Genomic DNA, 69,710 nt, shown 5'->3' with positions numbered 1-69,710 from the left:
ATAATTTGAGATTCACATGGTTCAAGACAAACCCTGCATGATCTGATATTAAAATCAGATAATATATATTATTTCCTAGTTCTTTTTTCAAAGTTTTTTTTTGTACAAATTTTTTTTCAAAGCTTTATTTTGTATGATTACGAATAGAAATTGCAGCACGACCAGTAGTTGTCCGCTAGTCGGCATATATGATATATATGTTCCAAATATTTAACAACTAGATTTCGAATCATAAGATTCATAACTAATATATAATTTGTTACAGAAAAAAAAACTAAAATATATTACACAGAAGTACATATGTAAGCAAAAGTTCCACAGGGGATCCTGACAACAAGAAAAGGCCAAACAAATTTGGTTGGTCCGTTTTACCAGTCTGGCGTGTTTCATTTTGTTCTCAATTATAAATCGCAGTTGTCCACGAGTGAGATAATGTAAGATTATATAAAACATACAACTCCCTTGAGTTATTAAAATGAGCTAGTTCTTTTTTTTTTTTTTGATAACCGTAGATCCCAAAAGCTTTCTAGGCCCAAAAATTTTTAGGTCCAAAGACTAACCACAATGAGACCTGTATGATCCACGTTTTCTTACCACTTAAAACGCGCCGGGTGACATAGGGAAATCGAACATAAAACAGTAATCACATCAGTGAGCTCTTTACCACTAGACGAAGGCCACTTGGTTAAAATGAGCTAGTTCTCTCAGCTTAGTTCATCTTATCATGAATTAAAAAAAGAATTTTATAGTCTACATTAACTCAGCTTATTTAGTATATAAATTTGCATCCATTAATTCGAACTCTAATCATCTAATCTGATCGTAAGTTAAATGAGCTATCTTGCAAATTAATAATAATGAAATTATTTTTAAAAAATAAAGTGATTTTTTATAAAGAAAATCCTAACGTTATATCTAAAAATTCAATAAATTTCACTTATTGCTAAAAATATACATATACCAAATAATATATGTTTGTTGTATATTTTATATAAATTAACATACAATTTCCTTTATATTTTGCATATACATATTTATATAGCGTACTGTAACCCTGATAACTCTTCTGAGACCGTGAGACCTATCTACAAATTTGTTCTAAAAAAAAAGAGACCGTGGCTCGTAATTTTGGGCCTCTCAATCTAAAGTATGGAAAGGTCACCATACGTATATATCCATTTGTTGTTGATTCTGAACAATTGAATAATTGAACAATTGAATATTACTACTCAACTATGCGTGGCCCAATGGAATAAGATGGGTGTGCAACAGCTCAGGGTCCATCATTTTCTTGTGTAGTTAACATAGGTCCATCACTCTGTAATCGTAACAAGAGTGTTTGGCTCTATTAAAAAAAAACAACTACCACGCATGGCAATGAGATCTAGAAAGTTACCATAATTGTTAGGAAGTTTTTCTCTTTTTGATAGAAGGTTTTCTAAAAAAAGAAGTTGATTGTGGAAGCCCTGATTTGATCAAGAATTCATTAATAATTCTACGCCAAGAGATCTGAGTTTCAATTCTCGGAAAAGGTGAATTATGCAGAATATTGGAGAAAAGGTTTACAACAGATCTTCGGCATGACACAATGAGTACCGCCATGAATAGATCTCACAGGACGGTTTAGGTAATGCCGTCATGCGAGAATCCTCGTAAGGCGGTAGAATTGTCGACTGTACTATCATTCTATATAATGTTTTCCATAATTTGTATTAGCATAATTAATCGGTGTTAAAAAAAAAAGGTTGACGATGTCTTAGACAAGATTTGTTTTCCAGAAATAATATATTCCATTAACTAAAATAAAGGAGTAGGAATATTCGTTGAATACGGACTTTCTCGATTTTTCTATTGTTGAATAAGGAGTTTGTATTGTATTGAATATCAAAAAAATCATTTAATTGGTATATTTGTGCCCTGTGGCCACATTAAATTATGATCAGAAAAGGCATAAGATGCTATCAAAAGAAGGCAAGCTAAATTGTCCTCACAAGCAATTAATTGTTTTGGTATTATATGACCAAAACAATTACATGTATATGGCATAATTATTCAAAACTGTACATAGGGTCTTAATACTTAAAGTAGTAACTAGACCCTGATCCGTGCGCCAGCGCGGATATAAATTTTCGGTTTTTGGTTATTTATATAACTAAATGATGTATTTGTAATATTTGATGTATTATATTCACCAAGTAAATAACTTTTTTGGCATCTTAAACCATCTATTTATGACGAATATTCGATATCATATAAAAAATTGAACAAATAGACGTAATTAGAGAATTGTAGACGATATATAAAAACAATGGTTATTAATGTAAAATATGAAGAAGTATTATATTATGACTTAGTATGGCATAAAAGATTATAAATTAGTTATACATGTTTAAATAAAATAAAATAATTTTAAAACTTCTATGAAAAAATTAACATATAAAAAATGGCGATGAATTAGTCATCAAATTGTAAATAATTTCATAATTGTATTAATAATAAATTATTTATAGTCTTTGTTTTTCGTCAAGATGATTATTAAATGTCCATAACATTAATATGTTAAAAGACCATATTATGAAAGCCCATGTTGTAACCGTTTTTTTCCGGGAAGTGTAACAAAAAAAATTACCTTTAACTCTTCGTTTTGTTTAAGTTCTGTGTCGGTAAAAGATTAAAAAAAAATCTCTCTATCTTTTTCAATGTTTAATTTGAAGCTTATTATGCGAAAATCATACGCAAATATAGGCAATTGGTTGGAATCTCTATATCTTTATATTCTTATAAATTTTAAATTTATTGTTTCATCTTCTGCAAGCAAATCAATTACTGAAGTAATAGATCAATTGGTTAGAATCAAATCTATTCTTATAATTAGTGTAATTATGGTTACAGTTTCTATATTTAATAGGTACATTAAAGATACGACATTGAAGATATTTTGTTTTGATTAATAGAAGATATTGGATTTTGAGTTTATATTTATTGATTTGTTTTTTTATAAAGCTTAAAAAATCAATGAGATGATTGGTTTGTTGATACATCCTATAAAGAAAACGAAAGCTATAGGTGGTTTGAATATTGTACATCGATCGATGCATGATGTAAGTTGACTATATAAACTTGAGCATGATCATTTCAAACTAAAGTATAGGTAGGTTATATGCATTTGTTATATTGTAGTTAATATATTTTAAATATTACATAAGTAAAGTGATTCACGTTTTCGTAAAAATAAAATTCAAGTTCATTATTGGGCCGTAATCGCCCGTAATAAGCTACGTTAAATATGATGTATTTTTAGGTTCATTTAATTACATTAAGTTTAAATTTGATTAAGGAAAACTCATTAATTTAACTGGAAAAGACAAACATTAAAATAGGTAGGTTCATTTAATGATATTAAGTTTAAATTTGATTAAGGAAAACTCATTAATTTAACTGGAAAAGACAAACATTAAAATAGGTAGTTTAATTTAATTATCAGTGGCATTGAAGTGTAAATAAGTTAGAAAACTTATGAGTATTTTTTAATTGATACTTCTTTTTTAATAATATAGATGAACATGACCTAGTGTTGAAGTTATATCATCATCAGTCATTAACTTTATACATCACAGATTGTTGAGAGATGGGATAAGCAAAGAAGACTAGGGGATGGCAACTGGGAAGAGAAGGAACAAAACATATTTGCTCTTATGACTTTATTTTCAACTACCAATTTCCGATCGAAGCGAATCTTTTTAGCATAGAGCACATGCTACAATAACCCCCCCCCCCCCCCCCCCCCCCCCCCCCCCAACTAGACCCAAAACATCGTATTGTGAACTATATTTCAAATTTTATACAATTATTTATCTTATTTATGTAATATATTAGCACTGTACTAGTTTATCATTGGTTCGTTTCATCGTACGTATACTGCAAAAGTTAAACTACGATAGTACTATCTTGGCGCTAAGTGATTTGCTTTCAGCTGTCCCTTCCCTAGTTTATCATTTCGAGCGCTGTGAAACGTATTAATAATATCTGACTCCTGGACATTAAGTTCTCAGGATTGATTGTCTACCTTCCCACCAGATCAAGGTTAGTAAAATGGGGTATGAATTACATCTCGCCTCCTTGTTGTTTATGCGATACGGAGGTGGAGGACAGAACCCATATGTTCCTCAATTGTGAAATAAGTGAAGGGATTTGGGGCTTAGTGCTGTCCAGGCTTGGATACTCCTTTCGGGCTTTCCACACTTGGACTTCCTTTACAGAATGGATGGCTCTTCGCGAAACAGTAACTAGCAGAACACTTAAAAAGATGGTGGTGCAGGCAACAATTTACAGTATCTGGACCTAGAGAAATAACAGGCTACATGTTGGAGAATCTCAGAGCCCAGCCACTATCTTCAGGTTCATTGATCGTTTCATCAAGGATGTTATTCTTGGCAAAAGAAAGCTCAAGAGATTTCAACCTTTGATGCAGATTTGGATACGCCATGAGTGACTTTTTGGAGCTCATTGGATGTTAGCTTAGTCTTTTTTATTTTTTTGCCAAGGCTGACCTAGCTTTACTTTAAAAATTTTGTATCATTACAAACTCTTCTCATATTATATATGAAAGTCACATTTTAGCAAAAAAAAAAAAAAGTTCTCAGGATTGGTTTATGAAGATATACTAAAAAAAGTCTCGAGTTTTATGTAGAAACGTAAACCCTTTAATGTTCAAAAACGGAACCCAAGGAAACCCGAATTATTTTGTGTATTAGACGATAATTTTAATATCCGAGCCAACCTGAATCCAAAACTGATCCTAACCGAAAAATCGATGGTTCCAAAATGGATCCTAAAATCTCCTACACAAACAATCCGATATCCAAAATAACTGATTCGAACTGAACCGATTCGTAAAATGTCCCAGCCTAATGGATATCATACTCTTTTTACATTTAAGACCATGTAAAACCGATTGTTCATGCTAGCGATTGTTCATGCTATTTGGGATTCTCATTTTAATAAAAGACAACAACACAACAACAAAAAACAAAACAAAAACAAAAATACGTCAAGGAAATTCTCAAATAAATTACAATGCCAATTTTGTGTAGCGTAGAGATTCAAGGACATTTAATGAGGCCTCCTAACTCCCCACCAATAAAACATGCTCTCTTCCTAGTAAGCGTAATTGTGTTTAGGAATCTTTTTATAAACTTTAGGAATAAGGAACTCTCGCATGTGCCTCGCATGTGAATGTGATTCCCTCTGCTATATATATGCATATGTTATATATATATATATATATATATACAGATATATATATATACACACACACAAAGAAGCCTATTGGAAGGAAGTGACAGAGTAGTCATCATCATCGATCACTGTACGGAGAAAAAATGGCGTCGAGACCTGGTCTTCTCACGGACTGGCCATGGACACCTCTTGGAAGCTTTAAGGTCTATTTCACTTGTCCTATTGCTTCATAACACCTTTATGTAAATGCATTTATAGGTTGTTGTTAAAGGTTCATTTAGTATAAATATATGGATAAATATTTTGCAGTATTTGGTGTTGGCGCCGCTAGTTATCGACAGCATCTACTCATACGCGATAATTCGAGATCACGAGAAACTTTTGGTGATGGCTCTAATGGTGTGGCGGATTGTTCATAGCCAGGTGTGGATAAGCTTTTCCCGTTACCAAACTGCGAAAGGAACCAAACGGATCGTGGACAAGTCCATAGAGTTTGACCAAGTCGACCGAGAACGAACCTGGGACGATCAGATCATCTTCAACACTCTCATTGCTTACTTAACCAAAGTGTACATGATAGGAACCGATCATACCCTTCCCTTTTGGCGACTCGATGGTCTGGTTCTAGTCGCTCTCCTCCATGCGGGTCCTGTTGAGTTCATCTACTATTGGTTTCACCGAGCCCTTCACCACCACTTCCTCTACTCTCGCTACCATTCACATCACCACTCCTCCATCGTCAGCGAGCCGATAACGTGTAAGTACACGTAACTTAAATACACTTCCTCACAAAACATTTTTAAAAACTGTCGAAAGCATTACCCGTTTCAATGTCTAAGACTTTTTACAGTTTGGATTAATTTTCTATGGAGGCTAAAAAGTCTTTTTATCATATTTTGCACTGAAATTAAAATTCTAAAAAACACTTATTCGAAAGGTATATGTACTATAGCCAAAACCTGGAAGCTTATTTATAAAAATAATGTGATAGAAAAATCGTCAATAAGTGGTGTTGATTTTCATCAAATAGCATGAAATTCATGTATGTTTTTGTAACTGTTTATAATATGGTGTATTAAGTATGGTAAATGACATATGTATATATAATATTATAATGCATAATTTTGATTACAGCGGTGGTACATCCGTTTGCGGAGCACATAGCCTACACACTTATCTTGCTGACACCTCTAATAACGACTTTGGTATGCGGCACGATCTCTGTCGTCTCCATTGCACTCTACATAACATATGTAGATTTCATGAACAATTTGGGCCACTGCAACTTCGAGCTCATTCCGAAATCTTTCTTCTCTCTTTTCCCTCCTCTTAAGTTCCTCTGCTACACTCCTTCGTAAGTCCTTCGAAATCCACTAGTGTGTGTGTTACAGCATTATTTCACTTTTTAAACATACACTCTTTTCACTTTTACAACCTACTATTAGATTATTTAACACTGGAATTTTGGTTACTAAACACAAAACGTATATACACTATTAGGAATACCACATTAAAACAATTTTTAAACTAAGCATATATAATGATTGCAGATTTCACTCGCTCCACCACACACAATTCAGGACGAACTATTCTCTATTCATGCCAATGTACGACTACATCTATGGGACCAACGACAAGTGCAGTGACTCATTGTATGAAACATCGTTGGGGCAAGATGAAGAGAAGCCTGACGCAATTTATCTCACCCATCTAACATCACTCGACTCGATATATCATCTCCGGCTTGGCTTTGCTTCCCTCTCCTCGCACCCCCTATCTTCTCGGTGTTACCTATTCCTCATGAGACCCTTCACTATAATCCTCTCCTTCATACTATCTTTCCTCTCTTTTAGAAGCTTTGCCTTCGAGAGAAACCGCTTCCGTGATCTCACTCTTCACTCCCACCTCGTTCCCAAGTTCTCCTCTCATGTTTGCCTCTATCCTCCCTTCTATAATCTCTACAACATACTAAATAATTTCACGTTTTGTTATAAATTTTTTTTTGTGAATCAACAGTTCAAGTCACAGCAGCAGAAAGAATCTATCAATAAAATGATAGAGACGGCTATCCTTGAAGCGGAGAAGAAGGGTGTGAGAGTGATGAGTTTGGGGCTATTGAACCAGGCATGTAATTAATGATTAATTGGTTATTTTTATGTTTAGCATTTATAACGATGTATAGTCTCTATACATAAATCCTAATTAATATTATAATATGGTTAGGAAGAAGAGTTAAATGGGTACGGAGAAATGTACGTAAGGAAGCATCCAAAGCTAAAGATAAGGATAGTAGACGGAAGCAGCCTTGCAGCTCAGGTGGTGGTTCATAGTATTCCTGTTGGCACAAGAGAAGTTCTATTTCGAGGCCAAATCACAAAAGTTGCTCGTGCCATTGTCACTTCTCTTTGCCAAAATGGCGTCAAGGTACCTATTTACATATTTAATTTTATATGTTATTCTCTAGCTTTCAATAGTTATAAATATTTATCTAAAGGTTACGTTGCGTGTAAGAATATGATCGAACGTAATACGATATTGCAACTTGAACATGCAACATGTATTTATATAGTCAAAATAAGTTTTATAATAAACGTTATGCCATTACCTATCTAATCAAGTCCTTCGATAGCTTATTTTTTACGTGTAAGCAATGTCACATGGTCTATTTTAAGTCCAAATCAATTTAGCATTTTGCTTTGGGGTTACAAAAAAATATTCATAATATATTCTACCTTTTGTCTTTAATAGTTAGTTCATATTTTAGATTTTTGTCATCTTAATATTATTTCCATAAATAGGTTATGGTGCTACGTGAGGAAGAGCATTGCATGCTAGCCAGATTCCTTAGCGGGCATTGTAAAGAAAATCTGGTCCTCACAACCAATTACTACCCAATGGTTTGTCTAAAATTCAAATGGCATTAATACATAATAACAACCATTTTATTTCTTAAAATCTAACAAGTAATATTTCATAAAAACTATGTTACATAAATATGATGTAGATATGGTTGGTGGGAGATCGGATAAGCAAAGAAGAGCAGAAGAGGGCAGCAAAAGGAACTCGCTTTCTTCCTTTCTCTCAGTTTCCTCCTACCCAACTTCGCAAAGACTGCTTTTACCATACCACTCCGGCTATGATCATCCCGGACACTGCAGAAAACATCGATTCTTGTGAGGTATATATGTTCATTAGTAAAATTATACTACTAATAAATTCAAGATCGGATCTGAGATTTAAGGGTCAAAGCTAATGTTTCTTCCAAACACAGCGGAACTGGCCATGCAAGCCCTGCAACTAATTATGATATATAACACATATTTGTATAAATATAGAATTGGCTGGGGAGGAGAGTGATGAGTGCTTGGAGAGTTGGTGGAATAGTGCATGCCCTTGAAGGATGGGACGAACACGAGTGTGGTCTTGACGTTCCAATGGTTAGTCCTCACGGAGTTTGGGAAGCTGCTCTTCGAAATGGTTTCCAACCTCTGGTTTTGCCATCTTTAGAGACGAACAACAGTTTGTAAGAAGTAAACTGTACGTTTTGGCGACCGAATGCATTTGTCATTTTACTTGACTATTACTTCAAGCTTTTAGAACTCGACCTCTTTTATTTAAGATGAAAAACTAAAATAAAAGCTTTAGATCTGAACTGTCTTTCGATTACAACAATATCGGTTTTTCATGATCATCTTTGGGAAAACAGACGCAATTAGATTTTACTCCCAATTAACTTGTATTTAATTTAACCAAGCTAAACCGGAATTACCCGTGACAACAACTCAAAAACCGATGCTAACTCTCTGATCCCTCAACAATATCTTGGCAGTAACCCATACGAGCTCTGACCATTATGCACCTACTAGTAATACTATTCTTTTTAATTTGATGGTGGTTTACAGGCACCACGTAGACAATGTTGTGAAATTTTCAACGGTAAAGATGACTCGGAATACGTAATCAATGTCAAGATACGGCATTTAATCCTTTCGAAAGTGTAACTCCTATAGCATCCGAACGAAAATGACCGAAAAGCTTTGAAGTCTGATAGACGGATCAACTAGACAACTATGTTTTGTAGTTTCATACCAAGAGGAAATGCGCAACAATTTTCCCAAAGTTTTTATGTAAATATCAACTAACCGAAAATTGGAACTTGGATGAAATGCTCGAAAAAGAAAAGGATTTGTATACTTCAAAAGTATACATAAGTATACAGATTGTTAGTTTGTATACTTCTATTCTTTTTTTTATGTTTAAAAAAATAAGATTTGACAAAAAAATATGATCTGAAATTTGATTCTAAATACAAAAATATACCACAAATTCAATGAAAATAGTAATCCAAAAGACTATTGAAATTAGAACTATCTCTTTATAACCAAACAAAAAATCTTTATCACTCTTACGATTATTACATTGTGAAGTCTTCTTGGGTTACTGAAGTCTTCTATGTATTTAATTTAAAAAAATAATTATAAAATTTATAAAAATATTTTTATGGAAAATAAATTTAAATCTTGTAATTATAAACAATTTTAAATGATGTAAATTTAAATTTATTAAAATTTAATTGTTTTCAACATAGATGAGTGAATATAGATTGTGGATATGATTGTCTTTGGTTTAAGGTTTGGTAACATATGTTGTAATATTGTTTGTATTTTCAAGGTTACATTTTAGATATTTAAAAAAATTTAAAGAAATATATTTGACATATTTTTTGTTTAGTGTTGTATATATTAAACACTTTATAAGTTGATTTTATGTTTAATAAAACGTTTGTTACTATTTAATTAGCTATTGATTTTAGGGTTTATAAGATTTCTTAGGAAGTCTTCTAACATATAATGCATTAGAAGACTGAAACAAATAGTAATTTAGGATTTATATTGTATTTTATATTAGAAGATTTTCGAACCGAAAATAGTTAACCTAATTGGAATTTTTGTCTCATTATATAAAGAAAATTTACATTTTTTTTTCTTCTTTTCAAATGGCTGTAACAAAAATGTAATGTTTTTCACTCTAAAATTCTTCAACCACTCTCCAATCTGTTTGATCTTGAAGAAACCATACTTATACCAACCTCTCATTTTTTGTCTCATGTTTTTGTCACTACTTTATCCTTTTTTGTAGGTGATTATTTCATGGTTTTCATCTTCCTCTCCTTGCAAGGTAAATCTATAAATTTTGGTTATATATTTTGTGTTTATATATGTTCGATTCGAAAAGGCTATAAATTTGACCTCATATGGTTTTTATTTATTATTTAAACTTTAAAATTTTTATTTTTGACGTTTTTCTCTGTTTTAAAGTATTTTAAACGTTTTTGGATATGCAAATTTTTCAGATTTTAAGACAATATCAGACTTCAAGCTTCACTGTCTTCTTGAGAAATTTGCTATGTAAATTGTCAAAATTGATAAGATGTTATTTTCATCAATTATTTTAGTATTTTTGTGTGTTAAATCTACATAAATTTATAGATTCAACTTAAACTGATTATTCTCTTATTATTTTTTAGCTTAATATTATACTTTTAACCGTTTATCTTTCTTTCTAAAAGGTAAGATATACATCATTTAATTTTTAATATATTCATTTCTTGTGTGTGTTAAAATAAAATTTAAAATCATTGTGATTATATTTTTTGTTATTGTTTTAGTTATAAAAGTTGTATTTTCAAATTATAAAAAGTTTATTTTTGTTTTTATATGTTAGAATCAAATAAAATATATATTAAACTTATTGTAATTTGTTTTTTCTTATTTAAGTTTCAAATTTTTATTTTTTGAAAAACAATTATGGTTGAAATTATTTTAAACATTTTTATATATGCATGTTTTTCGGATCAGAACACTATATCAGAAGTTTTGGCAAATATCTCGGGAGACTTGTCAAACAGATTTCTCGTAAGACTTCACGCAAATTAAGCGAGAAATTAAAATATAGATATCTTATAAAAGTATTATTTTCATTTTCTTAAAAATAACTTTAATACATACCTATTTTAATTAAATCTGATTAACTAATTATATATCATAAAATGATATCTAAATTTCTAAATAACCTGATGTCATTATTTTAGAAATATATACTTAATATAAATGTGAGATTTAGTTTTATTACAAAAAAATAACATGTTTTTATTTGTATAAAATTTGTTAAAACTCGTTATCATACATTGGAAAAGCTTATTATACCGTAAAAATACATATCCTTATTTTGTAAATAATTTATTTTTACTTTCAATTTATGTTATATTTTCCATTTTCGGCCTTATCAATTTTAGAGCTTATACCTTATATTGATCTTCCTCACTCAATTTGTCTTCATGTTGTAAAAGTACATAAACTGAATTAGTTTATAGTATAGTAATACGTAAAACACATGTATTTCGAAAAACAAATAAAAGATCAAGTACAAAAAATATAAAATAACCAAGAATACGACAAACAAATCTTATTATTCTTCACCGTATTTGTTTTTATTTATGTCTCTTTTTTTCCTATTAAAAATAATCATGCCTTATTTTATTATTATCAAAGTTATATGAGTTATATGAATCGAATATTAAATCTAGTCTTGTATTAATATAATGTTTTCATTGATTAATCTTCTTACTATTATTTGAGGAGCATTCTAATTATTGAACCTTTGTATTATGTGTTATTATCAAATTTGCCATTACTTATGTGTCATCACAAGAATCTTCCTCGTAGCTTTTAGAAAATAATCCTTCATTGCCTAGACTAATTAATGTCATTGGTCATTTAACAAGATAATCCTTACTTAAAAGTTAAAAGTGTCATGTTTGTTAATACTTAATATACGATATACGTTACTCAAAAGATCCGTGTCTTGTGATATCTAAATATTGTATGCACTAGATAACACATCGTATAAGTCTCTATTGGTCTGTTTTATATACTTTTCTTTTATTGTATATTATGATTCTCTATTGGTATGTTTTATATATTTTTCTTTTACCATGTCACTACATAACAATGAATTTTTACCGTATTATGAAAACAAAATATCATTATAAGGTTTAAAAATATATATATCAACGGAAATCACAGGTCGAATAAGAGACATCGTAATAAGATATCATTATAAGGTTTAGAAATATATATATCATTTTAAATTCACAAGTCAAATAAAAATAAACCTGGTCATGTCTTAAGTTTGATCATTTTCATCCCGGTCATGTTTTTCTATTGTTTTGGTTTTTTTTTCATTTATGGTGAGTATTTCTATTATGGCAACTTGTATTTATATAATATAGCAATTTGTTTAGGCGTATTAATCATATAACACCTAACGCAATGTGATTTGTTGATTGATTGGAAGATACCAACTTACAAATTCCATTTAATTCCTTAGCTTAAGCACCAAATTTCTAAAATTAAGGAATCAAGGAGGAACAACACGTCAATCACGTTGCTATTGGATCAGGTTAATTTACAAAGTTGATATTGTTTCCAATATATTGATTTTTTAATTATATTACTTTCCATAATTTTAAAATTAGCAGCTAAAAGTTAGGGATTCATTCGATTAAAATGTATTGTACTAATTTTATAGAAAAAAATGTTGATGCTGATATCCCCTTAATATTTTGCTTACATTGTTTTGTTTATCATGATAAGGTCGACTGAAGAATGTTACTAACATTGATGGTTTTTCGAAAATTATTTTTGAATCCAATGATGTTTCAGAAATCGATTCTTTCAGAAAGTGGTATATCATTTCGTTTAGTGAATTTGGAATTTCATTAATTGTGTTTAGTTTAGTAAGCTGATACTTTGTTATGGCTCTTTATAGAATTGCAAACCAAGAGTTATGAAGACACTTTTCACAGCAGTTTTAGTTTTATTAGTTTTTTTATTTGTTTCTTTATAATTTTTTTCTTTTGTATTTTATTTTCTATTGCCTATGTTTCGTTTTGTTTTATATTCATAATTTATATTATGAAAACAATAATTATATTGCTTATGTTTTGTTTTATCTTAAACTCATAATAAATTTATATAAGTCTTTGCTTACTCTTATAAATTTATTTCCTTCAAATATATTTAAATTACACCAATAATCTATATAGTTTTAAAGTTATAATCTATTTTAGTCCAACACCCCGCGCAGGGCGCGGATTACCACCTAGTATTATTTTAAACGACTTACCAAATAATTTTATTATAATCAAAGCTAAAATAATTATATTAATAGAGCATTACTGAAATCTTGTGTATTTACATGGTTTGAGCAATCATTTTATTTCTCATTTTGTCCATTTAGATGCATTTAGAGTGCATTTAGGTGCATTGCATATACATTTGTCCCTATTATGTGTTGGAGATGTCATTTAGTGAGTTTGGAGCATTTGGAGCTTGATTTGAGGCAAGAAGAGTGATTTTGGTCGTGAAGTGAACTGGAGCCAAAGTACTGCAGCGGCATGGTGTAGCGGCATGGTGCAGTGGCAGGGTGCAGCGGCATGGTGCAATGGCAGGGTGCAGCGGCATGATGCAAACATATGCAAATTTTTGGATTCTGAAACGGGAAGACGCAGCGGTGTTGTGTACCACAGCGAGAAAAATGTCATCCGCAAGCCATGTTAACACCCACAGAGGCCTCCGTACATGTCAAAAGCCAGCTGGGTGCTCATAGTGGCCTTTGTGCAGTGGCATGCGTACATGTCAAAAGGTAGCTGCGACACTTGGAAAAATCTGCAACTCTGTTTTTACTAATATTTACCCAAATTATTTTGGGTCAACCCATACTTGTTGGGTCGACCTATCCCATTTTTAGACCAATATAAATACTCTTTATACTGATTTTTTAGATCTTATCTCATTTTCTCTCAGGACTTTCGTTTCTTTTGTAAAAGCTTGAATCTTTTGTAAAAGCTTGAATCTTTTGATAATTTAAGAAAGTATTTCATCCTAAATTTTTGTTTCTTTTGCTCATTAACATGATTAGTCTTGATCCTTACATGGGTTTAAGGTTTCTCCTGGAGATTAGTGAGTAAGTGACCTTGTGATTCATGCGTTAGATAGATTAGGGTGATTAGGTGGATATTTAGGATGTTTATTGCTTGATTAACATTGTTCTATGCTTGCTAACTATTCTTAATGATAGATTAGACTTGATCACTCTCATATAGACCTTAAGCTATTTTACGCCCGGAAAGTGTTTTTTAAAATGCTTGAATGAACTTAGTATTGCTCTAGCTTGAATAACTAAAGGCATTTGATGTTAAGATTGCTAGTTGGTTAGTAGACTTGTGATTTATGCATGCAAGAATGTGTTAGGCCAACGGGAATTGATGTTTAATGCATGATTAGCATAGGGATTATTATCACGGGAGTGAATTAATCTATTTGAATAATATCTATACCTATAGACTTGTTGATTGTTTCGTTTGAACATCCTAGATTGAACCTTGATCACCTTATATCAATTAACATTGCCCATGGATCAATCCTTAGCATTTGATTGAATTCTTGCACTTATTTCTTGATGGAATTTGAGATCACCTTATTTATATTTCTAGGATCTTAGCTTATTAAAAATCATCCATCTTCTTATTTGCTTAGATTAGGGAAGTTTGTGTATTCTTAGTGTTATAGATCACTTGTGGATTCGATCATAAAGTGTTACAATGACATGTCATTCGAATGTGGTATTGTTTACTCAATACGTTAATTGGTGTGTGTGTAAATACATTAATCAATTAACTCTAGTCTAGTACTAATATAATGTTCCAATTTTTTCAATTTTATATTTAATAACTTTTTTTCATTTATTAATATCATTTTAAAAGAGTTATCATATAATTTTCTGTTTTTTAATATACAAATACTTTAATTATTTCCGAATGTGCTAACTCAACTATACTATCAACATTTGTCACTGAAAATGATTAGAATTTTAAAAGTGTATATTTGATTTGCATTAGTTGGACACAGTTTTAGAAAAAAATATATATATTGAGTGATTATAAGAAATATTTTATTAGGTTTATAATTAGATTTTATGCAATCTATGATTTATTGTATCCATTATCATAGAAATATGTTTAAAATTGTTTGTATAATCATTTCTATAATATCTTATGTATTTATATGTATATTCTAAATCTCTATAATGTAATATATGTTATTTAATTGTTTCTATAAACAAATCATGTAAATTCATCTATATTTTAAGATGTTTAGTTATTTGTTTGGTAATATAGATAAAATTAGGTAATTCTAGAATGAGTTTTCTTAAAAATTAATTTAATAAATCAAAATTCAAAAACCAACAACCAGTTAATTTTTTTTTAAAAAAATATCTAAACTTCACCTATGAATGACACATAAGCAAAATCTACTTAATAGACTTCTCAATTAGTGTAGGAGGATATTTTAGTATTTATTCACCATTGGAAAAATAACATACACGGATTTTTTACGACTTTTCGGAGACTTCATGTGACTATAAAAATACTTTATAGAATTCTATTCCTTGTAGACTTCTCCGGAAATATTCCATGAAAATTTAAATATCTGTAAAATTTTGGTCAATTGTAAGAATAGCATGCTTATCAGAGAAGACTCTAGAAGTCTTCTCGTTTTTTTGTTTGTTAGAGAAGTCTTTTGATCATTGCATATGTTACAAAGAAAACTTAGAAGACTTCTAAAAAAGTTTTCAATCAAAAAAATTACAAAATAATCAATTTTAAAACTAACATATGCATCAATCAAAAACTTCTTTAGAATTTTCCTCCACCGAGAAGATTTCTAGAGAACATTTTTTAGCAAAAAGATCTGAAAAAATCGAATATTATATATTAAACCCATGAAATAACTTGCTTAACTTTTCCAGGCATACTGAACTTCATACGAAATCTATCCACTCGCTAATGATCAAGAATTATGAACTTGAATGACTATTAAGCTAATAAAGTTTGGAATCAAAATGTTGGGAGTTTTTTGGGATGAATTTATAAATAAAGTGAAATATATGTGGTTTGTGTGGATAAAAATGAGATATGAAGAGTAAAAAATGATTTTTAAGTACATTTAGAACTTGAAATTGGTTATTCATGGTGGTAGGTGTATTGATGACATTAATAACAATATTGTAAATACTTGATGAGTGATAATTAAGTAAAACAATAATTTTTGTAAGGAAAAAAATTAAAGACATCTTCGTGAATAATTTGAACTTCTTGAGTAGATATGGCAATGAAAATTTCAAATTAGAAAGATATGTAGTTTTTGCATTTGATTTCAAATTTTAGGTTATTTTTGCAAAAAACCTTGAAAAACAAATATACAGATTGTTAGTTTCTTCGAGAGCATTGAGGTTTATCTAGCCGTGTAAGAGCATGATTAGGGTGAACCTATTTTGGGTTTCTAAATTTTTTATTTTATTTTATCTGATTAAAAAAAGAAATTAAAACAATATCAATCGTGGACCGCCATGTGTCGTGGGATCTGCAAAACAGTGTAACAAACCAGCCGAAACCGTTTCTAAATTCACGACTTCTAGAATCCGTTTTTATCAATATGGCGGGGTCTACTCCTTAAAAACCGCGTGAGTATACCGCGATAATTATGGTCTACCACGTCTTGCCAAAATGAATTATTTATTTAGCCAGGCTGGATCTAGGTCCACACGAGAGAAACTTTTAGATATTCTTTTGAATATAATATTTAATTTATTCAAAGAAAATGATTTTGTACATCATCACATCATGTGTAACATGTTTATGATAAAAACTGGAACCTTTATCTAAAGCTTACTACTAACAAAACACACATTAAGAATTATGCTTGTGCTGCAAACCATTGCATTGCTACAGAAGAGCTCCATTCCTTTTCTGAGCTATGTTTGGGAATAATTCTGCAATTACTTTTCTGCTAAATATTTCTATCAATATGGTCTAGCAACTCCGTGTTGTACTTTGAATGGCTCAATTAGCTTTTTGATATTTTATAATCTGTCTTTGACAAAAAAAAAATTGCATTTCCTTTAGAGATTATATGTTACATAAAAATAGGGAAACTATATAGGCACATAAAAGTTTTCTCTTACAAACTTATAATTTTGATTCGGTATGTTGAAATGATCAATCTTCATCTAAAATTTGTAAGGTATCATTAATTACAATTTCATAAGCTTACAGAACCACCTCAAATATGATTTGCGTTTTACAGATTTTCAATAACCTATAAATATTATCAATTTTGTTCAAATATGATTTACGTTTTAGTAGTGCCCAGGGGCGGATCTAGCAAAATAGTTAGACGGAGGACATCAAAAAATTTCATTATGGCTAGTTGGAAGTATAGATAACATTACATAAACAAGTACTAACTAGTGAAGGAAAAATAAAATCGGACGGGCACATGCCAGGTCTCCACTTCCGTCCGCCACTGCTAGTGCCCTGTGGCCACACATTTTTTTTTTTTTTTCTAAATTGTAAATATCATATAAATGAAAAGAAAAATTTTTAATCTTAGATTTGAGCTATCTGTGTTAAAAAAAAAGGTTTAAGCCCTTTTAGCAAAAAAAAAATGAAAACAAGATGGATCACCAGTTTTTTTATTTTTTGGAACTGGTTTTGATGGATCACCAATTTAACCTACAAGAAGCTAAATATCTCAACCACATGGACATAAGAGATCTAAAGTGCTTCCTGTCTTTCCTTGCTGAGATAATGTTTTCAACTCCTTATCAATGCAGTAGAAGGCTTGCTAAATTGTGCTCACAAACAATTAATTATTCTCCTGCCACATGTACGGGCCAGAAGCAAACCAGCGAAGCGACCCATAGAGCATATAGTCTCCAAGGAGAATATTTTATTTAATTAGTTCATATAATAAATATTAAAAATTTAGCACTGTGTAGGGAAATTTATTAACAAATATATTGGATAAATGTATTGTTGAATAATCATTTATTTTTAACATCAAATTTTATATTAACAAATAATTTTAATAAATTATGACTCAATATAGTAAATTTTTTTGATAATATTGAGTAACAGTTCTATACAATTACCTTCACAATATTATTGTTACTAATCATTAACAGAATTGAATTATTATGAAATTTTGTTATGTTTTTCTTATATTATATATATATATGTGATATTGGACAGAATATAGAAGGTAAGTTGTTAACATTTAGGACATCTAAAAGTGTCTGACCGGCATAACATATGTGTAAAAAAAATCATCTGTTATTATTCAAAACTATACATCCGGGCCGGTTTAGATTGGAGCAAGCGGTGCGATCGCTTCGGGTCCAATCTGTTGCCCATCTATTTTTTAATAGATAAAGGTCCAATTTTTTTTAAAAATATATGTATTTTTATATTAAGAATAAAAAAAGGAGCCAATATTTTTTATACGAAAGTATTTTTTTTTTACTTTTATAAATTTATTTTTTAAAATACTTCTAGTATTTTGAAAAAAATATATCTATCAGATTTTTAAAAAAAAAAATTAATTTGGAAATTAAAATTGTTTTTTGCCACAGGATCCATGATACGATTGAGCCGACTCTACTTAGGGTCTTAATTAATACTTATCTAATTGTGTAATGACCATGACCTACAACTTGGTTTGTTCTATAGTGTTGTTATATCAACATCAGGCATAAGTGATTCGCTTTTGGCTACATGTCATGATCCCTATTCAAAAACGCGGTCGGCTAGCCGGTTAGGCGTTGTTCGGAAATTGACCGCGGCGAATATATCCAAATCGGTGTAGCTAGGCGTTGATCCGCGTAAAACCGCCTAATTCATGCGTTGACCGTCTAATTTCTGCCTAATTCCAGCCTAAAATTTTTTTTCCGTCCATATAAAATTAAAACATGGTTGATTATTTTTTACTCATTATTGATAGTTTTTGTGTAATTATTTAGTAATTAGTTATCGAACCCAAAACAAACACATAATTACTTTATTTAGGGTTTTTTCGTACCAAACACACCATAATCTGGTTACTTTTGCTACTGATTGTTCTCAATTGGTGAAGATGGTTTCGGAACCAAATGAATGGCCGGCGTTTGAGAGTTATTTGCACGACATAAAGCTACTGAAGACACGTTTTACTAGCTCAGAGATTATTCATGTACCCCAGACAGAAAATCAAAAGGCGGATAGTCTAGTACGATGTGCCAAAAAACAATCGTCTTTCGTCGTTCACATGGATGCGGAGTTACCGGATTGATTCGCAGAGTCTATATGAGTCTGTTTGTTGATGACAAAAAAAAACACACCATAATCTAAATGTTCGACGAATCAAAAAGAGACCGTTTAAAATTATATATAAAAATATATAATTATGTATAAGAACATGTGTCATTATGTTTAAAATTAGCTAATTATATTATAAATATATTAAATTGTATTTAAAACTAGGTCTCGCATAATCTTTGAGTACTCTCCAAATTTTTCGGTAATTCGTTAGGTCTGGGGTTGCCGACTAGGTAGTTTCGAACAGGGGTCATGATCATTACATAATTAGATACGTATTCAATATGTAAAGGAACTCTCGCCTGTGCTTTGCACGTGAATGTGGTAATTAGATACGTATTCAATATGTAAAGGAACTATCGCCTGTGCTTTGCACGTGAATGTGGTGCACTCTATTGTATCTATGCATATATGTTTGGATACATGTACACACACACATAGAAACTATTGGAAGACAGTGGCCAAGTAGTCAGGGGAGGACACGATAAGCAATATTTGGTGTCGTTAATTTGACACCACAAAAATCTTTATATATATTTTAAATTGCACCTAAATAATGAGGAAATCTCCCAGCATATCTGGTTTATAGAGTTATTAATAATGAGATATTGTGATGATGACTAGACAATAAGATTGATAAAAGTATACAACTGACTGTTGTACAATCATTGGAAAAAATATTGTCACTTCGAAACGTAAGGTATAAAATAGTCTGAAGATCTATTTTTGAGACTTTGATCAAAAAAAAAAAAATCTATTTTTGAGACTAAGTATAAAATAATAGTTAATATTACTGGGGAGTTGGTATGTGTGAACAGTTTGTTTATTCAGAGATCTTTGAGTCGAGTCATATGAATCAAGCAGCTATACACATTTTCTTGACCTTCCATGCAAAAACAACCACATAAAATTATTTTGGTATTACGGTAAAAATTCTATAAATTAATATTCGATAAACTAATAAACACTAAAAATTAATAAATTTTTATAGTATTAAGTTGGATCAGTTCAAAATATGACATAAATCGATTAAAAATTAGATAAAAAAAAAATTAAAAAATCCTATGTAAATATAAAGTTTCATTAAAATTATAAATTAATAATTTATATGTATATAAATTCATACTCGATAAATTAATAAATACTATAAATTAATAAATTTTTATGGTCTCAAGTTGGATCTGTTCAAAATATGACACAAATCGATAAAAAATTAGATAAAAAAATTTCAAAAATCCTATGTAAATATATGGTCTCATTAAAATTATAAATTAATAATTTATATGTACATACATTTTATATATATATATATATATATACAAGAAAATCATTAAATTGCTTGTTTTATATTCACAATATAATTATTTTTATATTTTCTTAAAACTTAATATTTTTTGAAGAGATATAGTAAAATTATATCTAAAACCACATTAAGACTATAAAAAATATTTTATATACACTAAATTATATAATAAAACAGCATAAATGTCGACTTTCAAAAATTTAATTAATGTATATACATAAAAATCAAATTTTTTTTTTTATTTTAGAAAAATATGTATTTAAAATATCTAAAAGAGAAACTTTTTGTAAACTAATAACTCTGTAGACTAATAAAATATCATAGCCCTAATCTCTACTATATAAAAGGAACTAATTTAGAGACTCCTAAGCTATACCATATCAACAAAAATATTCCTATCCAATCAAAGTTACACATCACTTTTAGTTTAACAAGCCTAAATAAAATCCAATCTTAGTCGAAGCCCGTTCTCTAATCATATTACAACGAAGCCTATTTTCTTTAAACAACAAATTTTCAGGAGATTAAAAATGACCCACATTTATTCAGCCGATCTTTTTCCTCACCTTCCCATGCCTTTTCTCTATCTCTTCTCTACAATTTAAAGAAAAATCAATAGTCATCATACATCTTATCATTTCTTTAGTTACCTAGATCTGTAACTGCCATCTTCCACTAATTCTACTAGCTCCATATAAATATGCCGATGTATCCTTCCGCAGCCAGAATTTCCCTCACAGTTGGTCGCCACCGGCTTCCATGCATGTGTGGCTAAGCAACTTTTCTCGCGAAGCTATCTACAGCCGGGTCCAGTTTCGATCTGATGCTTTTGAAAAAATAACAAGGTTACGACATTTATAGTTACAAAAATTCTCTCTGGGATTTTCATTTCCATTGAGCTTTGATTGGTTTCATGTCCAAAATCAAGAGAAAATGGTGAAGGGAACGATTACCACCATGGTAACACGTTTATTTCCATGGAGCTTTGATTGCGCAACTGCGCAAGAGCTCGATAACTCAATCAAGTACAATATTGTGTATTTTTATCTCATTTATTTTCATTATGTTATGTTATGAATACATTTGAATGCGCTTGCGTCTGAATTTTTGCAGTTAATGGAAAATTATTAGCTTTGTTTTTTTTTTCTTTTTGGAGATATTAAAGATTTGAAAATGGATGAACCATAGTGTCTTTCGTGCGCGAGAGACTGAAACTTGGAGGATAGTGGCTTTGAAGAAGGTTGGATTCGAAAAATTTGAGCTAGAGAGTGTGTACATGGCAAAAGACTTTGTGATACACTTTAAAAATAACTTGAAAAAAGATTGTGATACTTAGGAGACTCAATTTAAGGATAACATATGTCTTTTCGCAGAAGTCACTCTTCTTCAACTGCCACATGGCATGGTTCAAAAACTATTAGTGAGTTGAGTAAATCCCAACTTTTGGTTTCAGCCAGAGCCGAGAGTGTTCATGGATTCTAGAAATTACGCGAACCAGAAAGTTCAGAGCTTAGAAGCTATGTATCCAACGTTTTTCCGTACGCCATGCCGATGACAAAGAAAAGTGAATTCTTTGAGGTTCTTTCTATTGTTTTTTCTCTTTTTTCGTTCTTCATCTCTATATGATGGGGTTGAATGGTATAGGATGTAGCTTTGGATCTTTTGCTTTAATTTTTTTAAAAAAATTTAACCTGTAGATTTTGTAGCTTTAGCTTTAAATTTAATTGATGTATTAGCTTTAAGTAAAATTGGTTATCACCTGCCTAAAAATCTTATTGCATATGGTCTAATGTGTACATTCGTGAACTGTTTCCTTGAGCAGGATAAGCTGGAGAAGATGAAGCTCCGGCAGGATTACCGGAGCTTATGACACTCCAATCTCATAGGCACTGCTTCTACTAAGTAGACCATTGAGAACATGCAACATTGGAAAGGGGCAGCACATGATAGGATAGTTTATTCAATGTAAGTAGAATGCCCTAAAGGTGAACATTGAAGGGTGTATTCTCCATGTATCTTAATATATCTAAAGAGTTTTACATCAAACGAAAATCAAGTAATTGAGCTCGAGCAAGCATTCCCAATAAGTTGCATCCCAAAGTCCTGGCTCCAGATGGTCAGAGTTACTAATATCTTAAAATGATTTAGCATGGTCATAGTTACTAAGATCTTAAAATGATTTAGCATACTTGAAAAGTAATGTGAGCACGCTTGAACAAACCAATAAATTTTTGTTTGAATGCAAAATCTGTTTTAGAAGCACATCGATTGGCCAAGTAATAAAAGTAGGCAAGAAAAAGAAATATGGTAATAACATGAACACCAGTTTCTCAAACTTGACTCTAAACAACAGTGAGCGAAGCTAACTACCACACCTCCTTGATGATTCTCTCACCACCAACACAACTTCCTTAAAAAAAATTATGTCTACCCTATCATTTTAAAAATATGTTCCACTTTCAGATAATTTTGTTACATCTATACTATATAATTAAGAAAGTTAAATAAATAATTAATTCAAATTAGCACAAAACAATAATGAAACAAATTGTTTTTAAAATCAAATAATGTATAAACATATACAAATAATTTATTCCAAAAATGTTATAAAATAAATAGTGAAATTTTAGCTGAGAGATAACTTAAAATATATAATAAAACTAAACTTATATATTTGTTTTCAGTAGTTTGGTGATATGAATAAATTAAAAAACAAAAAAAAACAAATCAAACTATTAAGTTAAAACAGTTTTATTTTTCAAAGTATAAGAGCATTAAAAATTTGGATTAAAAAAAAATTTAAAATATTTTATATTTGGTGGATGTACAATTTTTTTGGATGAAAAATTTACCAAATACTATTATATACTATTTCTCCTATTTTAAAATAGTCAATAGATTTATAATTAACACTCGATCAAAAAAATAACAGCTGAGAAATTACATAAATGTAAAATAAAAAACAAAGTGAAATTTATCAGTTCAAAAAACCACAACGAAAACTCAAATCCATCACCATATGTTACGCATTACCTTAGACATTTTAATTTTTTGAAAAGTAAAATGGTATAAGATATTCAAATATATAAAGATGTAAAATGAGTTTCAAAAATAATAATAATAAAGATGTAAAATAAGTTTATAAGGTACAATCCGTGCGTAGCGCGGACAAGAATTCTAGTATTATTAATTTATAGAGTTTTTATTGTACATTGGAGTGAATATTCAACAAGTAATCAACTTTCCCTCTTCCCTCTTATGTGAAGAGTGTTAATCAAGTAATAGATGTCTTCACCAGAGCGACATCTCAAAAAGTATATAAGGATTTTCATCTCAAGATAGGTTTATGGATCTTCACCAACCATATTGAAAAGGAATGTTGAAGCAATCAGTAGTGGTCAAAAGCTGCATAGCGGTAGATTTGGGTGAAAATGATGACCGAAAGAATCAAAGTTATCGATGTGTAACCAAGCCGTGATAGTCTGGTTGTAATTTTTGAGATTCAGTGTGTATATACGTTGGTCTTGAGTTCGGTTTTCAAATGAGAATTAAACAATCACTTTTGGTCAATTTGGATTTGGATTTGTACTTTGGTTCAAATAGTTAACATGGAAGGGCGTAACAGACAATTGATACATCTTTTGGCATTAGCCAAAAAATATTTCAAACTCGGATTAAACAGCGTGATAATCAGCCACTCAATAGTATTAGGTGATTTCCTATTGAGGCCGACCGGATGAGTAGAAATGGCATATCAAAGAAAAAAGTGATCGATGTGAAGAAAGTGAAGTGTTGATAAGAGGTTGTATGTGACGAGAAAAACAAAAACCCAACAATTACATCCATTCTCATTTAACACATGTTTCTTGTAATCACTTACAAGTGGACTTCTTTATATATTTGTACACACAGAAATACATAATTATTCAGTCACTTAGTATCTCTCAAATTATCTCTCTCTTGTTCTTCATACTCAAATCTATTTTCATACAGTCATCATCATTGATCCTTGTACTGAGAAAGAATGGCATCGAGACCTGGTCTTCTCACAGACTGGCCATGGACACCACTTGGAAGCTTTAAGGTATATTTCATTGCCCCAATTTGCTTCATAACATCTTTAAATGTATATATATGTGCAATTATAGGTCGTTGTTTAAGGTTTATTTTGTATAAAAATATTGATAAACATTGCAGTATTTGGTGTTGGCGCCGCTGGTTATCGACAGCATCTACTCATACGCGACAACGCGAGATCACGAGAAAATTTTGGTAATGGCGCTAATGGTGTGGCGGATTGTTCATAGCCAGGTTTGGATAAGTTTTTCCCGTTACCGAACAGCCAAAGGAACCAAACGGATCGTGAACAAGTCCATAGAGTTTGACCAAGTCGACCGAGAACGAACCTGGGACGATCAGATCATCTTCAACACTCTCATTGCTTACTTAGTCAAAGTGTACCTGATAGGAACTGATACCCTTCCCTTTTGGCGACTCGATGGTCTGGTTCTAGTCGCTCTCCTCCACGCGGGTCCGGCTGAGTTTATCTACTATTGGTTTCACCGAGCCCTTCACCACCACTTCCTCTACTCTCGCTACCATTCACATCACCACTCCTCCATCGTCACCGAGCCGATCACGTGTACGTACACATAACTTATATATACTTCCTCAGTCCTCACAAAACATAAAGAACCTGTAGAAAGCATTACCTATTACTACTCTCAGTCTTCACAATTTTTTAAAACACATGTTTAAATTTCTATTAAACTCCTACGGTGTTGGGGGTGGATTTAACCTTCTCTCAAGGCCCATTAGACAATTTACTAGGCCCATTTGGATAGAAAACCCTAGACATATCTTTCTATAAATAAGGAGTTACATCCTTACGAGAAGGTATCTTTTCTCTCATTTTACACATTAAACACTTCATACAAAGAGCTTATTGATTTTTAGATTTATTTACACTTGTAATCATACATGTAATATAATCTTTAATCAATAAATTCTTTTTGATGTTTATTTTCCATTTGATTTCTATGTTGATTTCTCTTTAGCCTCAAGAATTTAAGAAATCTATTTCTTAAATTCTTTATTGTATGAATCCGACAAACACACCATTTTCGGTTCAAACAGTTGACGCTAGAATGAGGGGGCCAAAGAGTCGTCTTGGGAAAACCCTAGCATATCATAGCATATCAAACTTGGGAAAACCCTAGATCTATGGTAAAAAAAAAAAAAAAAAAAAAAAAGTCGTCTTGTTTCTTGACGAGTTCGACGGAGGAAGCTAATGGACGACGTCTGAAGAAGAAGACGATGTCGGAGCGGTCTCGAGAGATGAAACTGGTTCGATTCTCGCTCTCGTGAGCCTAAGATTCTTAGACGTCCGGATCCATCCAAAGGACGCGACAGCAAATCCAGAATCACGGTGAAGGCGAAGTCGTGGTTTACGGCAAGAAAGACGTGGGTTTGCTCCGATGTTTCTCCGGGAGGGAGATCAAAAAGTTGACGACTTTACGCGTCTCCGGTCCACAATCGCAGTAGTCGCCGGGGAGATCGAGCCAGAAGAGTCCTCGGGGAGAACACGAAGCGCGTGGCTGTATCCGCTGCGACGAAACCGCGAAGCAGATGCTATCAAGAGTTCTCGGAGACTGCGCGTTCCTACTTCTTTCGGGTCCTCGGGGAGAACACGAAGCGCGTGGCTGGATCCGCTGCGACTGATCGTCTGTCGTCATCACTGGCATGAGAGGAATAAAAAAAAAACAGAGGAACATGTGATAGACCACGACAAGCTCGGTCTCTCTTTATGCTCCTCAGCTCATGATCATCTACTTCAAAGGTTTTCAGCAACTTCAAGCTATGTTGAAGCTCCAAAACGAGAGAGCTTTCTCTCGATTGGCTCCTTAGATTCAAGACAATGCTGATTTGACAATGATGTATCGCTGGTGATTCTTCTTGGCCAAGTGGTGTGACGAGAAGGAATCAAGACTTCGATGCTCTCATCCCCGTCTATGCGTCTCCTTCTCGTCAAAGCTCGAGACTCGATCTCGGCAAGAACCATCTTGTCACAAGCAGCTCGGGATCAGTAGTGAAGCGTCATCACGTCTTCCTCACAAGAAGCTGAGCACTTGAGCTTTCTGTTTACACTCCGGTTACTGCTTTGCTCTCAAGTTTTCTACCCTGCTCAGATCATTGCATCAATATCTCAACTGATAAATGTCTTCAAAGGAGTTCTACTCAAACGCAAAAACAAGCTCAGTCACGATCTTTCGAGCAGCTCAAAGGTTTGAGGACGTCATCACCGAGAAGCCCGAGTTGGACATTACAAATGCGGCTCACATCTTATCTTGATATTAAATTTGAGCTAAAATCTGGCGAGATCTCTCGGAGTTCGCTCAACGTCAACGTCGCTCGTCCTCACGAAAGCAGAAGAAAGAGAGAGGAAGCTCATGATAACAGATTGTTTAACTAAGCAATTCACCGAGTTCGTCGCTTGTCATCATCATCCTCTTCGCAGAGTAGTTAACTGTTTCGCCATCTCTTCGTCAAACAGCCGACCCCAATGAAGAACATATAAGCTAATGTCCTTCTCGGCAATGGTGTGACGAGGAGATCAAGACTTTTCGAAACATATGTTTTCAAGATAAGTCCTCTAATCTGATTAGTTAATTATTTGCCAGATATCACCGCTTCATATTTGGTGGCAGAACAAAGACCTTCCCTTAATATATATTAAACATGGTCTCCCATATTAATAATTGATATGCTTGCTTACGTCTCAAGATACCCAATTTACAATACAAAGTCAAATTAATTGAGTTTAATTTTCTCTAGTTAGATGAAGTGGTTCTTGTATGTGGAACCAACACAAGAGGTCGTGACTTATCTTCTAAACAGTCTCAACGCGAACAACTTCAGATCGTCATCGCACATAGAAAACGAGACAAGCACTCTCCCCTTACACAAACAGAGCGGAGAAGATGAAGAATATGAGACCCTCTTTGCAAATGACGACGACTTGATCATAGTCCTCACAGCTCTTGGTGACTTCATCGTCACTGATCACAAACCATCACGCTTTCTCAACATTATCATAGCCTGACAAGCATACACGCCAACAACTTGTTCGACACACACGATCTCAACACGAGACTTCGGGTCGGCAATAGTTCGGTAAACATGCATTTTAGGCACGAGTTTAAATTGAACTTGCTTTTTTATTAGGCACGAGTTTGCGGTCGACTCGCTTATTGTTAGACACGAGTTTACAAAAACTCGTCTTTGGCTAGGCATGAGTTTACAGAAGCTCTCCTTCCACTAGGCACGAGTTCTCAGTAAACTCGCCTATGTCTTAGCATGAGTCAAGTAAACTCGTCTTTCGCTAAGCACGAGTTTAAAGCAAACTCGCTTCTTACTAGGCACAAGTTCGAAATAAACTCGCCTAAACCGTCATAGGCATGAATGTGTTTAGTTCATTGTCTAATAAACCCTATTCGTAAACTTCGCAGAGATCGATTCCATCTCTCTCAACGAACTTGGGGGGACTTACTGTTGGGGGTGGATTTAACCTTCTCTCGAGGCCCATTAGACAATTTACTAGGTCCATTTGGCTAGAAAACCCTAGACATATCTTTCTATAAATAAGGAGTTACATCCTTATGAGAAGGGATCACTTCTCTTATTTTACACATTAAACACTTCATACAAAGAGCTTATTGATTCTTAGATTTATTTACACTTGTAATCATACATGTAATATAATCTTTAATCAATAAAATCTTTTTGATGTTCATTTTCCATTTGATTTCTATGTTGATTTCTCTTTAGCCTCAAGAATTTAAGAAATCTATTTTTTATATTCTTTATTGTATGAATCCGACAAACACACCATTTTCGGTTCAAACATACGGGAGCAAGTAAACTCTTGTCTCATAATTATTTTCAACAGAAAATTCGAAACAACGCATTTGGAAGGTATATGCACTATGGCCAAAGCTGGAAGCTTATTTACAAAATATTGTGATAGAAAAATCGCTTATATAGAGGTTTTGTTGATTTTCAACAAAATGCATGAATTTCATATATGTTTTTTTTTTTTTGTAACATCATGTATGTTTTTAAATCTGTTTAATATGGTGTATATCTTTAGTACGGACAAAATGACGCTCCTTAAAAGAAACTGACATCTCTTATATTAATAAAAAAAGATTTGAGACAGTGACATGTATTTTTTTATCCAAAAAAAAGGACAATGACATGTATAATAGTCAATGCATGGTTTTGATTGCAGCGGTGGTACATCCTTTTGCGGAGCACATTGCCTATTCACTAATCTTGGTGATGCCTCTAGTAACGACTTTTCTATGCTGCACGGTCTCCATCGTCTCCATTGCACTCTACATAACTTACATAGATTTCATGAACAACTTGGGCCACTGCAACTTCGAGCTCATTCCGAGATTTTTCTTCTCTATCTTCCCTCCTCTTAAGTTCCTCTGCTACACTCCTTCGTAAGTCCTTAAAACCCCACTAGAATAGTATTTCACCATTACCTCAGACACATTTACATTTGTGTTACAGTATTATTTCACCTTTTAACATATTGTTTTTCACTTTTACAATTTACAAATAAATTAGGATTAAAACATTGGAAATTTTGGTTACTAAACACAAAACATATGTTATCCACTATTAGGAATACATATTGAAATAATATTGAAACGAAGCATATATTATGATTGCAGATTTCACTCGCTCCACCACACACAATTCAGGACGAACTATTCTCTATTCATGCCAATGTACGACTACATCTATGGAACCAACGACAAGTGCAGTGACTCATTGTATGAAGCATCGTTGGAGCAAGAAGAGGAGAAGCCGGACGCAATTTATCTCACACATCTAACATCACTCGACTCTATTTACCATCTCCGACTTGGCTTTGCTTCCCTCTCCTCGCACCCCTTATCTTCTCGGTGTTACCTATTACTCATGAGACCGTTCACTCTGATGCTCTCATTCATACTAACTTTCCTCTCTTTTAGAAGCTTTGTCTTCGAGAGAAACCGCTTCCGTGATCTCACTCTTCACTCCCACCTCCTTCCCAAGTTCTCGTCTCATGTAATTGCCTCTACTCTTCTTTCTCTAATCTCTACAAAATATTAAATAATTTCACGTTTGTAATTAATTTTGTTTGTCAACAACAGTACAAGTCGCAGAAGCAGAAAGAATCTATCAACAAAATGATTGAGACGGCTATCCTTGAAGCGGAGAAGAAGGGTATGAGAGTGATGAGTTTGGGGATACTGAACCAGGCATGCAATTAATGCATCAATTGGTTATTTTTATGTTTTGCATTTCTAACGATAGATAAACTCTAGACATAATTCATCAACCCTAATTAATACATGATTAGGGAGAAGAATTAAATGGATATGGAGAATTGTATGTAAGAAAGCATCCTAAGCTAAAGATAAGGATTGTAGACGGAAGCAGTCTTGCAGCTCAGGTTGTGATTCATAGTATTCCTGTTGGCATTAAAGAAGTTCTAGTTCGAGGCCAAATCACAAAAGTTGCTCGTGCCATTGTCAGGTCTCTTTGCCAAAATGGCATCAAGGTAACTATTTACATATATAAATTTATATGATTTTTCTCTAGTTATAAATGGTTACGTAATGTTACATTACATTGCGTTTAAGAATATGATCGAACGAATAATACGATATTGTAACTTGAACATGCAACATGTAGTTACCAAAAAAAAAACATGCAACATGTATCTATAAAGTCAAAGAAGTGTTATCTAAACGTTATGCCATTATCTATATAATCAAGTCCTTTGATAGCTTATTTTTTACATGTAAGCAATGTCACATGGCCTACTTTAAGTCCAACTCAATTTAGTAGTTTGCTTTCGGGTCACACAATATATTCATAATTTTTTTTACAATTGACCTTAATAATTCCTTAAAAATATTTCCATAATTAGGTGATGGTTTTACGTGAGGAAGAGCATTGCATGCTAGCCGAATTCCTTGCCGGGCATTGTATGGAAAATCTGATCCTCACAACCAATTACTCCCCAATGGTTTGTGTAAATTTCAAATGGCATTAATACATAACAGCAAGCATTTTAAACGCTAATAAGCATTATTTCATATAAAACTATGTAATATTTTTATGATGTTAGATATGGTTGGTGGGAGATGGGCTAAGCAATGAAGAGCAGAAGATGGCAGAACAAGGAACTCACTTTCTTCCTTTCTCTCAGTTTCCTCCTACTGAACTTCGAAAAGACTGCTTTTACCATACCACTCCGGCTATGATCATCCCTGACTCTGCCCAAAACATAGATTCTTGTGAGGTATATATACATTCCTTTAACTCTAGTAAAACTATATTACAACTAAATAATCAGCTCCGAGAACCGGCTCGGTAGCCCAGTAACTAATTATGATATATAACACATATTTGTATAAATGTAGAATTGGCTGGGGAGGAGAGTGATGAGCGCGTGGAGAGTTGGTGGGATAGTGCATGCACTTGAAGGATGGGAGGAACACGAGTGTGGTCTTGATGTTCCAATGGTTAACTCTCACAGAGCTTGGGAAGCTGCTCTTCGACATGGTTTCCAACCTCTGGTGTATTTCTCTGAGATCAAAAAGAGTTTGTAAGAAGTAAACCGTAACTTCTGTCAACTTATTGCATTTGTCATTTTACTTGATTCATACTTCAAGCTTTTAGAACTCAAACCTCTTTTATTTTAAAAACCAATAATGTTATGGATGTTTTTTATTGCTAAAGTCACTTGTGTTAGTAATAAAAATATCGAATCTACAGTTGAATGTGGCCTATGACGGCTCAACCGGTTCAACAGGGAACCATCAATGACAACAACAAGAACAACAACTCAAGAACCGATGCTAACTCTCTGATCCCTCAACAAGATCTGATTTACTGGTTTAAATAAGATTCCCAACCTTGTCGCTCAAGTTTTTCTCCTTTAACCATGTTCTCTTCTCTCATGTCTTCCTGGTACTGACGCATCCTGAACAATCAAAGGAAACCCACAAGCTTATTTAATTCTTGTTCAATCTGACTCTTATGTAACAAAGGATAGAAAATAAAAAAGAACCTTGAGACGAGATCAGTATCAGAGATCCCCAGCATCCTGATAGCAAGCAAGGCTGCGTTGGTGGAGTTGTTTATTGCAACTGTCGCCACAGGAACACCCCTAGGCATCTTTGGTAACCAAAAAGAAAAAGATTTGAAAACTGCAAGCAATTAATAGCTTAACTGAAACATGAAGCAATGTGTCCGTACCTGAACGATGGAGAGAAGTGAATCAACTCCATCCAAACGGGTAGCACGTACAGGGACACCAATCACAGGCAAAGGAGTGAGTGAAGCCACCATACCTAGAAAAGGGACACTTCTTTCAGACAATTTAGTATTTTGTGGGGACAAGATTGAGTTCATGTTTTAAGACATACCTGGTAAGTGAGCAGCACCACCAGCACCTGCAATTATCACTTGGACGCCTCGACTATGCGCTGAGGTTGCATATGAAAACATCATCTCTGGGGTGCGATGAGCTGAAACTATCTTCACCTGTTAACCAAACCAAGGATGACACTCATTTCTCATATATGGTACCATTCGAGATGCTAAAGCAATTGATTAATGCCAAGTTCAATTTCTTTTTACCTCATATGTAACACCAAACATGTCAAGAATTTTTGCAGCATCCTTCATGACAGGAAGATCCGAGTCTGAACCCATGATGATACCCACACGAGGTGTCTCTGCAGTGTGTAAAACAACAAGCAACAAAACTTCAATCAGATACATCATGACGTTATAAGTGATCAAGAAAAAGCCACAAACTATGCTATACGTAAACTAACCATGTACTTGATGGCTTTGTTCACTTAATATACAGTGCAACCTTCTTTCCAAAACACCCATAGATTGCCCAACGAGAGTGACATGTCCCATCTTCCGCTGTTTTCTCATTTCTGACAACAAGATTTCATCATATACAAGCTTTGTCAGTAAAAAAACTGACAACATATCACGAGAGAACTGTAAGAGAACATGAATCTAACCTGGCTTGTCATACCAATGCACAGATGCACCTGGAACACTCAGAGCTCTCGCAATAAGCCTATGAGCCAATCTGAAACCAGCTTCTCCCTGAAACAAGATCAGCATGTTACATTAGGCTTATAAGAAAAAGACACTTCACGCCATTAAGTAAAGCGGAGACATCCATTACATCATCTTCGCCCAGAATATTGTACATAATGGAGGCAGGAGTTCTCATCGACGGATCACCGAGTGGGAGACCAACCACAGCCCGCAAGTGCTGTTCAAACTGTGAAGTATAACATGCCTCGATCGTTTGATGGCCACTGTTGTGTGGTCTAGGTGCAACTTCGTTTAGCAAAATCTAAAAAGGACTAAGACTCTGATAAGTTAAACAAATTATAAGAAAAGCGGTAGAAGAGACGCTAAAAATGTATGAGAGAATACCTGACCATCCTCTGTCAAGAACAGCTCAACTGCAAAAACACCAGCGCCTTCTAAAGAACCAACAGCCTTTTGGGCAACATCAGTGGCAAGTTTGTTGATCTTCCAAGGCACATCTGCTGGTGCGTTAACTATATGGCATATGTTATCCCTAGTGTGCATTTCAAAGTGTGTCAGTAGAGAAGTAAAGAACAGTTTCATATAGTCGAGTGTTTTTGAGTTACCTGTGAACAGTTTCAACAACTGGATAACAAACCATGGAACCATCTTTGCCTCTAGCCACAATAACAGCCAACTCCTAAAAGTTTTATATGTAAATGATTATAAACTTCAGAGACAAAATGAATTTGTAATCGTCATTTTACCTTGACAAAGGGTGCCCATTTCTCGACGTACAAACCACGACCAAAACCTCCAAGAGCTGGATAAATAAATAAAAAAAATCAATTATGACATTGTACCAGACTAAACTAGTTGAGTTTCTACTAGAATCTGTAGTAAGAATTTACCCGTTACAGCCGAAGAAAGCCCATCTGGGCTATTAGCAACTGCATTGCCGCGTCCATCATAAGCTAAACGCTTGCTCTTGATCATAAGAGGGTAGCCGAAAAGTTCACCTGCTCTTTCCGCTTCTTCAATATCGCCTATCTGTCATGTCAAGGCTTAGTGGTTAAACTGTTTGATAAACTCTTCATGATACAAAGGATGAACAAAGGGGGGCTAACCTCCATAAACTCTGGAAGTGGGATGCCATGCTGAGAGAAATGAACTTTCTGCATGTACTTATCCTGCCAACATCAAACTGCCTCGTATAAATCACATTGCTTGACAAACTTCAATTAACTGAAAAGATCTGAGAAGTTAAGAAACCTGTATTATCCTGATGGTAGAGGCTTTTGGTTGGCAATCAACTCCTTGTTTCTCAAGCTTCTCTAACGTTTCCACGTCCACATGTTCAATTTCAACCGTCAAGACTCCACATCTAACTAAGACAATAAACAAACAAAAAACAACTTCAATCTTGTAACTAACAATGGGAATAGAACACATTCAAGAAACAGAAAAAAATGACCTTTTAGCAAATGCTTCAACTGTAGCACTGTCGTCAAAGCTATCAACCATGTGGCCGTAGGACAATGAACTTGCTGAACAGTTCTTTGACGGATCTAGAATCATAACCTTGATAGCCATCTGAGAAGCGGCTTGGCATAGCATACGACCCAGTTGTCCACCTCCCAATACTCCCACAATTATCTCAGAGACTCCATGGACATGGTCAGCTTCTTTATTCTCACTTTCAAAAGAGAAAAGAAAAATAACATAAGAAAAATAGTTATGATGTGACACCATTATACTCAAAATTCAAAGTTACAAGGGACATAGGTACCTTATAGGAGAAGCCTCGTGAGAGCTACAGGACAACACAGGATTGAGCTTCTCAGATGAAGAAGTAAGACGCTTGTGAAGATTTGCCATGGTGAAACTCTGGGACGAGTACGTTTTGCTCACTGGAATACACCCAACTCTGGAAGTGAAGGGAGAAGTGTGGAGGAGGACAGGAGTTTGATTCCCAGAGACAAGAACAGCAGCTGAGCTCTGTTTCAATAGCAACATCTAGAATACAACGGCAATATCAGCATCCAACCCAAACAATTAAAATTCACAGCATATTGAATATTGTATTCAGATTCGTTCAACAGTATGCAAATAAGTAACTAAGAAGAAGAATGGTAGACCAAAAACAGAGGAGGAGCTCAAGCAAACCTAAGTCTGTGTCAAATAGCTAAACCAATAACACTTAAGAATGCTCATGTGAATTGAGAAGAAGAAGACTAACCTGGTTTAGAGCTGTGGAAGAAGCTGCTTGACAAGGAGAGACGACGATTCGAGAAGTCAGCTGCAAAGATTCGATTTTTAACACTTGGAGTAAAAGAAATCAAACTTCAAACAAAACCCACCCAATCAGAGGATGCGAGGATCGAAACTCAGGTTCCAAAGCAGAGGATAGCAACAAAGTTCAGAGAAACTAGAGACGGAGCAGACTAGGCGAAAGCGAGGAGAGGGTTTTGGGAAAGAGTGGGTTTACCATTCGGTTTAGAGAATGACATCCCTAATTAATCGGTTCGCAAGATTTACCGGTCTAATTACTTATTCGAAAATCTAACCGGATATGATGTGTTTTTATTGGATTCGAGCTCTGTCTATTGGGCTCTGGCCCATTTCACTTTACAATTCGGTTTAGAGAGTGATTAACCGGTTTAACCGGATACGATTTGTGTTTAATGGGCTCGAGCCCATTTCGTTGTGTTGGATCTCTATTACATCGGGAACGCTACGGAGGCGATCAGACGACGACGACGACGACAGGGGGAAGAAAATGCCGGTGAGAGTTGTGGAGAGCAACGCGCCTGCTCAGGTTTCAGGTTTCTCCCTTCTTCTTCTTCCCAGTTTTGAATTTAGGGTTTTTCAATTGAGATTCTGTCTCTCAGTTAATTGGATTGTTACCATTTTTAGGAAGTGATCCTGGGAATCGATCACCACTTCCGCGTAGCTCACTTCTTGCCGCCGGCCAGGTAAAAAACGGTTCAACTTATGTTTTAAAAATTATAACTTACTTTGTAGGATTGTTATGGGTTGGTAGCAATCTTGTGCATCTGTGTGTAATGTATGCACAATCATAAAGCAGAGAGTCTGAGGATAAGTAGTTTTTAAGTAAAGAAACTATGTTCTTGAAAAGTCATATGGTGTTTCTTATTAGTAGAAGTGAAATGGCTCCCGGGTATGTGGTACTAATTGCAATTAAAGTTAGCTAAGATGTTTATTTTGTGGGAGCAGCTTTATTGCAAGACAAGAACGAGAGTGCTGATTTTTCACTGATGTTTGGCTACTTATGAAATTCCAAAAAGCATAAAAGATGTCGTGTCTTTTTGTTCAGACACAAATATTGTCAGACCAAATGTGGTACTGATAGGAATTGCAACTCGTTTTCATTAAAGTTAGCTAAGATGGTTAGTGTAATTTCAAGACAAGAAGGAGGGTTTCTAATTTGATGTTTGGCTATTTGGGAAAGACACAAGGCATAAAAGATCTCATGTGTTATTGTTCCGACACAAACATTGTTCATTGGGCAAATGACTTCCTTGTTAGCCTTGTCTGCGTTAACTGGCTTGGTATCTTTATTTATGTTGGCATGTATGCTGAATACAAGGGAAATTATACTAAGCATAAGTTTTGTAGAACAATCACTAGCTCCAACAGATTGTTTATTCATTGTGAGCGTTAAGATGAGGGCTTTTGAATTGTTGCATACTGTTACTTACATGTTCTTATGCTGCAGGCGTTTTCTGGTACGCAAAATGTCTCTAATCAACAGAAGGAGGAAGCTTGGAGAGTTAACGTCCAGATACAGGGAGTTGACCTTGAGCATGGATATCTTTGTGGCACTATGGAAGCTCTAAACGTTCCCATGGCAGACACTCCTGTAATCCCCTTACACCTCTTACTCGTTTATTACTCTCATATTGCTTCCCTTTGGAATTGAATTAGGGAAAACAATGCTTGACTGTTTGTTATGCGTTTCAGGTCATAACATTCTGGGAAGGGGAAATTGTTGATGGAAAGAATTATACTTTTAACACCGGAAAATGGGAAGCCACGTATGTTCCAGAACCCCTTTTATGCTTGAAGATTTGAAGCTAATGATTTCTTGTTGTGAATACATTTTTGTCACAGGAGGGAAGATGATTTGAGACATTGGTCAAAGTTCCCATCTTTTGCACCTCTTCAGGTATAATGCTCTACTACCTTGCTTGTATAGTCATTAACATCTCCTGAGTCACACTCTGAACTAATCGTGCAGGGACAAGTTGAATCTGACGGTGGGAGGCAATTGGATCTTAGCAATTACCCTTACATATTTATGGTAAAATTTCTTAGTTTCATATCGATTCTGATCATCCATTTCTCTGAGGTTTATATATGGTGATGCAGAGATGGAAAGAGCAATACTTTGTAAACGTTGGCACAGATTGTGGACTAACGATAGCTGGATTCTACTACGTATGCTTCTCCTGCAGTGACGGATCCATCAGCGGCTTCTACTATGATCCTAACAGCAGGTTAGTCCAAATATCTTCCTCATGATACAAACCATAATTCTCTGTTGTTGTTGGCTTGGTATACAAATGTTGATTAATCTTGCTGCTATGTTTGGTCTTTTTGACCAGTCCGTTTCAGAAGCTGGAGCTGAAAACAGTTAACGAAGGAAGGTCTGGTTTCAGCTTCTCTTCTTACGAGTTGCAATGATGAAATCAAAAAAAAAAAAATATCAGCAGACAGCGCCATATGATAGCCCTCGTGGACACATGGCAGGCACGTGATCCATTGATCAAGTAACACTGTGATAGATAGAAAACTAAAATACTATTTTGTCACCATGGTACGAGACTAAACATTTCAAGACATTACCACATTTTCCAAAAATAATGATATTATCCAAAAAATAATACTTCTACAAAATAAGGTTTTTGTTATAAGATAAACATTGAAATGATCATCCACTTCTTTACCAAACTCAAGCACTATGATCATCCACTTATTTACCAACTCAAGCACTATGATCATCTACTCATCAAGCACTATGATCACCCACTCATTTACCAAATTAAGCACTATCTTTGTTATTTTATTTATTGTTGTTCACTATAAATACCATCACTCATCTCACTTTTTTGTACACCATAAACAAGAACAAGAGTAATTCATCAAAGAATCATTACATTTTCTTCTTCCTTCTTATAATAAACTCTCTCCCTTATACTAGTGTTATTTGCTTCCTACGGGTATTAAATTCTACTCTTATTTAAATTTCACGATACTATAAATTATAAGTTATTTTATAACACGTTATCAGCACGATCACTCTGCGATTCGGTAAAATTTATTTGTATAATTTATACCCTGTTATAATGGTCGGTATACCGCCTCTACTATTATTTATATCATGTTATAATGGCCGGAATACCGCCTATATTATTTACTAGTAATTTAATTTATTTATTGGTCGGCCGAGCCGCCTTATATTCTGTTTATTATTTATTGGTCGGCCGAGCCGCCTTATATCCTGTTTATTATTTATTGGTCGGCCAAGCCGCCTTATATCCTGTTTATTATTTATTGGTCGGCTGAGCCGCCTTATATTCTGTTTATTATTAATTGGTCGGCCGAGCCGCCGTATAATTTATTTATTATTCTGCATTGATCGGCTGAGCCGTCGCATGATTTGTTGTCATATAACATAAATATTTCATTGTCATAATTTTTCACTTTATGAAATTTTATAGATTTGATTGACCGTTTAATAAGATATTTTCAGACTAATTTTTGGTGCACTCGATTTCACCCCAACGGTCACAAAGAAAATTTTTCAAAAATTTCCCCTTTCTCCAACGGTCATGAACAGTAATTTTCATCTATAAATACAACTCATTTTCACTCCATTTCATCATCCAAAACATTTTATCTTCTCTCAAAAATTTCAAATCGCTCTCCTCCGATTTTTCATTTCAAGAAAGATGATTCGCGCACTTTTGTTTTTATGTGTCATTTTTATTTGTGTTTCTATTTATGGTTTATTCGTTGGAGAATTTACTCCGAGTGAATTTAAGATGAATATCGGTTTAATTTTCTTTACATCGCTTCTCCTTGTAATTGCTTGCATGATTAATATAAATGGTTCATTTTAAAATTGCATAATACTATAGTCATATGACATATAATATATTAACCATGACTAATGGTTGTCCATATGCTAAAACACATCGATCGATGGGTTTATGGGCTATAACGCATCGATCGATGGATCTACTAAAACGACTTTGTTTAATTTAATTCTACACATTGTAATGTGTATCGCTTATTGTTAATTGATTTGGTTCGGTTAACACTCCAAACAGAAAACACCTTTATAACGTGTAGTTGCGTTACCGATTTGCTCGTCTATTCATTGAACCATGCACATGCACACATGTGTCACCAATATGCTTGTTTGATAATAATACGTTTGGTCAAAGTTATAATACTAAATTGGTTTGTTCAAAAAATAATATGTTTGAATTGGTTTGGATAACCATTGGTTTATATGGTTCATGCTATAAATAATTGAGAATCATTAATTAATATTTGCAATATAATCTTTGATTGGTTTGATTGTTTGGTTTTAAAATCTTTGAGCACTAAAGAACTTGATATCTCATTAATAATCATCAACGCTTGTCTATATGTAAGAATAATAGTTATTTGATGAATTAAATTCTGCTTATTATACTTTAATATGCTTCATGGTTTAATGGTATTAAGGAAACATACTTTATGATTCATGGTCTAACATCATAAAAGAAATTATTTGTAATCGGTTAGTTTTGTAGTCGATTAGTCTTTGGTCTAATATCATAAAATAATTTGGATTATATGTTGATATTTACTAATGTAATGGCCATGTTTATATGAGCAAAATTTAAAGTTTTCAGGATTGTGTATTCTCTCGGAAAGATATGTACAAGTTATCAGCCAATTCAGAAACGTGAACAGCTGAAACTTTCATCGCCGATATACTTCTGTTTATAAGATAAGTATTTTTATGCTTTATATACAAGTTTAACAAACTTGATTAGATAAATCAATTTGCATGAAGTTGGCAGTGATATAAATTTGTTCATTAAATTGATTGATAGGTTAAACTTTGTTAAAAAGCATGAGAGTAATAATATAGTCTATATAATAATTACTATGAAAGTTTTATTTATTTTCTGATATAATAAGACACCTTTGTTAATACATATTTATATATATTTGAAATATTTTGATTTTATTACCATTTATATTGAGGATTTTAAGTTTAAAGCTTGACTCTAAAAGATCCATAAGTTTTGGAAGATAATATATATAAAAAAAGGTATTATCACCTGAAGTGATTACCTAAAGCTCATTTTGTATTTTGCATTTAAAGATTACAAGACCTGAAGTCGGTAAATAAAGCCAACTATGTTGGATGTAAAGTTTAAAAGTAAAATTTCTTCAAGAAATTGTTTTATGATGCATATATATTGAAAAAATATCTATTGATAAATCACGTCTAGTTGATTATGATTCATTCTCCTGAAGAGAATATGACATTTAAAAACTCATAAATTGTGGTTTTAGACGTGAGCATAAATGAGGTCAAGGTCCAAAGAGTTTCTTTATAGAACTCATACTCTCACTTAAAGTTAAGAAAATAAACATGGTAATAAAGAAAAGAAATTATGAATTCATCTGAAGATGAAAGAAAATTTATTGTGTGTACAATACAAGATAGTAAAACTTATAGAATGCTTAAAAAGAGGATATATATGATGCTCCAGAAGTATACATAGTATTACTGCACATAAAAATTTAATTTAAAGTTCTTAAGAATGCAATTTAAAGTTCTTAAGGTATTGTATTTTTATAAGTATCAAAATTTAAAAGGATCTACGAAAAATACATAACCCATGTAGGATATGTTGTTGATTAAGAAAATGAGATACATTCGAGATTGATAAACCTGTAGTATTATACTCTCGAGGGGAAGAGTTAAAGAATCTCACTTTTTATGATAAGTCAAACATCCAGAAGATTATGTTTACACTAAAACTAAGATTAATGAATTTTTCTCAAAGTAAATCCGTAAGATTTTGAGACACTTATGTTGAGACAATAAGCAAACGAAATGATATATACATTTCAATCAGAAATAATTCTCAAAGCAGTATAAGTATTTTAGAGAAAATATCTACAGCCTCTTATATATTGTACTACACAAAGATTAGTATAATGAAGATAAATGTATAGTAAACTAGAAGTTTACATTTGGCATGAATCAGTTAGACCATTTTGGTTCATTAATAATGCGAATATATACTTAAAGGTCATATGCATAGTCATATAAGAACCAGAAGATTCTTCCGAATGATTTGACATATGTTGCTTACCCATAAGATAAAAGGGTAATATGGTTTTCACCAGCCAAAATAAGATATTGGCATAAATAACGAAGATGTTAGTGGACTGATCACCCACTATGCATTTTTATAATATTGGTGAATTCACTTCTTAAAGTCTTTAACGACTATAGCACATTCACTGAGATAAGTGCTAAACATTTTGAGCAACAATGGTTCGCATCAAGCCAATAAATATTCACTAGTTCTCCCCATCATTGGTATAGAATCAGAAACCAATCATTTTCATCTAAGAATGTTGGATGTTGCTCCGCCACAGAGCTTCAAATGAAGATGTGTTTTCAAATGAGGTTGGAAATATATGTTGGATATAAATCTCTATTGACACTTAAGAATCCAGAGCCATCCCCGAAAAATATAATTAAGGCTATACATGAATTCTAAAAGTGAGTTAGTACTTCCAACATAAGGGAGAGAAAATAAACAGCTGGAAAAGAAAATAAGTTGAAATGAATTATCATTGATCCTCGGGCTAAACACAATGTGAAATACAAGTCCAAAAGATAATTCATTTCAAAACTTACTAAAGCAGTTGCCAGACACGACCCATATAAATATAGTGATCAAGTCACATATACCAGCTGTAAATGCTCCAATAAGAATAAATGTTCTACAAGAACAATATCAAACTGCTAGTCACGCCTGCAGCGTGGTAGACAGATTGGTTCCAAAGATAAATCCTCGTAAATGAAAAAGGAGCATATATTGATAATGGTCAAAACGAGGCAATATAGTTTTGTATGATCTCCAGAAGAGAAATTAAACATGACTGACGAAAATTCAGGTACCTGAGACAAATGAAGAGATCTCAATAAGTTATGTCATGTATGAAACAAAATGGAACCGATAAGAAAATTGACGTCGATGATATTATACATGCAAAGTAGCAGTTGATATAATAAATGAGAAAGAGGATCATGAAATAAAGTCTATTGAAAAGTGTACACAAAGAAATGATTGGCCAAATCAGAAAGATGCAATAGACAAAGATATAAACTTCTTGTGAAATAGAGAAGTATTTGGACCAGTAGTCCATACACTAAAAGGTGTAAAACAAGTGAGATGTAAATGAACCGTTGCACACAAAGAAGGATCAATATGAAATTAATTGTGAAGAGACATAATTTCATGTGGTAGATGCAACTAGTTTCAAGTTCCTTATAGTCTGGTAATAAAGGAAGAACTTGAATGAAACAATCCACTTGAAAAATGTTAATCCCTGAAAGTATAATCCATGAAGGATTGATGATATCAAAATCATGTTCCCGGGAACTCTGCATATTCGATCGAATTGAAACAAACTATTTTATGGGATATATGAAATATTATAAGGTTAACAAATGTATCCATTTGTATTTATCAAGAGATTATAAATCAATAGAATCATGATTTGAATATAATCAAAACTCCTGAAGAGTTATAGAAAAATTATGTTTTGGAAGAAAACTTTTGACAATACCATATTGTTTTTATGTATTCTAAACTGGAGATCTAAAACTGAGATGTTATCATAAAGATCCTTAAAGTATTTTATTTAAGACGCTCGTATATGTTTGGTCCTGAAATACCATACGTAAGAGTGTTATTTGAGAAAATTATTAATCTTTTCATTACTGAAAGATGTAATTTCATATGAAAAGAAAGAAAATCATAATAGTAACTTCTATAGTTACAAATGAATAATTCGTATGTACGAGGCGAATCTCTAGACGATTGTATGTAAGAAATTTGGTTTGAAATCCAAATAGACCAATAAACTATTGTCTAAGTCAAAAGAGAATTATGGACAAGAAGTCTAAAGGCCCTAGATATCATAATAGAAATGAATAGAGTTTATTCTCTTAAGCTCAGTTCTCTGAAGAGAGTTGATTGAAATGCATATCCTGAAGATATTGTTTCCAGGGAAAGAAATATGATAGTAAGTGTGGTTGTACTCTTTTTCCTTATCATGGTTTTTTTTTTTATCCCATTGGGATTTTCCATGACAAGGTTTTAACGAGGCAACAAAGAACATACAAAAGATAGACACCCAAAGAGAATGTTACAATTTGAGAGATGAAAATCTATCATTGTTCTAAAGGTTCTATGACTACTCATTCGAGGGGGAGCTTACGTAGTTGTACTCTTTTTACTTTTACTACGGTTTTTCCCATTGGGTTTTCCATGACTAGGTTTTTAACGAGGCACCACGTAATACAAGATGGATGATCAAGGGGGAGTGTTATAAGATAAACATTGAAATGATCATCCACTTCTTTACCAAACTCAAGCACTATGATCATCCACTCCTTTACCAACTCAAGCACTATGATCATCTACTCATCAAGCACTATGATCACCCACTCATTTACCAAATTAAGCACTATCTTTGTTATTTTATTTATTGTTGTTCACTATAAATACCATCACTCATCTCACTCTTTTGTACACCATAAACAAGAACAAGAGTAATTCATCAAAGAATCATTACATTTTCTTCTTCCTTCTTATAATAAACTCTCTCCCTTATACTAGTGTTATTTGCTTCCTACGGGTATTAAATTCTACTCTTATTTAAATTTCACGATACTATAAATTATAAGTTATTTTATAACAGTTTTCTATTTTCTTAGAATGTTACAGAAGAAAACAAGTTGTAATCGTTGGACAAAGAAAGCAAAAAAGGAAGCAAGTTGTATTTTTAGAAATAAAAAAATAATAATTACATTTTAAAATATGTTTTCATGAAAATAATATAAACAATTATCTTGGTATTTTTTGGCAGCTGGTAAAATGAGAAATATTTATACAAATGTTACAAAAGAAGTTTAAATATTTAGACCTCATCCAAAGCCCATAAAATCGTTATGGAGTAAAAAAAGGGTCCAGTGAAAGGAGATGGGTCGCCTCTCCAGCGCATGAATTCTTCTCCCAGTGTATGACAGGACACGCGCGAAATCGAACATCGTATTAACAAGATCGACGGTTCATCTAACTTCGTAGAGTACACGCTCCTGAGTCGACACAGGGACTATTTACGATCGATTTAGTATTTTAAAAGTTTCCAGTTCCAGATATTAACGACCCTCCGAAAGGGGAAAGAGCATTAATTCATCATTTTAAATTATCTTTGAACTCTATCTCTCTCAGCGATCTATGCCTGAAGAGAAAGTTGATAACAAGAAGCCATTGTCTGAGCTTAGCAGGTTTTGGTTTCTGAACCTCTTCCTTTACTATTTTGCTACTTGGATTTGTGAGCGTCAGGTGTTTGAGGCTTTCAAATACTAGATCCCCCCATGTATTATAATCTCACAATGGTTAGTGTTTAGTTTAGAAATTAAATTTCGTCCTCTTCTGATACCTCTTTCCATTTCTTAAAGATACATAGATGCATAAGATGATTGATTTGTAAGTTATATGTGTTCATGTCAATGGTTGACCAAATCACACCTCTAGAGGATGATTGAGAGTACTGTCTTTATATTAGCTTATTATAATAAATGTGATTTATAATTGTTGATTTCTTATGAACCTTTAAAATCAAGTTCAAGATCAATAAACTTGATTCACTATTTGAGGATTAAGCTCCTTAAATGTTTATCTTTATAGTGAAAATCTAATGTGTTCTCATTTGGTGTTGTCTGGTTTCTTGCAGTTTACATAACATTACCAGTAGTAAAAAAGTGTTGAATATGGAAGCAGTTGAAGTGAGCAAGAAGAGGAAGTTTCAGACCGATCAATCAGAGTTATCATTATTACCTTTGTCCAAGCATGCTTGTTTTGACAATGCTGCTTGTTCCGACAATACCAATGCCAGAGCAGAGCTTGATTCAGAGTGTTCAGTGTCATGTCTGAACTCAACTTCTATGGAATGTGAAAATGAGATTGAAATGAAAGAGGAATCATCTGGATCTTGTAGTGAAGACAAGATGATTTCATTTGAAAGCCATCTTGATTTCATCTATGGAACCCAAAACTTAGAGGATTTTTCAGACAAAGACATTGAAAACATTACCTACCTTGATGATGAAGAAGAAGAAGAGCAAGACGAAGGTAATGGGTGTAGTAATGCTGCTAAGTATGTTCTGTCTTCTGGGAGATGGACTGTTGACCAAGGTACAAACCGATTCTTGGATCTGTCCATACCGATTCCCTGAACCGGAAATTCACTAACTTGGTTTCGTGTGTGCAGATTCTCCTCAGCATGTCATAAATAAGCCCACGATTGATCAAGAGTTCGAGCAATACTTCTCAACCCTGATGCTGTAACGAATTGATGTTAGACTCAAAAACATATATGGAGATGTATATAGAAAGCTGTATTGATTGTGTAGTCTCTTGTGGTTTTGATTCTTGTGAACAATAAAACCTTCATCTCAAAGTGATTAGAGACGTTTTTAAATTGTGTTTGAACAGTGAACAAATATGTGACACCCGTCACCTTCAATCCGGAGAACAGCGGGCCACCAATAATATCTCGTATAATAAAGCCCATATACCCAATTACACTCACCCAAAGCCCAATAAAAATCCGAATAAAAAGCTCAGTAGCACCAAATCCGTCCAAATATCATATACTCATCTGTCTCACCTGCAAGGGGCAAATGAGGGGTGAGTAACGGGGAAGTCACTCAGTGAGGTATGAGATACTAAACCCGAAGTCCATGGACCCGGACAGAGCACTCCGAATAAATATAATTTAATCCTAACACGTTGCAAACATGGTACCTAAAGTACCCAAAGATCACACAACAGTCCTAGCAAGGTGCACACTCGCTGCCCACTAACAGGCCAAAACACTACCGAAAAGGTGCTCGGTTCATACACACACCGAACAAGTGCTCGGTAACACACGCCCGTAGACGATTTTATCGACCTCCTGGGTTACGCGTCAACCGGTCGACTATAGCTGACCGTAACCTCCACACAATCCGGCATACAGAAGTCCGTCTCTGTATCCGTCTTAAACAATCACATAACTCCTAATAAAAGAACTATTTTTATTTACCAATTTTAAATGAAACAATCATTGTTGAATCCTCTAACACCCTAGTTCCGGTTTAAGCAAAGAACCTAAAAACTAAACAAGCAATAACAGACTCGATTTTACGTAGACGGAAACACATTAGAAATAAATTATACTTATTCAAGGTCCTAACCCGTGTAAGAGGAATTCGAGAAAAGACCCTCACCTTAGCAAATATTGGATATGGCTCATCAAAAGCTCGGGAACGATCTCACCTAACATCACTTTAAAAGATTCCTTCCTAATCATGGTGTCGAGCGAAACTTGTTCCATAAATCTTTGTACGCCTTATTTTAAAATGATGGGCAAGTAACTCCAGGTTGGCATAACATTCACTACACCTAAACACATGCAAAGACACGTTTATGGTTTGTGGTATATACGTTACTTGTGGCACAAGTGACAAAGGAGGCAACACTTAGCTAGATAACGGTTGATGACAGTGGCTGGTACGATCTCTGGCTATCACGACTCTCCGGTGACATGACTGCCTCCTCCAATGGCTTGCGACTAACAACAGTGTGGATCTGATCGGTGCGGCGGTGGTGAGACGGTGGCTCCGTCTTTGTGTGCCTCCTCCTCACGTCATATATACATCTCTCGAGTTCGATGCGAGACAACAACACGTGAGACGTTTGACCAGTGATGACGAGGCTCTCTCTCTGACATGGCGTGATGGCTCCAAGACAACCGGAAGAGCCGGTGGTGGCATCGCGGTGCATCAGATTTTTGGAGGTGAACAATGGTTTAATTGGAGGTGTGCGGCTAGGTTTCGATCGTCAAAGATGGAGATGTATACGACTTATATATCTCTTTGGTTTATTTCAAATGGTTTGGTTTAGAGAATAATTAACCAAACAAATTTCTAAATATGGTTTAGAGAAACCGGGTCGTTACAAAATAATAGTAGAAGTACCTTCATCTCCATTACTCCCACAGTCCCACTAGTATCTCAAGAAACTTGCTTGCTCAAACGTTCGTTGCACCTACGTCAGTCATATCAGGAATATAAGCAAACCTCGCATCAATACTTTTGGTCCCTTTGGTGATGCACATTATTTTTTGGTAGACCAATTGGACTGTGCGCGTCATATAGTACATATATCTGTATTGCTCATATCCAAGCTCCGTCATATGTTCTCTCTCAACCATGGGGTTTTCTTTCACTGATTATGCTGATAAAACCACATGTTGATTATAGAGAATAGTTTAGAATCTCTTCTAAACATGGTCAACCTATTTCTGAAAAAGAAAATAAATATGAAACTCGTCTTCGTCTCATTATGGTCAAAAGTACTCGTAGTATTGTAATCGTTTCTATTAAGGATATAAAAATGTTTTATTAACCCCAAAACTAATTAAAAGATGTTCGTCCTAATACTATAATGGCCTTATATATATAAATGATTCATGTGAAGATCAAGCAGTTCCACTAATCAAACGTGTTGGCATGATGGTCAAGACTAGGATTCAGTGCAGTTGTAGATCGGTCTTCTTGTCCAGTGCAGCCTAAACCCAAGATACAAGCAAAACTACAGTATCGTCTTGTTATATTCAATAATTCAATTAAAACATTGTAGTAATAAAATTTTGTGATAAAGACATAAAGGCTAACATTAGTTATAGAATAATACTATTTTTTTTTCTTTTTGTTTAACACGTAAAGTGGATCATACGATGTGTTCATATTAAACCCGAACCAAAACGTAAATACTTTCCAACGATGAGCACAAAACATGCTTCCACGATCATTGGTTGAATCGTGTCTGAAATCAAAAATCATGAAAAAATAAAATTAATTTTTTAAGTTTAAAAAATGAACGTGAGGCGATGTCTTGCAAGGAAAAACACGTCTTGACACTTTCCCCATAATACCCGATTTGCCCATCCTTCCATAATCATCCATCGATTCATCATCATCTCCGACAAAGGCCAAATCTTTTGAAACTCTGTTCTGTTTTTTTTTTTTTAATATCTCTGTTCTGTTCTATATGCAATTTAAATTAGTTTTCTCGACATTGCGAATCATTAGAGGAGAAGAAGATGGAGAACGGTGGAAACAAGATGCATCGGAAGAGGACGATGACGATGGACTGGGCGGGATTAGGAGATTTCGAGGACGACGACGACAGGTTCTTCGAAACGCACGACCGTCTCTCCTCCGCCCTCACATTCGACATGGCAGGTTCCTCCTCCGACGAGGAAGAAGATGATTTCGACGACTGCCGCCACTCCTTCTCCTCCGCCGTCTCCTCCATGACCTCCGCCTCAAGAAAGTTCCGCACGTCAACGACCATGATGTCTCCCGATTACGATATCTGGATGGCAGCTCCGGGATCGATCTCGGAGCGCCGCCGCCGTCTCCTCCACGGGATGGGCCTCGCCAGCAACAAGGACATGGTCAACTCCGTGTCCATCCGCCGCGTCGTCTCCAACGCAGCCATTCTCGATAATAATAACCATAACAACAAGAAGAACGGTGAGGTTGAGGAGGATCACGACAATGCTCTGTTCGCACGGTCGAGATCGGAGTCGGACATCGAGAGGTTCTTGATCGAGAAGCGGAGAAAAGAGGAGGTTCTTGGTAAAGTCTCTAAGCATCGTTTGACGAGAACATACTCTACAATGGGAGTTAGTTCTCGGACGAGAATCTGCCAGCAGCACCAGACACCGATCAGACAATCATCCCCTGCGTTGACATCGTTAACGTCGTCGTCGAAAGCGAGACTCGGCGCGTTTTTCCTGATCAAGAATCTCGACACGGGTAAGGAGTTTATAGTCAACGAGTACGACGAAGACGGGATGTGGAATAGGCTGAGTGATTTACAAACGGGGAAGCAGCTAACGTTGGAGGAGTTTGAGAAATGCGTCGGGTACTCCCCCGTGGTGAAAGAGCTTATGCGTAGAGAGAACGTGAACAGGATCAACTACGAACCCCTTGTGGATCTAAGGAAGTTCAACTCGTATTTGTCGAAGAGCGTGAGGTTGAGTAAGAGGAGAGGAGCCGCGTTGCTGAAGAACATAAAAGGTGTGGCTCACTCGATGAGTTTAAGAGGTGTAGATAAAGATGTAACCGATAGCGATAGTCCTAGAAAGGGGAAAGATAATAAACATGGGAAAGCTAATGAGTGGGTGAAAGTGAGACCAACGGGGAAGTCTTACAAGGAGCTAAGCGCGTTGCATATGTGTCAAGAGATTCAAGCTCACGAGGGTTCGATTTGGACTATTAAGTTTAGTCCGGATGCTCATTATCTTGCGAGTGGGGGACATGATCAAGTCATTCATGTGTGGGAGGTGCAGGAATGTGAGTTGATGTCTATGAACGAAGGGAGTCTCACACCGATACATCCATCCCTTTGCGACTCTGCTGGGAATGAGATGGCTGTAGTTGAGAAGAAGAAGAAAGGGAAAGGCTCGTCAGGGAGGAAGAACAGCAATCAGATTCCTGATTATGTTCATGTTCCTGAAACGGTCTTTTCGTTTTCGGAGAAGCCTGTTTGCTCTTTGAAAGGTCACTTAGCTGATATTTTGGATCTTTCATGGTCCAAATCTCAGCTTCTTTTGTCGTCTTCTATGGACAAAACAGTCAGGTTATGGGATCTAGAAACCAGAACATGTCTCAAATTGTTTGCTCACAATGACTATGGTGAGATACATTCTTTTTATTTGTCTTTTTTCTTTAAACAATTAGAGGTTTTGGGCTGATTCCCTAGGGTGAGTGCAAAACCATTTTAAATTCATTATCTTTTAGATATTAGACATTCCTAATGAGATTTGAACATATAACTCCTTAGATACCTACTATATATTTTTTTTTTTGATCAAAAGACACCTACTGGATAATATAAGAATTTTAGCCACTAGCCCAACTCCTCGTTAGTTTATTTGTCTTTTTCACATTCTAATTTCCTCCTTTGACCATAGTCCATTTGATTCAACAGTGACATGCATTCAGTTTAACCCAGTGGATGAAAACTATTTCATAAGCGGGTCGCTTGATGCTAAGATAAGGATATGGAGTATACAGAATCGGCAGGTTGTTGATTGGAGTGATCTTCATGAAATGGTAACTGCTGCTTGCTACACTCCAGACGGTCAGGTATCAGCTCTGTTTCTTGCACCAGTCTTCTATACACAATCCATCACGGCTCTTTCAATGATTGAATCTTGATTTTGAAGGGCGCATTCATCGGATCAAATAAAGGAATCTGCCGTGCTTACGATACAGAAGGTTCTCCTTAAACTCTGTCTGAATCCAAACATCATTTCTCAGTTGAATACTGTGTTTTAACTGCTACGTGTTGTGTTTATTGTGTAGAACAGACTGTAAGCTGAATCAAACTAATCAGATTGATCTTCAGGCTCATAAGAAAAAACAATCAAAAAATAAGATCACCAGTTTTCAGGTAAGTATCTTTAAAAGAGAACCGTTAAGACTTGCCTAAACAAACACCGTGTAATGCAAGTACACTTTTCGTATATTGTAGTTTTCTCCGGTGAATCCATCAGAAGTTCTTGTCACGTCCGCTGACTCGCGGATTAGAATCCTAGATGGTTCAGAAGTTATTCACAAATTTAAAGGTAAAATTCTCATTACACAATAATAATATAAGATGAATAGACCAATCCACTTATCACCAATAAAATTGTAACTTAATAATACTTTAGACATATGTTCTAGCCGTTCTCTCCGAAAGAATATAAACAAAAGTTGACGGTTTTGTTTACAGGCTTTAGAAATACAAGCAGCCAAATCTCAGCTTCGTATAGCCAAGACGGTAAATACATAATCTGCGCGAGCGAAGACTCTCAAGTTTACATGTGGAAACGAGACAGTCACCGAACATCCTCCGAAACAGGCAGAAGATCTTCAAACACGACACAATCACACGAACATTTCGAATGCAAAAACGTCTCAGCAGCTGTCCCATGGCACGGTCACGTCAGAGGCGAGCCACCACCGGTCCAAATGCACTCCAAACGCCACTCAAAGCGCATATCCACTTCGAGCCAGCCTTCGTCCGCCGTAAGCTCACCAACAAGAGAAGAAACCTCGGCCACCACTGCTGCACCAAACCGGCACAAGAAACCGGGATTACCACCCATCCCCAAGAGAATCACTCCGCAGCAACAACCGGAGGAAGAGGTTGGAGGAGGTGAGGTAGGAAGCAGCGAGTCGTTTGGGTCGAGCATGAACGGTTCGGAGCAGCAGTCGTCGAGGTTTGGGGAGTCTCCGTCTATAAACACGTCGTCGAGGTTGTCTTCGTGGTCGTGGTTCGATAGTGGAGGACACGGTCCTCAAACTATACGGCCTACGGCTTGGGGGATGGTGATCGTGACGGCTACGGTTAATGGTGAGATACGGTCTTATCAGAATTTTGGGTTACCGAGAAGAGTCGGTCGTCAAACCACTTTGTTTTGATGTAAGAGAAACGACTTTTGTTATATTTTCTGTACTTTTTGTTGTTGTTGTTGTTGCTTGTAGAGTACGTAAAGAAACCTAATTACAGAAACAACCGTCCTTTTGGTGTTGAGAGTCTCTCTCTCAACGTTTAAAAAATTGAGCTGTTTCCTATCTCTCTCGATATTCGAGTTTCGATTTCTCAACTTAAAAAACTAAGACCTAGCCCCGACGAGAGGGGCTGGCGTTACGCCGTCAACTACTCTCAAGGATAAACATGCCACATAGCAAGAGTTTCTTGAAAGTCTACAATAAATTAGTACTTAAATCGAATCTAAATGACCCCAACAAAATGTTTCCATTGGCACATTGCAGTTTCGCTAACAATATGATGCACTTTCTCTAGCTAAAATGTATTTCATGGTTCAAAAATGTATGAAGTTATCATTAATAAATAAGGAAAATTTCATGGTTCATGGGTCAAAAATCTAAAGCAGATTATGGTACTAGTACTACAAATAATTATATCAAACCATTTAGTATGTTTTTAGTGAAAACATTTGGTATAGTGATTTGATTAAAGAGACAATTAACTGGATATACGTAAAAGTGCACTAAATTGGGTGGATACCCCACTTGCTTTAAAACTCTCTTACACTGTTCAACATTTGGTACCATCTACCAATTTTGCCCCTAGGCCGAGATGATGTTGGATAAACCGTGTACACTTTAGGATTTTGTTTGATCTTTCATAGAACAGATGTAGGTAATTAGTACAAAGTAGGTCTGCAGCTAGTTTTTGTCCTAGCCACTCGTTTTGTTAATCGAACATGATATATTAGACCATGATTAACCCGGAGTTCTTAGAGTGTGGTTCTTAGCGGAAGTTAAGAACTGTTTTTTAATTTTTAACTAAAAAAGCTAAGAACCGGTTCTTAAAGTCCTTATTTAAGAATCGATTCTTAGTTTTTTTAGTTAAAAGTTAAAAAACAGTTTTAACTTTTGATAAAAACTTCATCCTAAGAACTCCGGGTTAATCATGCTCTTATCTTCGCCTAACCAGATGGAGTTGTCACCTACTCATGTGTTATGTTTTTTCATACTGAATTTTTGGACGTGTTATGTTATATTGTTATGTTTACATTATAGGAAAATACTTGGTACAAGTGTATCTGGATGTGCTTTAGTATTATATATAGACTAGTATTAGCTAATGAACATGTTACACTGTAGACATTGTGTTATGTGTATAGTTTTTTCGCATAAGACGTACTTAAGTTAACCTAACCGGATGAGCTGTGTCACCTAACAATATATATTAGATGTTATAAAAACGTTTAACTTCTAAGAGAACAATTGGGACAAATATATCTTGAATTGAATTTAAACACTTACGTTAATAAATTTATTAACATGCAATATGGGGACCATCCTATATTTGTAGCAGATATAATATATTGAATTATTGCTTATGTCCTCTCTAGCAACTATTCCAGTATCTCCTCCATATATGTGCTCTTTGTGCTTCACCGGTGATTTAAGGCTGAAGACACCTTGTCATCCCACCCAAACTCTTGTGTTTAGCCATCTAAGATTAACTTAATCTTAACCTAATAAAAATCAAATAGATACAATTTGAACAAGGGACAGTTAATTAAGATCGTAGTGGATAACAAGATTATTAGTAACTAATATATATAGATAGCATATGTGTTACATTTGTTCTGAACTCAACTATCAAAGAACATATAGGTTAACAATCATGTTATCGACGAGTTCCTCATCCAGCATGGCATCCCACCCTAAACTTGTTGTTAGGGTCACCAAACATGTCTGATCATCTAAGATAAACTTCACCTCATCCTAATAAAATTTGAAAAAATACAAAGTGTGTAATGGATAGCTAATTTTAATCGTAACAGATAAAGAAACTATTAGCAACAAATATAGACAATAGTTGCACATATTTGTTTGTAATCGACTTTGAAAAAGTATATAGATTAACAACTATGTTACCCACAAGTTCATCCTCTCGTCATTCCACCCAAAGTCTGTTTCTGAGGCCATTAAACTTGCTTGGTCATATAAGATGAACTTCACCTCAGCCTAATAAAAAATAAAAATATACAAAGTGAACAATAGATAATAAATTTTGATCTTAGACTACTTTTAAAAAACATATAGGTTAACAACAACAGTTATCGTGTAATTTTTGGTGATAAGGCATTGGACTCTACGTGTGTAACAAAAAGGTGTTTGCTAAAATATTCCCAACCTTACATTCTTCTTCTACTGCGAGATAGGTTGACAGATGATGTTTTGTAGTAGGATTGATAACAAATATTAAGAACTATCTTTTACAATAACTGTTAGGTTGCAAACTGGGGCTAAGAAGAAAGGTTACATGCTATCACAAAGCATACCTAGATGATGTATTGGCCAAAACTGACAGAGAAGGAAGGGTTTTCGGTCATGGATATGATCTTCCCAAACGTTGTGCTTCGTAGAAACTCTACCTCATCTGGATCTATAGCGTCGATTATGGATTCAGTCCTCTTGGGCTTGTGATATGTACATTAACTGTTTCTCCAGCAGGTTCTTCACCAGCTACAAACATGCGCTCTGTGATAAGCAAATCACCCATATTGGCAACTCACACTTTTTGGATCTATACGAATACGAGAATGGGACGCTTTTCGGATGAATGAAGAGAGATTTTTATTTAAGGAATGTGAAAAGAGTGATTTTTCTTCAAAAAATGTGAAAAGAGAATGATTTTTGTTGAAGAAAAATGAGTTTTAAAGCTTTGTAAATGACGACCTCTGGTTTTCTCGAGAAGTTTTAAACAAGACATAACATTGGTAATTATCTTGTGTGTAAAGGGTTGCTATCTGCTTGGTTCTGACATAAAATCTGATATTACAAGATACCATAACTGTGTAGGTATGTAGGGGTTGTTTCGTATTATTTAAAATATAACAGTGCCTTGAAAAGGATTTGGGTACTTAGCTCATTTTGCTGTCTGTATATACACCCTAATTTCTATTGATTAAATATTTATTACTGTTTATATTAATTAATAAGGAAAATTTTATTTAAAAATTCAACATGATGATATATAACTGTTAAATGTGAATTTTGTAATGAATAAGATTGTTCATTATACAGTAAGATTGTTCATTATACAGTAAATAAAATCACTACATATCATTTTTTTAAAAAATATATTTAAATTTCAGTTGTAAAATTGGATATAATAATTTTTATATATTTTTTATAATACATTAATGTAAAAATTGTGTTTTAGGAGATTGCTCCAGGCCCAAGTGAAAAACAGGCCCGTCGGCCGTCTCGAAGTGAAAATCAAACCATTCGAACGACAAGGTGACGTGGCGAGAATCTGAGAAACGATAAGGTGTGTCTCCTCCGACTCTCTCGTCATCGTCTGAGCTTACCTAACTCCAGTTAATGGCGATGTCGACGACTACACTCTTCCATGCACTTGTTCCTTCCAACACTTACAAATCCAGAGCTGTCTCCTCTTCCTTCGTCTCAGTTCCTCGCTCCTCAACTCCACCTTCTTCGCCGTCTCTCCAGTTCCGCTCGCTTGTTTCAGACACGACGTCGATCTACGGTCGGAGGAAATTTACCGGCAATCTCAGAAGAGTATCCTTAACCGTCTCCGCCGCCGCAGCAGCTGAGCCTCTCACCGTCCTCGTCACCGGTGCCGGTGGCAGAACAGGTTCCTTCTCTCTCTTTCTTGTCCATCACGTTATAGCTAATCATGTTCAAGAACGCTAAGAAGATTTGTTCCTATGCATTTCAGGGCAAATCGTGTACAAGAAGTTGAAGGAGAGGTCGGATCAGTTCGTGGCGAGAGGCTTGGTGAGGACGAAAGAGAGCAAGGAGAAGATCGGTGGAGAGGACGAAGTGTTCGTCGGTGATATTCGAGACCCTGAATCCATTGCTCCTGCTGTGCAAGGGATTGATGCTTTGGTCATTCTTACGAGCGCTGTACCGAAGATGAAACCTGGTTTTGATCCTAGCAAAGGAGAGAGACCTGAGTTCTACTTTGAAGAAGGAGCTTATCCTGAACAGGTGACAACAACTAGTTGCTACTGTGTTCTTGTGGGTTTTGTACATTCTTGTTTGGTTTTTGATTCTTTGTCCTTATTTTGTAGGTTGATTGGATTGGTCAGAAGAATCAGATAGATGCTGGTTTGTATTCATCTCTTTGAGCTTTTTATTACACTAATATTTAAAGAGTGTGTGTAAATATATGAACTCCTACATGAAAGACTTGGGTCAATCCATTAATTGCCAATTGGTTTTGAGTTGGAAATTGATGAAACTTTGTACTTTTATATGTGTCTTTGTAGAGAAAGGGTTGATGATCTTGTCTTTTTTGAACAGCTAAGGCAGCAGGAATTAAGCAGATTGTTTTGGTGGGGTCGATGGGAGGAACAAACATAAACAACCCCTTGAATAGCATTGGCAATGCCAACATTCTGGTGATTCTTCTTTCTTTGTTTTTCTTGAACAGAGAAGATGAGTTTGACAGCAAAAAAAAATGTTCACAATCTTTAAGCATGGTTCTGTAAAATTTGTAGGTTTGGAAGAGGAAAGCTGAGCAGTACTTGGCTGATTCCGGTATTCCGTACACCATCATCAGGTTAGACTTTGCATATGATTCAAATTGCAATGGTGGAATGTCATCTTACATATATTAGTTGTGGAATCAGGGCGGGCGGTCTGCAGGACAAAGAAGGTGGCATTCGAGAATTAATTGTGGGAAAAGATGACGAGATTCTAGAGACAGAAATGAGAACAATTGCAAGGGCTGATGTTGCTGAAGTCTGCGTTCAGGTGTGTGTACATTAGAATTGTTGCACCATATTTAAAAAAAAAATCAGTTTGTGTCTCCTCTAATCCATGGTGTGTCTTATTCGAGCAGGCGTTGCAGCTCGAGGAGGCAAAGTATAAAGCACTTGATCTGGCCTCAAAGCCTGAGGGAACAGGCACCCCAACAAAGGATTTCAAGGCACTTTTCACTCAAGTTACCGCTCGGTTCTGATCTTCTGTTACTTTGTCTTTTAAGCAGAGTAATAGGACAAGAGACTGAGAGGGATAATAAGTTCATTATGTGAGATACACATGTCTGAATCGGCTCTTTCTATATTTTTCAAGGGGTCTTTCCCGAAGTATCTAAGTATATTTTGTATGCACCATTCACAAAATCCCAAAGTCGAAAAGATCGGGATTGATCTTTGAAAGTATAAGTATTTTCCCTTAATCATTAACGTGATTTACAACAGTATATAAAGAGTAAACTGTTACAAGATATGTGGGATATGTCCACGATTCTAGGAGACTAAATCTAAACAAGAATGGAATATTCTTGGTTTCACTAACACCCCCTCCCACCCCCGCAGTCGCAGGGTCGATTGTATTGACACCAAGACTGGAGCGGAAGCTGTTGAACAAGGAGGTGGGTAGTCCTTTGGTGAAAATATCCGCATACTGTGAAGCAGCCGGTATGTGATGAACTCTCACTTCGCCCATTTGTACTTTTTCTCTAACAAAATGTATGTCTATTTCTATGTGCTTAGTACGTTGATGTTGCACTGGATTTGAAGAGAGGTAGACAACACTAATGTTGTCGCAGTACACAATGGTGGCATGTTGGAGAGGGCAATGCAGTTCCAGGAGGAGGTTGCGTAGCCAGCACGCTTCAGCTACTGCATTTGCGACTCCTTTATACTCGGCTTCGGCACTTGATCGTGACACTGTAGCCTGTCGTTTTGCAGACCAGGACAGGAGGTTGTCGCCTAAAACACACACAAAATCCCGACGTTGAGCGCCTGGTAGAAGGAAATCCGACCCAATCGGCATCTGAATAAGCTGTCAACGAAATTTTTTGATGTTTTAGTAGCTGTAACCCTCTGTCTTTAGTTCTTTGTAAGTAGCGTAGAATGCGACGTAGAGCTTGCATGTGTATGTCTCGCGGATCGTGCATGAATAGACAAATTTGTTGAACTGAATATGCAATATCTGGTCTTGTAAATGTTAGATATTGTAAAGCTCCTGCGAGACTTCGATACTCGGTCGGGTTGTCTAGCAGTTTGCCTAAGTCCTCTGCGAGTTTGGACTTTAAATCCACTGGTGTAGCTACCGGTTTGCAGTCTTGCATACCAGCTCGGAGCAAGATCTCCTCAGCATAGCGACTTTGATGCAAGAACATGCCTTTGTTGTTGTGAACTGCAGCAATGCCCAAGAACGAATTGATGAGACCACCGTCAGTCATAGGAAATTCCTGCTTCATTGCGGTGATGATTTTCGAGGTGAGAAGGGAAGACGACGAAGTGACTATGGTGTCGTCCACATATAGAAGTAAACAAATGATGTCGTTCCCTCTCTTGTAAATGAACAGACTCGCATCACTCCTGCTTTGCTTAAAACCTTGAGAGGTGATGAATCGCACAAACCGAGCGTTCCAGGCGCGAGGAGATTGCTTCAAGCCATATATCGAGCGATTCAACTTACATACGTGATTCGGTTTTGTTGAGTCCACGAACCCGGGAGGCTGAAACATGTAGACGGTTTCATCAAGAGTGCCATGAAGAAAAGCATTTTGGACGTCCAATTGATGCACCGACCAGTCGTTAGCCAACGCGACATGAAGCACACTTTGTATTGTTGCCGGTTTTACAACAGGACTGAATGTTTCAGAGAAGTCGATGCCTTCTTGTTGCGATTTGCCGTTTGCAACCAGTCTCGATTTATGAGACTTGAAGTTCCACTGTGCATCATACTTGTGCTTGTGTAGCCACATACAACGTACAATGTTAGTGTTCTTAGGGCGCGGTACCAGATCAAAAGTACGACTCTTAATAATAGCATCAAACTCACAGTTCATAGATGGGTTCCAATTGGGGTCGGAAAGGGCATCTTTGTAGCTTTTTAGTAAAGGAGATTGATTTTGTGTTAGAAGAGACAGAACATGTTTAGGCTTATGAATTCCACTCTTTGATCGAGTTGCCATGGAGTGTCTGGGAGCCTCAGAGGCTGCGGAAGCAGCTCGAGTTGACACTGGCGATGGAGACGGAGCAATAGCTGCCATTGTTGGGAGAGGAGTAGCAGTGGGGTTTATGAGAACAGACTTGAGATATGCAGATGGTTCTGTTTCTTCCTCAAGAAATTTGTAAGACGAATCCGAAGGGGAGTTTGGATCATTATACGGGAAAGAAGTTTCATCAAAGATCACGTTTCGTGATATGATGATCTTTTTGGTGGTTAAGTCAAAACAACGATAGGCACGATGGAATTGTGGATACCCCAGAAACATACATCGCGAGGAACAAAGTGAGAGTTTAGATGCATTAGAATTATTTTGATTTGGGCAACAGAGGCTGCCAAAAACTCTTAAATGGGAGTAAGACACTGGCTTTTTGAAGAGCTTAGAGATATGTATTTGGTTGGCTATAGAAGTTGAAGGTAAGAGGTTTAGGACATGAACAGAAGCTTGAAGAGCCTCGACCCAAAAAGAGGAATGTAGTTTGGCTTGAAATAGAAGTGATCGTATGGAATTATTAATAGTACGAATCATTCTCTCTGATCGGCCATTTTGTTGGGACGTGTAAGGGCACAAAAAACGAAATGTGATGTCTTTTGTGGCAAAGTAATTCTGGAACTTTGAGTTGTTATACTCTGTTCCATTATCACATTGCAAAGATTTGATCTGAGTTTTGAATTGGTTTTCAACATAGGTAGAGAAGAGGTGAAATTTTGAGAAAACCTCTTCTTAAGATCTAATGGGATAAACCCATAGAAAGTGACTGAATTGATCAAGAAAAAGCACATAGTATTTGTGACCACTTAAGCTAAGGACTGGCGAGGTCCAAAGATCAGAGTGTACTATGTCGAAAGGAGCAGTGACAGTTGAATCAGATGAATGAAATGACAATTTTATTTGTTTGTCTAATTGGCAAGCATCACAAACCGATGTATGATCTTGTTTATTACATCGTAAAGCATTGGAAGAAAGCAAAGACTTTAGTGTTTGATTATTCAAATGAGAAAGACGACGATGCCAAGTAGTGGACGTCGCCGTTAGCAAAGCTGAATGCTGAGAAGAAAGCTTATTTGTGGGAAAAACATGATAGAGATCGCCAGTATTGTCACTGCAGAGAAGTGTCCGCTGAGTCCGAAGGTCCTTCACAGAAAAACCATTAAGGTCAAACTCAATTGAACAAGCATTATCTTTAGTACATTTACGAACAGAGACAAGATTTTTGATTATAGAAGGTGTGACTAAAACCGAAGTAAGATTTAGAGGACGAGAAGAAGAAGGAAAAGAAAATGAGCCCTTCTGGAAGATAGGAATCTGACCCCCATTGGCAACTGTTACCGTGTGTCCGGTGTTATCATTAAGAATAGACTTGAGATTACCTGAGGAGTTGGTCAGATGAGAGGTAGCTCCGGAGTCCATATACCACTGATGATCTGCCGGATCCATCAACGTCATTGTGTTGAAGGCTGAGGCAAAGTCGATAGTCATTTGTGGTTGTTCCATGATGTTAGCCGTTTGGACTTGGAGCGCTTGCTGATTTTGGAGAGGACGTGGGCGAAGTAGTCCTGGATTTGCATTCGGAGGCATCTGTTGATGATTGGCCCAGTGCATAGGTTGTGGTTGCATCCACATAGGATAGCCATTTGACCAATAAGGAACTCCCCATTGATTGTACATTGGTCGTGCTTGGTTGTTGTAGCCGCTGCCATGACCTCTGTTGTTCTGCTTCTTTCCTCTGTTGTTGTAGAACTTTTGTTGATTAGACTGATTGTTGGATTTTGATGGTGGAGCTGAGACGTTTAGTACCTTGTCAGAAGATGAAGAATCACTAACGACAGAAGTTTTCTTTCCTCTGTTAAGCAGGTCTTCCTCGAGAAGAAGCATTGAACGAGCATCATCAAAGGAAGAGAATGGTTGGCGATGCTTGATCACATTGATGATGTTGTCGTATTTGCTGTTGAGGCCATTGAGGAGATAAGTAACGAGCGTACGATCAGTTACCGGGGCGTCAACATTAGCCAACAGATCAGCGATTGACTTGAGGTCTTGGTAGTAGGTGTGTATTGAGAGATCACCAATCTCTTTTGTTCGCAAGTCGTGATCCAATTGCAGAGCCCTTGCTTCTTTGTTGTTGCGAAAGAAATTTTCAATGCGGATCCAAATTTCTCTAGCGGTTCCACCGGTTTTGAAGCTGATTTTGAATAGTTCTTTGGTTAGCGTACCATACAGCCACAGTTTAACTAGCCCATCGCGTTTAGTCCAAGCAGTATCATTATCGTCCGTCGGTAGCAAGGTTCCATCGAGGTGACCGGAGACATCAAAGCTCTGACAATGAATCAAGAAGAGCTCTCTCCAGACATCGTAATTGTGATCATCACAATCAAGTATGATTGGGATATGTTGTTTGATATTTGTAACGCCATAGGCGCGTTCCAGAGGTGTAAGAAGAGCAGCCATGGAGATCGGAGGTTAGAGAAAAGAAGTGAGAGATATAAGAGAAGAAGGAAGAAAAGAACGGGAAGAATGGTGCAGGATCGATAAGATGATGAACCCTCTGATACCATGAAAGTAGAAGTATTTTCCCTTAATCATTAACGTGATTTACAACAGTATATAAAGAGTAAACTGTTACAAGATATGTGGGATATGTCCACGATTCTAGGAGACTAAATCTAAACCAGAATGGAATATTCTTGGTTTCACTAACAATCTTCGCTATCAAGTTTTCTACTTTGACTGACTCATCATGCAAGTTCTCAGCCCTGTACAGACAAATAACAACAGTATACTCATCCTTGTCGATATCAAGATCTTTAAGCTCAATAGCATCCCACTGCTTACCAATTGCTTTGTACTCAAATGTCACACCAATGTGTGAAAATATATCGGTAGCCTGTGAGGTTATCAAGTCAATGCATATGATTCCATTGACTACATAACCAATCAATCAATTGGAATCTGAAATTAACCAAAAAAAGGGAGAAGTGTTGTTTTGAAATAGTTTCAGGCATCACAAAAGTATAAAAGTTTATTTTAGTTGAGTTGAAATGTTGATCTCATTAGAAGAATACATATTCACTTATAAGTCAATACATATATACCTATTGTAAAACTTAATTGGTACCTTCGTAGAAGAACTTCTTGGATAAAATTTGATGTTGGTACGTAGAACAAGAGTCAAACATTTTGGTCATAAACCATAATGGAAAAAAAAGAAAGAAAGAGAAGAGCACTAGAATGGTCAAAAACAAATACAATATAATATCATATGGAAAAAACATATTTTCTTGAAATATATGCCGGCTAACAATATGATGATGAAATTTAGTTTGAATTGGAGCTCTCAATGTGTAGGTAAAAAGATAAACACAAACACAGTTCTCCTTATTTTCATCTCCTTTTTTAGTTTTTCAATTCCTGAAATAATGGTCAAAATACATATCATTTAACATGTTTCTGTACACTTCGTATTTCATAAGTTTGAAGAACATACATAAAATGCATTCCAATATTATTGAGAAGAAACATAAGATTATGTAATATATAACTTCTGTACTATTTACATGATTTCATTTTCATAGTATAAAACAAAAGAACAAGACATACTTACATTTTAGAGAATCATATATTTTCTCTTTGAAGACTAATTGATAATGTTCAATATTTTCACAAATTAAACGATTAAGATATACATAATTTGTATCATACTATAATTGTTAATTGATATTATAATTGTTAATTGATATGTGCTTTCTGTCTCAGTATCTTTTTGTTTCATCTTCAATTTTGAGTTTGACTTCTTCAAAATCTTCTTACCACCTTGTGAAGAGGAGCTTCTTAATATAAGGTCTATCTCATTAAGAAAAAATAGCAAAAATATAAGCAAATATTAAGCAAAAAAATATAAGTAAAAATAATAACAAATGTTTTCTTTTCAGTATTTATATTTTTCAAATAAACTAAAATTATATCAAAATAATTCCGCATTTTTAAAATGTGGGTAAAATTCTAAAATTAATATTAAAGATTATGAAGATAAGCAGGCCTGAGAGTTTGTGCAAAAGAGTTCTTCATCTTTTTCATAGTTTTTGTCGAACTTTATATCTACAGAATTTTCAATTTATTTGGACACCATCAACCCATATATTTCCACATATCACCCAGACTTTAAGCAGACTTGTTTTATATCTTCCATTGAATCGTCAAGTCTTTTTATCATCTTGCTCTGTTCAACCATGATCTGAAAGATGAGAAACTCAATCACTAACATGTTGCAATAACAAATGAGACATTAAATACCTTGGAGTTTCCTCTCTTAATCTATTCATGTCCATCCACATGAGCTAGCAGTAGGTTAATTATACATTTATATCATAAAGTTATTTCTTTTTGTTTATACATTAGTAACTAACATTGACATTTGTTGAGTACTGGGTTTCTATCTTAGCTGTTGTATTAGACTCATTTTTATGTCATTTCTTTCTGTGAAGTGAAGTATGATTGTCTGAGACTTGCTGATCAGTTGATTTCTCCTTTTACTTTACACTTTCTCCAAAACAGAAGTTCTATCTCATCATTGCTATTTTTCTCAACTTTTTCATAAGGCCTTTTTACTTTGATCTTTGTCGAACTTAGACTGCGTCTATTGCTGCATTTCCTAGAGGCTACAGTGACTAAAACAAGTTTCTGAATTGAAAAGAGGCTTCATTCTGTTCAGCATCCTTCATCAGTTCAACATTTGCATCAATCATGTATAAAAGCTGCTCAGTGAACGCTTCAGCCTTCACTTGAGCAGTCATCATTCAAATCTGAAATTATATTTTGATCAGAGTCAAAACAACAGGGATCCAACACAAGGCCCATGTATTATATTAACTCATACATCAAATTTTACCGTCCCCTACTAAAATCTCTTCTCCTCTTTCTTGTGTCATGTAGGCTTTTTTTGTTTCTTTGATAATCTGGTGTCTACAATGTTAACTAGAGTTTTAGGGATTCCTTAACTCAGATTTTATTGTATTTGTTTGTTTCTCTTCTTTAATCATTTGATGTCTCAAGTTTGGTGGCTGCAAAACTTTCCATAGCTTACAACTTTAATTGATAAAAGTCTACAAAACGTAGAAAAGATAAGAAAGAATTTGAAACACATTGCTATATAAAATAATTAAAGAAAGATGCCATTATTCACTCAAAGACTGTTGAACTAAATAAACAAAAGAAAACATATTTTAACAGATTACCATAAATTCTTGAACATGTCTTTGGCCACAATCACAAAACAGAACAGAACAAAAACAAAGAGCAGCATCAGTAAGAATAATCGAAACCCCCTGAACTTAGAAGCACTTCCTGTGAACAATGGATGGGCCTGACTCGTCGTACTCCGCCTTTGCTATCCACATCTGCACAAGTCAAAACAAAATTTGAATGGTTAAGTTGTGAACTCGGTTTAGTTGGTTCAGAGGAAGGAACTGATGGGACTGTGTGTACCTGCTGGAAGGTACTGAGAGAGGCCAAGATAGACCCTCCAATCCAAACAGAGTATTTCCTCTCCGGAGGAGCAACAACTTTGATCTTCATGCTGCTTGGAGCCAAAGCAGTGATCTCCTTACTCATTCTATCAGCGATACCAGGGAACATTGTGGTTCCACCACTGAGCACAATGTTACCATACAAGTCCTTTCTAATATCCACATCACACTTCATTATAGAGTTATACGTCGTCTCATGGATACCTGGATTCTCCATACCAATCATAGACGGCTGGTAAAGAACCTCAGGGCAACGGAACCGCTCAGCACCGATGGTGATCACTTGTCCATCAGGCATCTCGTAGTTCTTCTCAACAGACGAGCTTGTGGTAGCCGTCTCCAGCTCCTGCTCGTAGTCAAGAGCCATGTAGCATAGCTTCTCCTTAATGTCTCTAACAATCTCACGCTCTGCTGTCGTGGTGAACGAGTAGCCACGCTCGGTTAAGATCTTCATAAACGCGTCGGTTAAGTCACGGCCCGCGAGATCAAGACGCAGGATAGCGTGCGGAAGTGCATAACCCTCGTAGATAGGCACCGTGTGGCTCACTCCATCGCCCGAGTCGAGCACGATACCGGTCGTACGACCACTAGCGTAGAGCGAAAGCACGGCTTGAATAGCCACGTACATGGCGGGTGCGTTGAAAGTCTCGAACATGATCTGAGTCATCTTCTCACGGTTAGCTTTAGGGTTGAGAGGAGCTTCGGTGAGGAGAACGGGATGCTCCTCGGGTGCAACGCGGAGCTCGTTGTAGAAAGTGTGGTGCCAAATCTTCTCCATGTCGTCCCAGTTGTTGACGATGCCGTGTTCGATAGGGTACTTGAGGGTTAAGATACCACGTTTTGATTGAGCTTCGTCGCCGACGTAAGCATCCTTTTGTCCCATACCAACCATTACACCCGTGTGACGTGGACGGCCCACGATGCTTGGAAAGACAGCTCGTGGTGCATCATCACCAGCAAAACCAGCCTAATTCAAAGCAAAAGACACATTGTTCATAGGACCAAGAAACAAACATATATGATGAGTGATAATACCTTAACCATTCCAGTTCCATTGTCGCAAACAAGAGGTTGAATGTCTTCACCATCAGCCATTTTAAAGAAAAAAAACTTTTCTGCAAGCCAAAACGATTTGATTTTTATGTTTCCTCACGTTACTTTATTCAAAACCCATTTGTTATCAGCGACAATAATATATCTTTAGACTAATCTTGTAATAAAATATTAGAAAGACAAAACCAAAGCAGGTGAGAAAAAAAAGTCATTGTAATAAAGAAAAAATAGTTGAAGATTCTGGTCGATTAAACAAATAAGAATTGGTGTGGACAATAAGATGATTGTCAAACACAGATGGAAGGATATTGAGGTGGAATCGACAGGACACCAATAGAGGAAGCAATGATAACAATACAGACACCAGATCCAACAACAACATCAAAAAAGTCACGTTACAATGTAACAAATCAAACGAAGAGTGTAGAAAATTACCTGGGATCGAAACTGAAGGATGCCCGAGCAAAGAATGAAACGGAAGAAGAAGAGAGAAACAATATGAAGGGGAAGCGTAAATAAAACTGGGTCCACAGGCTCCTTCGATTTCGGCTCACCTCGTTTTCCACTACTTTTTTTTAACTGACTTTTCAACCCTCTACTTCCACCACCACTCGGTTCGATTCGGTTCGACTGGTATGGTTGATTGGTTTCAGCTGGGATTCAGTTTTGTTCAAATATATTTTAATTTTGGTAATAATGTTGGTTTAATTAGTATGTATGGTTGATTGTACCAATGTTTTTTACTTTTCCAAAATTTTAAATTACAAATATACCTATTTTATTTAGAGAGGAAATTAGAGAGAAATTAGGTGATTAGTAATGGGGGAAAAGTAAGTAAATGATGATAAAGCGAAATAGAGATTTTTATGGTTCTGTTTTCATTTAATTATGAATCTATGATGAAAAGTGTGTTTTGTATATTGTTTTTTATTTGGACCTTCATTTGATAAATAAGACGGCTATGACTAACATGCTACGGAAAACAAATTAATCCAGCTAGAAAAGTTACATAACGATATTTTTATTTGACGTCAAAAAATATTTTTTTATTTATCGCCATTATTTGTCTCATAAATACTGCTCAGTCTTTTACCATGCGACTACTCTAATACATCTAATCTATTAATTTAGAGTCCTATTTTTTATCTACCATACAAAAGTCTATGTTAGACCATTAATTAGAAACTAAACTAATTATCCTAAATTTATGCATATATGATATTTTCTAACAGAAACATTATATACATCTAAACAATAACATTCTTAAAAAAAAAGCCAAATACATTTCCATTATGCAATTATTTTGTTTATCATATTTAGTCTAGACCAAACTTTATATATATTTAAGCAACTAATTTCGAAATTGAATAGTATATCCCAATTCTTTTTGAAATTATCATAAAATTATATACGTAAAAATTGATATTAAATATATATCTTTATAACTTATTTTATATTTTAAATGTTATTTTAAAAAAAACATATATCCGCACGTATGTGCGGGTTCAAATCTAGTTTATCATTAAATATGGAAGAAATAACTTACAATTCATGGTCTTGGAATTTCATTCTTAAACGTACATAATATCTATACGGTCGAGCAGATACTATTATTTGATTTATTGATTTCCTGTATTAAAAAAACCTTTGAGATATATCATTTTTATCTAGATATCTTACCAAAAATAGATGTCTCACTAAAGTATATATAGTAAAATGTCAAATATATATAAGAAATTCTTTATGTCCGCTCAAAGAAATATTAATTAGACTGGATACATATCATAAATAATAGTAATCATAAATTCTAGCTAAAAACATAAGATATGGTTCCAATCAAGAACTATTGGACTATTGGGTGTATAGTATAGTGATGCAGCATCACTACATTAGCATAAATCACTAAAGTATATCAGTTACACAAAAATTACTAACATTAAGATACGAAATTAAAGTCTTAAGACTCTTTAACGGCAACAATGTTTTTTTTTCAGGAGAAAAAAGCTAAGAATGCATAAAGCGCACATGTAGTTTGGAAACGTAAAGGCAGACGTCAAGTTTGGTGCTTAACTTGCTAGAAGCAGAAAGGCATCGGCAATGCAATACTTTGATTAATTTCTTTCCTAGATAATAAAAGAAAAATAGAATTATCGTAACGGTTTTATGCCGCATGATGTCACTTCAGGTCTCCTTCTAAATCAGCTAGAGGGTTCCAATACGTTATGTATGCCTTTAGACTCTCTCCCTTGTCACAACAAACACAATAAACTCGCTCCTATCTCCATCTCTAAACAAACCTGAAAAATTGCTAAAGAAACAAAAATAAGAATAAAGAAAAGCTGACAATTTTCCTGATTAATATTCTTTACCACGTTGGATCTATCTACATTGATTAATCATTATTTCTCCTTCATATTCTTCTTCTCTCTCTCAAGAACAAGAGGGTGTCTCTTTCTTTTCTTCTTTCTGGTGCCCTTCTTAGGTTCTTGAGTTTTGTAGATTTATTGGCATGTCGAAGATCACGAGCCTGAAGCAGGAAGATGTAACGTTAGGTGAGGTTTCAGAGACGAGGGAAGAGGCGTTTTCAGACAATACACTCGTGTTGGAAACTTGTCGGAAAAGGAAGAGATCAGATGAAGAAGGTGTGGAAGAAGACAATGACGGATTCAAAACACCAACTCGTCCGGAGAATAGAATCCCTGAGGTCAGAGAATGTCCACCGGCGCCAAGAAAAGGCGAAAATAAGTATTCGACGATGCACAGAGGTGTAACAATGTCGTGTCGGAGACGGTTGGGCTTTTCGCCGGGAAATGCTTCGTTTATAACGGATTTGCAGTGGAGGACGACGACCATGACGATCAAGAAATAAGAAATAGAGAAAGAGATAATCTTTTAGTATTTTTTGTGGTTTTATTATTGCCATTTCTAGGTCACGTTTGGAAAATATCTGAACGTTTTTTTCCTGAAGATAGACAAAGAAAAAACCTTGATTGAATTGGTATTTTGTTTTTAAGAGTTCTTGATTCTCAAATATATATTTCTGTACCAAGATGATGATTATTTGTCCATTGTTAGTTTTGTTCTTACTTATGAGTTATGAGTTACTTACAAGAGAATATATCATGTATTCTATCATATATATTTGTTTTTATATGTATGTTGTTTTCGGTTTAATAGTTTTCAGCCATCTAATTGCTCAAATATGTTTTTCATGATGTATTACAACCCTTATTGCTTGTATGATCACGAGAGTTCAACGTTACTACGTTAGTGAAGTGTTTCTTAAGAAACACTGATTGCTTGTATGATCTCGTGAAGTGTACTTTGCATTAGTCAGAGATGGAACGAAAGCAGTAGCCTTGTGATACCGTAAGTAGTAAGCTACATTATATATTTGTTGACAATATTCACTCACAATGAACGATGATGATGATATTGTAAAGTTAAAGTTACGCAAAAGAAAGAGAGAGACGTAATCAAAGTGAAAAGGGGATAGAAACATGAAGAAGAAGACATGACAAGAGATAGAATTTTATAAACACTTTAGGGGTCGAGGCCTTATTTAAGTTCCTTCGACTTATAAAGTTGGAACATCCAATGCTAATTTTATTAAAAAGCCTACAACGGTGAGAACACTCAGTCCTCTCATGCCATAAGCTTCTTCCTTTTTCTTATGGATCTTCAAAAATCTTTTTGTTTAATATTTTTGTTTTGTTGTTCATTTCTTTCTTTTTGTTGCGGTTATGTTCGTTACGTATATGTTACTCTCTTTCTTTTTATGTGGCTTTCGGTTTTGTTGACCTGTCTTCTAATTTGTTAACTAATTGACCATTTATTAATTTGATCGTAGCTTGAATGATACGTCAGTGGCGGAGGCACATGGAGTAACAGGGGGGCATCTGCCCCCAACTCATTTTGAAAATCCCATGTAAAGTATTGACTAATTCTAAATATGCCCCCTCCTGTTTTAACAAATCGGTCCTTAGTTTTATGAATAGTTTTAATTATGCCCCCTACAAACTTTTCTCTAGCTCCGCCACTGTGATACGTTGTAGTTATTTCATTGATTAAGAAAAATAAATAAACAAAAAGAGATGAGAAAGAGATCTACATCCGCACTTTGCATAATAAACAAAGATTATATTAAAAGCTTATACCTAAATATCTCAGACGATAATCTTCACACAAATAGATACATAAAGCAGTGTTGACTGTTCTTCTTTAGTAACCATTTTTTATCAGATTCTAGATTAATCATATGAGATATCCATACATATTGT

General features: G+C 35.0%; 9 protein-coding genes and 2 long non-coding RNA genes across 14 annotated transcripts; 7 read left to right on the top strand and 4 right to left on the bottom strand.

Moving 5' to 3' along the window:
* The first annotated feature begins 4,891 nt into the window (after positions 1–4,891).
* On the top strand, positions 4,892–8,890 carry LOC106404754 (protein CER1-like 2). The gene is made up of 9 exons (XM_013845436.3): positions 4,892–5,441; positions 5,548–5,995; positions 6,373–6,592; positions 6,789–7,167; positions 7,255–7,362; positions 7,462–7,662; positions 8,037–8,135; positions 8,243–8,416; positions 8,574–8,890. The coding sequence occupies exons 1-9, from the start codon at positions 5,382–5,384 to the stop codon at positions 8,763–8,765; spliced, it is 1,881 nt and encodes a 626-aa protein (XP_013700890.1). The 5' UTR covers positions 4,892–5,381; the 3' UTR covers positions 8,766–8,890.
* Positions 8,891–24,703: 15,813 nt separating this feature from the next.
* On the top strand, positions 24,704–31,645 carry LOC106402987 (protein CER1-like 2). The gene is made up of 9 exons (XM_048755116.1): positions 24,704–24,882; positions 24,996–25,440; positions 29,089–29,308; positions 29,543–29,921; positions 30,008–30,115; positions 30,217–30,417; positions 30,790–30,888; positions 30,991–31,164; positions 31,286–31,645. The coding sequence occupies exons 1-9, from the start codon at positions 24,823–24,825 to the stop codon at positions 31,472–31,474; spliced, it is 1,875 nt and encodes a 624-aa protein (XP_048611073.1). The 5' UTR covers positions 24,704–24,822; the 3' UTR covers positions 31,475–31,645.
* LOC125585663 (phosphoribosylaminoimidazole carboxylase, chloroplastic-like) lies at positions 31,575–35,432 on the bottom strand. 3 transcript variants are annotated; one of them, XM_048755113.1, is made up of 18 exons: positions 35,291–35,432; positions 35,170–35,229; positions 34,720–34,946; positions 34,405–34,626; positions 34,203–34,314; positions 34,058–34,120; positions 33,842–33,980; positions 33,698–33,753; positions 33,557–33,630; positions 33,336–33,483; positions 33,079–33,252; positions 32,909–32,996; positions 32,708–32,818; positions 32,508–32,605; positions 32,294–32,411; positions 32,124–32,218; positions 31,936–32,042; positions 31,575–31,848 (listed from the first exon to the last, which is right to left on the bottom strand). In XM_048755113.1, the coding sequence occupies exons 3-18, from the start codon at positions 34,944–34,946 to the stop codon at positions 31,755–31,757; spliced, it is 1,926 nt and encodes a 641-aa protein (XP_048611070.1). In that variant the 5' UTR covers positions 35,170–35,229; positions 35,291–35,432; the 3' UTR covers positions 31,575–31,754. The 3 variants fall into 3 exon arrangements, with proteins under 3 accessions (XP_048611070.1, XP_048611071.1, XP_048611072.1); XM_048755114.1 differs by having other exon boundaries at positions 35,170–35,192; positions 35,291–35,400; XM_048755115.1 differs by lacking the exons at positions 34,720–34,946; positions 35,170–35,229; positions 35,291–35,432 and having other exon boundaries at positions 34,203–34,318; positions 34,405–34,629.
* A 178-nt stretch (positions 35,433–35,610) lies between these two features.
* On the top strand, positions 35,611–37,850 carry LOC125585664 (glucose-induced degradation protein 4 homolog). The gene is made up of 8 exons (XM_048755117.1): positions 35,611–35,755; positions 35,847–35,905; positions 36,670–36,813; positions 36,915–36,988; positions 37,065–37,119; positions 37,192–37,254; positions 37,323–37,450; positions 37,559–37,850. The coding sequence occupies exons 1-8, from the start codon at positions 35,710–35,712 to the stop codon at positions 37,635–37,637; spliced, it is 648 nt and encodes a 215-aa protein (XP_048611074.1). The 5' UTR covers positions 35,611–35,709; the 3' UTR covers positions 37,638–37,850.
* A 6,085-nt stretch (positions 37,851–43,935) lies between these two features.
* Positions 43,936–45,752, top strand: LOC125585661 (protein FAR-RED ELONGATED HYPOCOTYL 1-like). 2 transcript variants are annotated; one of them, XM_048755111.1, is made up of 3 exons: positions 43,936–44,556; positions 45,006–45,466; positions 45,543–45,752. In XM_048755111.1, exons 1-3 carry the CDS (start codon positions 44,507–44,509, stop codon positions 45,617–45,619), a joined length of 588 nt encoding a protein of 195 aa, XP_048611068.1. In that variant the 5' UTR covers positions 43,936–44,506; the 3' UTR covers positions 45,620–45,752. The 2 variants fall into 2 exon arrangements, with proteins under 2 accessions (XP_048611068.1, XP_048611069.1); XM_048755112.1 differs by having other exon boundaries at positions 43,950–44,667.
* Positions 45,712–47,311, bottom strand: LOC125585662. Its single transcript, XR_007322653.1, has 2 exons — positions 46,543–47,311; positions 45,712–45,941 (listed from the first exon to the last, which is right to left on the bottom strand). It is a non-coding gene; the product is annotated as an uncharacterized LOC125585662 (long non-coding RNA).
* A 1,004-nt stretch (positions 47,312–48,315) lies between these two features.
* Positions 48,316–52,008, top strand: LOC106409720 (WD repeat-containing protein 44). The gene is made up of 6 exons (XM_013850293.3): positions 48,316–50,022; positions 50,318–50,475; positions 50,556–50,607; positions 50,700–50,782; positions 50,864–50,957; positions 51,107–52,008. Exons 1-6 carry the CDS (start codon positions 48,420–48,422, stop codon positions 51,796–51,798), a joined length of 2,682 nt encoding a protein of 893 aa, XP_013705747.2. The 5' UTR covers positions 48,316–48,419; the 3' UTR covers positions 51,799–52,008.
* A 1,694-nt stretch (positions 52,009–53,702) lies between these two features.
* On the bottom strand, positions 53,703–54,872 carry LOC125585659. The gene is made up of 2 exons (XR_007322652.1): positions 54,201–54,872; positions 53,703–53,883 (listed from the first exon to the last, which is right to left on the bottom strand). It is a non-coding gene; the product is annotated as an uncharacterized LOC125585659 (long non-coding RNA).
* A 208-nt stretch (positions 54,873–55,080) lies between these two features.
* Positions 55,081–57,073, top strand: LOC106410667 (uncharacterized protein At2g37660, chloroplastic). The gene is made up of 7 exons (XM_013851221.3): positions 55,081–55,519; positions 55,604–55,875; positions 55,959–55,995; positions 56,191–56,288; positions 56,388–56,449; positions 56,520–56,643; positions 56,732–57,073. Exons 1-7 carry the CDS (start codon positions 55,246–55,248, stop codon positions 56,849–56,851), a joined length of 987 nt encoding a protein of 328 aa, XP_013706675.2. The 5' UTR covers positions 55,081–55,245; the 3' UTR covers positions 56,852–57,073.
* Positions 57,074–63,981: 6,908 nt separating this feature from the next.
* Positions 63,982–65,994, bottom strand: LOC106387088 (actin-1-like). Its single transcript, XM_013826898.3, has 4 exons — positions 65,866–65,994; positions 65,413–65,492; positions 64,337–65,344; positions 63,982–64,248 (listed from the first exon to the last, which is right to left on the bottom strand). The coding sequence occupies exons 2-4, from the start codon at positions 65,470–65,472 to the stop codon at positions 64,183–64,185; spliced, it is 1,134 nt and encodes a 377-aa protein (XP_013682352.1). The 5' UTR covers positions 65,473–65,492; positions 65,866–65,994; the 3' UTR covers positions 63,982–64,182.
* A 241-nt stretch (positions 65,995–66,235) lies between these two features.
* Positions 66,236–68,583, top strand: LOC106385727 (cyclin-dependent protein kinase inhibitor SMR12-like). Its single transcript, XM_048755110.1, has one exon. The coding sequence runs from the start codon at positions 67,940–67,942 to the stop codon at positions 68,297–68,299; it is 360 nt and encodes a 119-aa protein (XP_048611067.1). The 5' UTR covers positions 66,236–67,939; the 3' UTR covers positions 68,300–68,583.
* Positions 68,584–69,710: the final 1,127 nt, after the last annotated feature.

Source organism: Brassica napus, chromosome C4 (assembly GCF_020379485.1).
Source record: "Brassica napus cultivar Da-Ae chromosome C4, Da-Ae, whole genome shotgun sequence".
In the NCBI taxonomy this organism is placed as follows: domain Eukaryota; kingdom Viridiplantae; phylum Streptophyta; class Magnoliopsida; order Brassicales; family Brassicaceae; genus Brassica; species Brassica napus.
Note: the sequence above shows the minus strand (reverse complement) of the source record. Positions and strands in the feature narration are given on the sequence as shown.

Coding starts and splice junctions, on each gene's coding strand:
- LOC125585664 (XM_048755117.1), top strand. CDS start 35,710: ATGCCGGTGAGAGTTGTGGAGAGCAACGCGCCTGCTCAGGTTTCAG. Junction 35,906..36,669: donor CACTTCTTGCCGCCGGCCAG/GTAAAAAACGGT, acceptor CTTATGCTGCAG/GCGTTTTCTGGTACGCAAAA. Junction 37,451..37,558: donor TACTATGATCCTAACAGCAG/GTTAGTCCAAAT, acceptor CTTTTTGACCAG/TCCGTTTCAGAAGCTGGAGC.
- LOC106402987 (XM_048755116.1), top strand. CDS start 24,823: ATGGCATCGAGACCTGGTCTTCTCACAGACTGGCCATGGACACCACTT. Junction 29,922..30,007: donor TTCCCAAGTTCTCGTCTCAT/GTAATTGCCTCT, acceptor TGTCAACAACAG/TACAAGTCGCAGAAGCAGAA. Junction 30,889..30,990: donor CAACCAATTACTCCCCAATG/GTTTGTGTAAAT, acceptor TTATGATGTTAG/ATATGGTTGGTGGGAGATGG.
- LOC125585663 (XM_048755113.1), bottom strand. CDS start 34,946: ATGTTGCTATTGAAACAGAGCTCAGCTGCTGTTCTTGTCTCTGGGAAT. Junction 32,997..33,078: donor ATATTCTGGGCGAAGATGAT/GTAATGGATGTC, acceptor ATCTTGTTTCAG/GGAGAAGCTGGTTTCAGATT. Junction 32,606..32,707: donor ACAAAGCCATCAAGTACATG/GTTAGTTTACGT, acceptor TACACACTGCAG/AGACACCTCGTGTGGGTATC.
- LOC106387088 (XM_013826898.3), bottom strand. CDS start 65,472: ATGGCTGATGGTGAAGACATTCAACCTCTTGTTTGCGACAATGGAACT. Junction 65,345..65,412: donor ATGGAACTGGAATGGTTAAG/GTATTATCACTC, acceptor GCTTTGAATTAG/GCTGGTTTTGCTGGTGATGA. Junction 64,249..64,336: donor CTCTCAGTACCTTCCAGCAG/GTACACACAGTC, acceptor TGACTTGTGCAG/ATGTGGATAGCAAAGGCGGA.
- LOC125585661 (XM_048755111.1), top strand. CDS start 44,507: ATGCCTGAAGAGAAAGTTGATAACAAGAAGCCATTGTCTGAGCTTAGC. Junction 44,557..45,005: donor CCATTGTCTGAGCTTAGCAG/GTTTTGGTTTCT, acceptor GGTTTCTTGCAG/TTTACATAACATTACCAGTA. Junction 45,467..45,542: donor GAGATGGACTGTTGACCAAG/GTACAAACCGAT, acceptor TCGTGTGTGCAG/ATTCTCCTCAGCATGTCATA.
- LOC106385727 (XM_048755110.1), top strand. CDS start 67,940: ATGTCGAAGATCACGAGCCTGAAGCAGGAAGATGTAACGTTAGGTGAG.
- LOC106404754 (XM_013845436.3), top strand. CDS start 5,382: ATGGCGTCGAGACCTGGTCTTCTCACGGACTGGCCATGGACACCTCTT. Junction 5,442..5,547: donor CACCTCTTGGAAGCTTTAAG/GTCTATTTCACT, acceptor AATATTTTGCAG/TATTTGGTGTTGGCGCCGCT. Junction 5,996..6,372: donor CGTCAGCGAGCCGATAACGT/GTAAGTACACGT, acceptor TTTTGATTACAG/CGGTGGTACATCCGTTTGCG.
- LOC106409720 (XM_013850293.3), top strand. CDS start 48,420: ATGGAGAACGGTGGAAACAAGATGCATCGGAAGAGGACGATGACGATG. Junction 50,608..50,699: donor CCGTGCTTACGATACAGAAG/GTTCTCCTTAAA, acceptor TGTGTAGAACAG/ACTGTAAGCTGAATCAAACT. Junction 50,958..51,106: donor AGTTATTCACAAATTTAAAG/GTAAAATTCTCA, acceptor TTTTGTTTACAG/GCTTTAGAAATACAAGCAGC.
- LOC106410667 (XM_013851221.3), top strand. CDS start 55,246: ATGGCGATGTCGACGACTACACTCTTCCATGCACTTGTTCCTTCCAAC. Junction 55,520..55,603: donor CGGTGCCGGTGGCAGAACAG/GTTCCTTCTCTC, acceptor TATGCATTTCAG/GGCAAATCGTGTACAAGAAG. Junction 55,876..55,958: donor AAGGAGCTTATCCTGAACAG/GTGACAACAACT, acceptor CTTATTTTGTAG/GTTGATTGGATTGGTCAGAA.